The 72,089-nt window shown below is 40.8% G+C and overlaps 3 protein-coding genes and 1 long non-coding RNA gene across 4 annotated transcripts in view; 2 read left to right on the forward strand and 2 right to left on the reverse strand.

Annotated features, from left to right (window-relative positions):
• Positions 1-7,702: 7,702 nt before the first annotated feature.
• On the reverse strand, positions 7,703-12,402 carry LOC307030320 (uncharacterized protein). Its single transcript, XM_079666664.1, has 8 exons — positions 12,338-12,402; positions 11,947-12,015; positions 11,165-11,233; positions 10,774-10,842; positions 10,383-10,451; positions 9,992-10,060; positions 9,210-9,278; positions 7,703-8,915 (listed from the first exon to the last, which is right to left on the reverse strand). Exons 1-8 carry the CDS (start codon positions 12,371-12,373, stop codon positions 8,874-8,876), a joined length of 492 nt encoding a protein of 163 aa, XP_079522790.1. The 5' UTR covers positions 12,374-12,402; the 3' UTR covers positions 7,703-8,873.
• Positions 12,403-12,719: 317 nt separating this feature from the next.
• On the reverse strand, positions 12,720-18,158 carry LOC307029647 (N-lysine methyltransferase KMT5A-A-like; the record flags this gene model as incomplete). Its single annotated transcript, XM_079665728.1, has 6 exons — positions 16,595-18,158; positions 14,692-14,787; positions 13,763-13,894; positions 13,482-13,644; positions 13,095-13,287; positions 12,720-12,797 (listed from the first exon to the last, which is right to left on the reverse strand). The coding sequence occupies exons 1-6, from the start codon at positions 16,650-16,652 to the stop codon at positions 12,720-12,722; spliced, it is 720 nt and encodes a 239-aa protein (XP_079521854.1). The 5' UTR covers positions 16,653-18,158.
• Positions 18,159-21,908: 3,750 nt separating this feature from the next.
• LOC307028524 (uncharacterized protein) lies at positions 21,909-23,766 on the forward strand. Its single transcript, XM_079663613.1, has 3 exons — positions 21,909-22,026; positions 22,180-22,239; positions 22,772-23,766. The coding sequence occupies exons 1-3, from the start codon at positions 21,995-21,997 to the stop codon at positions 23,271-23,273; spliced, it is 594 nt and encodes a 197-aa protein (XP_079519739.1). The 5' UTR covers positions 21,909-21,994; the 3' UTR covers positions 23,274-23,766.
• A 46,094-nt stretch (positions 23,767-69,860) lies between these two features.
• LOC307025759 overlaps positions 69,861-72,089 on the forward strand; it is a 3,749-nt gene continuing 1,520 nt past the window's right edge. Inside the window, exons 1-2 of the long non-coding RNA XR_013804255.1 lie at positions 69,861-70,329; positions 71,101-72,089. The exon at positions 71,101-72,089 is cut by the window's right edge and continues 1,520 nt beyond it. This is a non-coding gene — a long non-coding RNA (uncharacterized lncRNA). The remainder of the gene's footprint in view (positions 70,330-71,100) is intronic.

The following is a 72,089-nucleotide window of genomic DNA, read 5'->3' on the forward strand; positions in this document are numbered from 1 at the left end:
AAGAGAGACATTATTAAACCTTTCCATTGACCAAACATGTTAGCAAACTACTCCTCTAAGAAATGTTGTACCCCTGATTGTTCATGCATAGTTTTAGATAGGGTGCGAAGGCCTTCTAAAGCCCTTGTGACGGAACCGTCTGGAGCCGTGTTATTGGGAATAAATGTGCAGCACATCTCCCCAAACATTGCATAAACTCCACCCTTCTCTGCAAGAAGCATATCCAACGCCATCCTATTTTGCACAGCCATAAGGGATGTTGGACCCAATTGTTCAGCCAGGCCCTCTACCGCGTCCCTAGTGAGATTGGCCAATCGGAGTATGTTGTAATGTACATAGTTGATCCTTTCTACATTTTTTATAGGGGTCACAGGGAAGAAGGCAGAGATAATTGGCAAACTTTCAAACCCTGCAGCGATTTGATCAGCTAGTTTGTAGTCGTTAGGGACCCCTCGTGGGATTCCGATGGAATCGATGTAGGTGGGAGAGTCGACAGACAAATCGAAGGAGCCCGGGGCGTGGCGTTTGGACAGCGCGTGTCTCCTACGTTGAGTGATTAGGTTGGTATTAAGTGTGTCTTTAGGGTCCGTGAGCCCCAGTTTTTTGCCTAATAACATTAGGGGTGCCTGGAGGCGCACCATAGCACACAATCCTACAGATAGTTCGGGAATACGGGTGAACAGGCGGTGACCCCCACAATAATAGTAGAGCCCAGCTCTGGCCCAATGTCCTATATTAGTGCTAGACAGGGTGAGGTTACACCAATCCGGAGAGACATTTCCTAGGTCAAAACGTGGGGATTTTTGAACCATGGAAAAACATGTGTACCCACCGGCGCCTTTGTCAGGCGTAAATGGGCCTGTCCTAGTGTCATTATCAATTGGAGGGAAAACTTTGGCTAGGGTGGTACAGTTAGGAGGGCTGGCCATCCTAGTCCGTTGTAACATACAGTTGTACCCCCAGGTATCTGTGGGAAACAGGGGCGCAGGGTCAGTGGCTAATTGCGGGCGGGCCGTAGCACAGGCTAGACAATCCCCGGCCATTTGTTCTTGGGCTGTTTGGGCAACCCATTTTAACCATAGGTTGTCATCTGTGTATCCTGTGGCCATTTGGATGACGTCTAGAGGTTGAAGTTGGCTATAATCCCCCGTGCATTTATCCGTACATGTAATTTTAGACAGGTATTTAATATTAGATGCTGCCCGAGGAAGGTTTCGTTCCACCTTTGGTTTAACTTTAATTTCGAAGAGGCCTTGTGGCGAACCCCCCCCTGCATGTACCGCGAGGACATCAAGTCCAGCGTCGGAGAGCACTACATTTTTTAGTGTTATGCGTACGGGATTACAAAACCTGACAACGCATGGGACGTTTGGGTTTCTCCTAATCACTTTCATTCTATGTTTGAGGGATCTAACGATTTCCGCCGATCGGTAAGGTGGCATGTATCCCCAGTCATCAGGACCCGAATTTGCTAGGACACCGGACCAGGACTCGCAGGTGCACCCGTATGTGTATGTGACGGACACATAAGGGTCGCCTTTGGTCCTGTATGTACTGCCTCTGTAAATGTAAGGAGCACCTTTAACCGTATCTGTGACGGTTTTGTTACATACCGCAGGGGCTAACCAGACATATTTGGCTAGGTAGGAATAGGTACGGTCGAGGCTTCTGCAGGGGGCAATTTTGCACAAGTCGAGTTGTATTATTCCATCACTACCTGCATGGAGAGTGAAGGTTTGTCTAGGAGACATTGGGGTAACTACTGTCTCATAATGGCCCCGTTTGACTCTAGTTACGGATTCATTTGGCGGAGGAGTGGAGTCTGGGTGGTCAATGGAATCACATAAGATTAAAATAATGGTAACAATCATAGTAGAAACCAGGGCTAATCCTGCCAACCCTTTCCAGTTACCATACATAGTTATACTGTGAGCTCCAACCCTTCTAGTGTCAGTATACGTCTATTCTAACCCCCAAGTTATTAAAAAATGCTTTGAACCACTGGGTCACTCAACCATGATTTTAAAGGTTACAATGTACATACAGCAGGGCGAACAAGTAGATTATTACTCCTAACACTAGTAGTGACCAACAGGTTATCAGGAAATTCAGGGCTCCTTCAGACATTTTCTATTGTTCTCTGAGAGGTTTTGGTCCCTGTGTCAGTATCACATGAGGTAAAAAGAAAGACAAATCCCTTAAATATAGATTTTTTAGAAAACAACTCCCTAAATTTGGGTTTATAAATGGGGTCTTCTTATAGGTTAATAAATGACTTTAACCTGTGGATTAAGATACCACTTCCCTCAAAAATGAGTTATTAAAAGAACTTTACACTGTGGGTTAAGATACCACTTCCCTCAAAAAATGGGTTATTAAAAGAACTTTAAACTGTGGGTTAAGATACCACTTCCCTCAAAAAATGGGTTAGTAAATGAACTTTAAACTGTGGGTTAAGATACCACTTCCCTCAAAAAATGGGTTAGTAAATGAGGTGCTATGTGTAGCTTATAGCAACCTGATCAGAGGGGAGCAGGTTCCTCTGTCTTCCCGTGAAGTCCTGTGTCTTCGTGCTCCGGCCCGCTGATGGCGACTTCTGGGCTGTCGGTTGTAGGGATGTCCTTGTTGTCCTTCTCCTCCAGTCCGCTGATGCCTGCTTCCAAGTCGTCTGCTGTAGGGATGTCCGCGAGGTCCTTCTCCTCCAGTCCGCTGATGCCTGCTTCCAAGTCGTCTGCTGTAGGGATGTCCGCGTTGATGATAGCCAGGTCCGTCCGGATGTCGTCGAGGGTCCTTCCAGGTGATTTCCCCGCTGCACACTGGCTCCAGTGGTACCAGATGTCCCCCTTTCCTTCTAGGCGGACAGCATGGGATGTCCGCTGGGTCACTCTGTAGGGGCCGGTGAACCTGGGGTTGAGCCACTTGGGCCGGATGACCTTCAGCCAGACGAACTCCGCTGTGTTGGCCTCGTGTTTTTCGGGTCCCCCTTTGGCATCAGCAACCTGTGTGGAAAATCCTGACACCAATCCCTTAAGCTGCTGGAAATAAGGTTTCGGACTCAGGACCTCTACTTCCTTTCCTACACTCAAGGCTCCTGGGCCAGGAAACTGATGGCCATGTGTCAGCTCAAATGGGGAGAAGCCTGTCCCTTTGTTTATAGAGCTCCTAATTGACATGAGAGCCAGAGGCAAGGCCTCTAACCATTTCATGCCTGTCTCCTCACATGCTTTGCTGAGTTTCTGTTTGATGTTCTGGTTCATCCTTTCTACCTTTCCCTGAGATTGGGGGTGATAGACAGCTCCAAAACTGTGTCTTAGTCCTAAAGACTGTTCTACTGTGCGTAGGTCGTGGTTCTTGAAATGGCTGCCATTGTCTGACCTCACTTTCCTAGGAAACCCATGTAGTGGAATGTAATGAGTGACTAAGAACTTGATCACTGAGTCTGCATCTTCTCTCCTGCATGGCATAGCTTCTGGCCAACCTGTGTATGCATCGACTACAACTAGTAAGTATCTGAACCCTCTTACTTTGTCAATCATGTCAGTGTAGTCAATTATGATTTCTTCTCCTGCCATCTTAGGTAAAGGAAACTTTCCCTGGTGCGGTTTTACAGTGGCTCTGATGTTATGGGTTAAGCAAATTACACATTCCTCTAGGTAATTAGCTATCATGTCAGGTAGGTAAGGGTGCCACCAGTGAGTCAGGTGTCTGTTCATTTGAGTTTTGCCGCAATGTGTTGGGCCGTGTGCTTCTTTAAGCATTGATCTTATCCATCCTGGGGGTATCACTGGTCTCCCATCTGGGGAGTACCATATCCCGTCTTTGTTGGTAGCTCCTCTGTCTAACCATACTGTCTTGTCTTGAGGAGACCCTGTTGCTTGAGCTTCTTTAAGAGTATCATCTGTTACTGCGGGCAGTAAGTCAGCAGATTTTAAGACCAGCATTTGAAACTGGGGCATATACCCTGCTTTGGCTTTAGCTGCCTTGTCTGCTGCATTGTTACCCCAAGCCAAATAGTTGTCCACCGTGCTGTGACCTTTACATTTAAGTAAAGCTAGTTTGTTGGGTAACATTACTGCTTCTGCAAGCCTTTTGATCTGTTTCTCGTGTTTGATGGGAGTATTGGTGGATGTTACAAATCCTGCTCGCATCCATTGGCGCATCTCCACATGTATGACACCATGAACATATGCTGAATCTGTATAGATGTTTACATCTTTTCCCTTTGATAGCTCTAATGCTGCAATGACTCCCATTACTTCTGCCAACTGTGCTGAGACTTTCCCTGTTACTTCTCCTGTTGATCTTTCTTCAAACTCTCCCTCAGCTTTTTGACTCACGACTGCGTAGGCCGCTTGGAGCCCTTTGGTGGGGTGTCTAAAACAACAGCCGTCTGTGAACAGGTTTTCTGCATGTGGCATAGGCTCGTCTCTGAGATCTATTCTTAGCTTCACATCCTGGATGATTCTTTCCTCACACCTATGGGGTTCTCCGCTGCCAATGGTGTCTGCGCTGTTAACTCCTTCATGTGTGTAGGTGATGTGTGCTTGCGTCAGAGTTTTCTCTAACCTGGTCTGTCTTGTGGAAGTCATTGTGAATGCACTTGAGTTCACAAAAGAGACAATGCTATGTGTTGTCAGTACTGTCAAAGGGTGTCTCATCACAATGTGTGAAATTTTGTTTAAGATACGTGCTGTACCTGCTGCATGTCTTGTGCATGGAGGTTCCCTGTTCTCCACTCTGTCCAGTGTGACACTAATGTACATCAGTATTGACCTACATCCCCCCTTTTTCTGAAATAGAACACCATTTACTGTGTTCTCATTTTCAGAAACATCAAGGAAAAATGGCAATGCATAGGATGCAGAGGCGAGAGAGGTGACCTGGGACATGGATTGTTTGAGAGAAATGAACGCAGCTTCTGCAGCTTGTGTCCAGTCCAGTGTGACAGTGAGATTGCGCATGCCTTTCTCATTGATCAGTGTCCTCAGTACAGCTGTTCTTGGGTTATACTCTGGGATATAGTGTCTGCTGTAGCCTGTGAGACCCAGAAAAGATAACATGTCTTTGACTGTCCTGGGTTTTGGGTGATGCAATATAACCTCCTGATGTGTTGCTGACATGCCCGTACCTGCTGGAGAGATAACTCTGCCCAAAAATGTCACCTCTTTACGGGTGCATTGTAGCTTTTTCTTGGAGACCTTGAACCCTGTTGCATGGAGGCGAACCAGTAGGTTCCTGGTGGCCTCTAAACAAGAGGCTGTGGAGGGTGCTGCAATGAGAAGGTCATCTACATACTGGATCAACACCACCCCCTCTGGTAATGAAACGCCATCTAGCTGTTCCCTGAGTATTTTGTTAAATATTCCTGGAGACAGACTGAAGCCTTGGGGCAGTCTCGTGTACTGTAGTTTCTCCCCTCCCATTGTAAATGAAAAAATAGGCCTCATCTTCTCCGCCAGGGGTATGCAGAAGAAAGCGTTGGCCAGATCAATACAGGTGAACCAGGTATGTTCAGGTGTGATATTACAAATAGCCGTGTATGGGTTAGGCACTGGTACCAGAGCTGTAGTTGTAATAGCATTAATGGTCCTTAAATCATGAGCCATTCTGTACTCCCCGCTAGGTTTTGATACCGGGAGTATTGGAGTGTTCCACTCGCTTTGTGAGGGTTCCAACACCCCTGCTCTCTTCAGACCCTCAACTGCCTTGCTGATTCCCCCTTTGGCCTGTGGTTTAACAGGGTACTGTGGTTGATATACAGGCATAGTGCTACTCACTTCAAATGTTATTGGTGCAGCCTTTGAGCAGAAACCTACGTCATGAGAGTCAGATGCCCACAGGTCAGGTGGGAGGTCACGCAACATGTCTTCAGTAAATGAATGGTCAGTCTTTTCTCTACCGTGATGTCTCTCCACTTCGTGTCTCTCCATGAAGATGCATTCTTGTGTGTAGATTTTTAGAGCATAAGCCTTGTGTGAGGGAGAGTATGTGAGTGCTGCTATTTGTGTTGGTTCCCAATCCTCGACTTCTAGCAGTGTCTTTACCATAGGACCAAGTTCCCTGGCTTCATAGCCCCTCCCGATAGCTAATGAAATGTGTGGTGTGGCTTCAGCTGACATACGGTACCAATAGAGTTGCTCATCAGTGAGTTCAACAGATGCAGCCACCCCTGCTTGACCCATAAATAAATTGGTTCTGTCTACGTCCCAAATGGACATAGCCACCTCTGCGTCATACGCATATGCATAACTTTGGTCGTCCATTCTATCATAATTCAGCGTCAGATGGGGAGGATCTGGAGGGGAACCATAAGGCCTGGTGAAATCTGACCATGGTTGACCATGGTCAGCATGGTATTTCATGGCCAACCATGGTAAAACCATGGTTGGCCATGAAATACCATGGTGCCTGACCATGGTAACCAAATTCTACCATGGTCAACCATGGTCTACCATGTTTTTATAACCATGGTCTAACCATGGTTTCCTTCAACCATGGTAGACCATGGTCTACATGTACCTTGTTCCAAGAAACCATGGTCAACCATGGTAGAACATGATCTAAATGTATGTTTCAAGAAACCATGGTCAGCCATGGTAGACCATGGCCTACATTTGTACATCGTACTTTTGTTTCTAGAAACCATGGTCAACCATGGTCTACATGTACCCTTGTTCTAAACCTGCCTTAAATGGGGTCACAAATATAAACAACAAATTTGAAGAAAGAAAATTAAATTATTAGCTTGTGTAAATTAAATTAAATAAATAATAAATTAAATTAAATAATTAATACATTAAATAAATAAAGTAAATTAAATTAGCTTCGATGGCACACACACACACACACACACACACACACACACACACACCCCTACTGGTTTTTGTGAACTAGAAGGACACTTTGACCCAAACACGTTTTTTCCTTCATTAGAAGGACACCCCTTTCCACTAGCTTTACAAAGATGTTTTGAATATCAAAAAATCTATTTTGAGCCATACAACACAAATTCCACTTCAAATGTCCAATACACATAGCACAACTCAAAATACAACAACCTGACACCATGCTTAATTAGGAGGACAGCAGATAATGAGCTGCATAAGCCCCGCCCATGACACAATGGTTATTTGGGAGGACAGTAGCTATACAACACACAAACATGTCACTGAAGTGTATTAAAGGGGCAAACATGATTTAATGGAACATAACTTTACACAAACAAGTGTTGGATTGTGCATTACAAAAACAAACCTTTTATAAAGGGACAAAATGTTTTGCACAACAGCATAGGAATACCTGATTTGTGATGTAATATTTAAAAATGAGACAATATAGTGCACCATAGATATATAGCTTAAAAGTATGTTAATGTATATGTATGTTTATGTGTTTTAGTTATTGCTTGCCTCCTGTTTCCAATCTGTTGTTTTCATGCAAATGTAGAACCACATTCTAATACTCTCCAGAGGGGTATACTACAAGCAGGTCTTCCGAGACGAATTAAAAACATTTGCAAGTAAATGCTTATATTTGCAGCACTGCTAATTGCAATTACATCATCGATATGAAAAGAACCGATTTTATAGCAAAGTGACGGAACTGGTTTATCACTAATACAAAATGCTATTTGCCCTACAAGACTGCTCATCTACTTGGAGCATTACCTTTTAAAAGCTGACACAAAAGGGCGTATTGCACCTTGCACAGTGAACAATGAGCCAAGTTTAATGGTTATTTTCACATACAGTAACATTTTCTCACATGAAAATTGAGCGAAGACTAAATCTTCATTATTTGAAACATATAACTCTCCTTCCACCTTGGAACAACAGAGGATTAGGACCACACAAAAAAGAAAAGATAGGAGAATAAACTCATAATTACGAGATTAAAGTTGCTATGTTAGAAGAATAAAGATGAAATTATCCTGGGGGCTGAGGGGTCGTTGCAGCAGATCTTCAAGGAAGTTATATTGACAGATTGGAACTGGAACGGATCAAACACTCATAAACAAAACTTTGCTAAAATACAACTACCGTAATAAGGTAAACAACTATCCACAATCCAATTTTCATCAAAACAACTTCACACCCGCCGCACTCCAAGCTGGACACATAACACAGGTGTCTGTCTGCAGCCAGAGGAGAGAGGAGGGGTCAGGGACCGTCTACAAAGTGCAACACTGAAAAAAATACTGCAAATAAACTACTAAAACCACCTATTTCCGCAGACTTGCATGTGTAGTGTAAGCAACTGAGGAGTTATTGAGTATAGTATCTTCGTAGACGGTCCCTGACCCCTCCTCTCTCCTCTGGCTGCAGAGAGACACCTGTGTGATTTGTCCAGCTCAGAGGGCGGCGGGTGTGAAGTTGTTTTGATGAAATTGGATTGTGGATAGTTGTTTACCTTATTACGGTAGTTAGTTTCTGTTTTAGCAACGTTTGGTTTATGAGTGTTTGATCCGTGAAGTTCCAATCCTTCAATATAACTATGTGCTGCAACAACCCCTCAGCCCCCGGAATGATTTCATTTTTATTCTCCTAACATAACAGCTTTAATCTTGTAATTATCCTTATAATAAAACATTGCTCCTACATGTAACATAATAATTAAAGTTTAACTGTGAACTGTCCTCACTGCATGTTCGATTAAATGTCATCTTTTTTCTAGCAGTGCTTTCTTCTTCTGAGTCGTGCCTTGGTTCCTGACAAAGTCTCTAACATTTTGCAAAGAGCGACCAGCCAGAATAGGATGCTCTGTAGCTTGGCACTGTCTGCATTCTATCATTGTCGCCAATTTCCCCTTGGCAATGTGTGCATTAAAGTGTCTCAAAACTGCTGCCACCTCTTTTGGAGACCACTTCTGTTTTTTCATCCTGCTGGGATTCCTCTCCACAGCATTTTCAAGTGACTCTACAAACAGAAAAAGAGATCAGTCAATGGTAAACACGTTAACACGTATTTTAGTAGTATGGTAGTATGGTAGTATGGTAGTATAGTATGTAATATCTAAAGAGTATGATCATTCAGTTTAACAGTAAGAAGAAAAAAGGCATTGACACACAGTCCTCTTAATGTCTAAAGCGGTCCGGTAGAGTGATACACAGGACCTGTGTATCGAACCTCACAATTCAAATCCAGTCTACATGGTTTATAACTGGAAAGAAACATGTAACTAATACCAACATTGAGTTGTGGTTAACTCACCTGTTGAATGTCATCACAATGGGACTCAGATGTCATGGCACCATCTTCATGCAGAGTCTCAGTGGAAATCTTGGGGATGAAGAAGGACCAAGTTGAATCACTAAACATCCATAGTAGTACACAAATGCTTTACTGGCTCTTGTTGTGAGTTAACACAATCATGTAGAAAGACACTGATTATAGTATGTAATATCTAAAGAGTATGATCATTCAGTTTAACAGTAAGAAGAAAAACAGCATTGACACACAGTCCTCTTAGTGTCTAAAGCGGTCCAGTAGAGTGATACACAGGACCTGTGTATCGAACCTCACAATTCAAATCCAGTCTACATGGTTTATAACTGGAAAGAAACATGTAACTAATACCAACATTGAGTTGTGGTTAACTCACCTGTTGAATGTCATCAAAATGGGACTCAGATGTCATGGCAGCATCTTCATGCAGAGTCTCAGTGGAAATCTTGGGGATGAAGAAGGACCAAGTTGAATCACTAAACATCCATAGTAGTACACAAATGCTTTAATGGCTCTTGTTGTGAGTTAACACAATCATGTAGAAAGACACTGATTATAGTATGTAATATCTAAAGAGTATGATCATTCAGTTTAACAGTAAGAAGAAAAAAGGCATTGACACACAGTCCTCTTAGTGTCTAAAGCGGTCCAGTAGAGTAATACACAGGACCTGTGTATCGAACCTCACAATTCAAATCCAGTCTACATGGTTTATAACTGGAAAGAAACATGTAACTAATACCAACATTGAGTTGTGGTTAACTCACCTGTTGAATGTCATCACAATGGGACTCAGATGTCATGGCAGCATCTTCATGCAGAGTCTCAGTGGAAATCTTGGGGATGAAGAAGGACCAAGTTGAATCACTAAACATCCATAGTAGTACACAAATGCTTTACTGGCTCTTGTTGTGAGTTAACACAATCATGTAGAAAGACACTGATTATAGTATGTAATATCTAAAGAGTATGATCATTCAGTTTAACAGTAAGAAGAAAAAAGGCATTGACACACAGTCCTCTTAGTGTCTAAAGCGGTCCAGTAGAGTGATACACAGGACCTGTGTATCGAACCTCACAATTCAAATCCAGTCTACATGGTTTATAACTGGAAAGAAACATGTAACTAATACCAACATTGAGTTGTGGTTAACTCACCTGTTGAATGTCATCACAATGGGACTCAGATGTCATGGCAGCATCTTCATGCAGAGTCTCAGTGGAAATCTTGGGGATGAAGAAGGACAAAGTTGAATCACTAAACATCCATAGTAGTACACAAATGCTTTACTGGCTCTTGTTGTGAGTTAACACAATCATGTAGAAAGACACTGATTATAGTATGTAATATCTAAAGAGTATGATCATTCAGTTTAACAGTAAGAAGAAAAAAGGCATTGACACACAGTCCTCTTAATGTCTAAAGCGGTCCGGTAGAGTGATACACAGGACCTGTGTATCGAACCTCACAATTCAAATCCAGTCTACATGGTTTATAACTGGAAAGAAACATGTAACTAATACCAACATTGAGTTGTGGTTAACTCACCTGTTGAATGTCATCACAATGGGACTCAGATGTCGTGGCACCATCTTCATGCAGAGTCTCAGTGGAAATCTTGGGGATGAAGAAGGACCAAGTTGAATCACTAAACATCCATAGTAGTACACAAATGCTTTAATGGCTCTTGTTGTGAGTTAACACAATCATGTAGAAAGACACTGATTATAGTATGTAATATCTAAAGAGTATGATCATTCAGTTTAACAGTAAGAAGAAAAACAGCATTGACACACAGTCCTCTTAGTGTCTAAAGCGGTCCAGTAGAGTAATACACAGGACCTGTGTATCGAACCTCACAATTCAAATCCAGTCTACATGGTTTATAACTGGAAAGAAACATGTAACTAATACCAACATTGAGTTGTGGTTAACTCACCTGTTGAATGTCATCACAATGGGACTCAGATGTCATGGCAGCATCTTCATGCAGAGTCTCAGTGGAAATCTTGGGGATGAAGAAGGACAAAGTTGAATCACTAAACATCCATAGTAGTACACAAATGCTTTACTGGCTCTTGTTGTGAGTTAACACAATCATGTAGAAAGACACTGATTATAGTATGTAATATCTAAAGAGTATGATCATTCAGTTTAACAGTAAGAAGAAAAAAGGCATTGACACACAGTCCTCTTAATGTCTAAAGCGGTCCGGTAGAGTGATACACAGGACCTGTGTATCGAACCTCACAATTCAAATCCAGTCTACATGGTTTATAACTGGAAAGAAACATGTAACTAATACCAACATTGAGTTGTGGTTAACTCACCTGTTGAATGTCATCACAATGGGACTCAGATGTCATGGCACCATCTTCATGCAGAGTCTCAGTGGAAATCTTGGGGATGAAGAAGGACCAAGTTGAATCACTAAACATCCATAGTAGTACACAAATGCTTTACTGGCTCTTGTTGTGAGTTAACACAATCATGTAGAAAGACACTGATTATAGTATGTAATATCTAAAGAGTATGATCATTCAGTTTAACAGTAAGAAGAAAAAAGGCATTGACACACAGTCCTCTTAATGTCTAAAGCGGTCCGGTAGAGTGATACACAGGACCTGTGTATCGAACCTCACAATTCAAATCCAGTCTACATGGTTTATAACTGGAAAGAAACATGTAACTAATACCAACATTGAGTTGTGGTTAACTCACCTGTTGAATGTCATCACAATGGGACTCAGATGTCATGGCAGCATCTTCATGCAGAGTCTCAGTGGAAATCTTGGGGATGAAGAAGGACCAAGTTGAATCACTAAACATCCATAGTAGTACACAAATGCTTTACTGGCTCTTGTTGTGAGTTAACACAATCATGTAGAAAGACACTGATTATAGTATGTAATATCTAAAGAGTATGATCATTCAGTTTAACAGTAAGAAGAAAAAAGGCATTGACACACAGTCCTCTTAATGTCTAAAGCGGTCCGGTAGAGTGATACACAGGACCTGTGTATCGAACCTCACAATTCAAATCCAGTCTACATGGTTTATAACTGGAAAGAAACATGTAACTAATACCAACATTGAGTTGTGGTTAACTCACCTGTTGAATGTCATCACAATGGGACTCAGATGTCATGGCACCATCTTCATGCAGAGTCTCAGTGGAAATCTTGGGGATGAAGAAGGACCAAGTTGAATCACTAAACATCCATAGTAGTACACAAATGCTTTACTGGCTCTTGTTGTGAGTTAACACAATCATGTAGAAAGACACTGATTATAGTATGTAATATCTAAAGAGTATGATCATTCAGTTTAACAGTAAGAAGAAAAAAGGCATTGACACACAGTCCTCTTAATGTCTAAAGCGGTCCGGTAGAGTAATACACAGGACCTGTGTATCGAACCTCACAATTCAAATCCAGTCTACATGGTTTATAACTGGAAAGAAACATGTAACTAATACCAACATTGAGTTGTGGTTAACTCACCTGTTGAATGTCATCACAATGGGACTCAGATGTCATGGCACCATCTTCATGCAGAGTCTCAGTGGAAATCTTGGGGATGAAGAAGGACCAAGTTGAATCACTAAACATCCATAGTAGTACACAAATGCTTTACTGGCTCTTGTTGTGAGTTAACACACAATATCCACCTCATAGTTCAATAACAGGTCATCAAGTCAATGGCCATAATTTAAAATCATCTTATGTATTAATAGCATTTCTTATAGAACTGTTCAATTTTCCATGTGACTAACATATTGGACATGGCAGAGCTAAGTTTATTGTGAAAATAGTGTTAAATGATAGATTTACATAGCAGTGATGATACAAGACACCATTCATAATTACCCTGCATCTCCATGGCCAATCAGAATCGCTGTAGTCATAAGCTATCTCTTGTCCGGGACTGATGTCTTTGAGTGCAAAAAGACAAAGATGGGGCTTTCCATCCACTTTGATCAATTTCATTTTGCAGTTCGGGTTCACATGGTCATCGTTGACAAGTCTCCCTAGGGAGTTGTCCTCTTTGGCAGCATCAACACTGATTGGGCAAGGACACAATTCTGATTACAAACTAACAGTATTACAACCACAGCAAACTAGCATTAGATTAAATACATATAGACAAAAAAAGTCTCAAAATGTACACTGTATGCCCAACTTAACATCAATATAGCAGTGTTTGTATGTCTGGGTAACTACACATTTAGAAATAACATTACAATATTTACCTACCATAACTCTTGTCCATTAAAACGAAAGTCGAACATGAAAACCTTGAGTGCATTATGATATAGTTTATGCCGGTTTTCACGTTCAGACTTTGTAATGACTTCCCCTCTGTATTCAATGAGGAAGTCTCCATTTTGAAACGGTCGGCAGCTGAAAACTCCTCGACCTAACAAAGATCAGAGGATGGGTCAGGAGAAGTGATGAGGTTAAAAAACAATACACATTTGTCATGCTCATGACAAGAATAGTACACAAAATAGTGACAAAATACTTTTGTCACTCACCTTTATAGGAATTGATGAATTTCACATCAAATCCATCCTTGTCTTTGCACACGGATGAAAAATGTGCAGCCTCTTCTCGCGGTTTAATCTTTGCTCTCCGAGGTCTTGCTGATGTCATATCCATTATTTTCACTGTTGGTGAGAAAACAGAACCTTTGATTATCTATGAAAGCCATGCCACTGAAACAGCTTAATATGTGTAACAATGGCTGATAAGTCACTGCATTTGGCATCTATAAACTAAATAAACTGTTCAGCTTCATATTTTCACTGGATGCTTCCCTCAAAATCTCAACCAGTGTTAACGCTGTTACGCTGTATGGGTTTAAATGAACTTTAAATTCAGATGCAGAAACAGATGGCTAACTAACTGGCTGCTTCCAGCAGCTAACAGCTTGAAAAGTGCAGACAAATGTAAGACATGGAAAGCTGTGATTATAAGACGGCAATAACATAGGTAACAGTCAGCAATCACGCTAAATATCTGAGATATTTCATCAACTTAATCAGAGCATAGTTCACTGTTAACACAGCAACGGGCTAACAGCTATGTCTGTGAAGCATGCTATGTCTGTGAAGCATGCTACTTTTACTTTTAAGTTCCAACTCACATGGAGTTGGAACTTACCAGGATGAATTAAGCTCATCAATATTATCTACAAATGCTTGCTCAATAAATGTATGGAAAAAACTGCCTTAAATAACATTATTTGGAATAAAAAACGCAAATGTAGGCCTACTGACTAGATGAATGCTGACATGTGTCCCCAAATAAGCTAGCATTAGCCGTAGCTGCTAACGTTTTACCCTAAAACCTGTCATTCCATACAGTTTCAACAAGCTTCCAATATAAAAACAGTGACAAGCTTCGAAACAAGAATTAAAAGATAACATTAGCAGTGTCATTTAATTTTTTACACCAGTCCTACCTTGAACTTGTGACGTCTGGGGAATGAAATGCGAATATGGCCTCACTGCCACCGCAGTCCGGGGAGTCCCTCCCCCTTGTGAATTTCCACGGAATGCTGATTCCCAAACGTCAAAATATTATTAAGGGCAAATGTATACATTCATGATTGGATGCATGTAAACAAAGGTAAAGTTACCTTATTAAAAGTAAATTATAACTTATTGTAACATTGAGCTGAGCTCCATGTAATCCGGATACTCTGCCTATTTTTCGGACATATGATGATGCCTGCTCGGCCCGGGCCGGACACTGAAATAATTTTCGTGGTTACCTGCTGGGAACGTGGTGCTCCCTTGCTTAAGCAGTGTTTCCCTTTAATGGAAAAAGGATCAATTTAATATGATTTGAGAGGCTGAGAAGAGTCAGCAATGCCGGTGTTATGCCGTAGATTGAAGCCTTGCCGTAGATTGAAGCCCTGTTCGCGAGGACGTGCATCTTTTGAATGATATATTTATTTCCCATCAGATTAAACAGCAAACGGTTGAATAAATAATGTGCATACAATTGCGAGGAGGCTCGCTTTAAGGACACTTTTCAGATCTGTCACAATCTTCGTATTGGAACAAACTTCCGTTTTTAAGTGTAGTCCCACTCTGTTATGTTCCTCCTTCAGCACAGACAATGACAGGATAATATGTAATTTGTCAGTATAGTCCTATTTCTTAAAACCTTCGCTGTTGTTTAAGTGTCTGATACTTGATAACCACGAATAGTAAGCAATTATATAACAGTAATGATATAACATATATGATAATGTCAGACAATGTGTTATTTTCAATCAAGCCTCAAAGATAATTTTTTCAAACTGGCTTCACTCACTTTAATTGCTCCTTTGAATGTGATTGTCCTCTGTGATTTCCTACTCAACACATGTTTGTATTGTAATGCCACTCATATTTTATTTTTTATTTTATTTTGAAGTGACATTGAATGTTTTGAAAGGTGCCCTAAAATAAAGTGTATTATTGATCTTATATCTGTGCCTCTATCACACTATTAATGTTCCTTATTTTAGACTAGGTTTTTACTGGTGTCAATAGGGAAGATCTGCACTGTTCTCTACATAACATGTTCAGCAGAGCAGGTATTTCTCCTGCTAGATATGGCACCCCCCCTACAACTTTGTCCAGGACAGTCACAACGTCACCAAAATCACACTGTTGCCTGTTCCCCTCTAGTGTGTGCTCACAAAAGCATTTTACTCTGGGCCCAGCAGGTACAAAATTAAAGAGGGGCTTCCAAATCCAGCAGAGCAGGTGCTGCCGGATTTGGATCCCCCCCCCCCCTATATCTTTGTCCAAGATAGTCACAACTTCACCAAAATCACACTGGTGTTTGCTGTTCCCCTCTAGTTTATGCTCACCAAAGCATTTTACTCTGGGCCCAGCAGGTGAAAAACTAAATAGGGGGTTCCAAAACAACAAGTTTGAATCCCTGAAAGGTGCACAAGTTGTTCTTCAATTCAATCATGCTTCATAAGCTTAAGAGCAACAGAAGCACAGCTCCGATGTAAGACGCCATTGTTGTTGTGATGTAGGCTTTACGCCGCGGCGTTAACAGCGACGTGATGACGTAGCTCATACAGGAGGCTCTGGTCAGCGGAAAAGCAAACTGGTTCAACATTGAGAACCAATTGCGAACCGCTGTTGAACCAGCATGGAGCCCGAACAGTTCTCTGTTGCCACTTTCACACCAAACCAGAATGATGGAATCCCTAATTTCCTCTCAATTGTACGTTGAGAAACGTTGTTCTTAAACTGTTGGACTATTTGCTCACGCAGTTCTTCACAAAGTGGGGAACCTCGCCCCATCCTTGCTTGAAAATATTTGAGGCTTCTTTTATACCCAATCATGACACTCACCTGTTTCCAGTTCACCTGTTGACCTGGGGAATGTTCCAAACTGGGATTTTTGTAGCATTCTTCAACTTTCCCAGTCTTTTGTTGACACTGTCCCAGCTTTATGAAACGTGTTGCAGTAATCAAATTCAAAATGAAAGAATATTAAACAGTTTATCAGTTTGAATATTAAACATCTTGTATTTGTAGTGGATTCAACTGAATATAGGTCAACAACAATTAGAAAAGCATTGTAGTCTGTTTTTATTTATGTTTTACACAAAATCCTAACTTCACCTGAATTTCGGTTTGTAAATGTGTTGGATGGGTAGTGGCTCAGTCATAGGGGGCTTGGACTGGGAGCCGTAGGGTCGCCGGTTCAAGTCCCCGACCAGACCTAAAATATGGAGTGTGGACCACTACTTGGAGAGGTCCCAGTTCACCTCCTGCTCTGCCGTGGTGCCCTTGAGCAAGGTACCGGACACCCCCCTTACCCCCTCACTTTCATTGCTCCCCGGGCGCTGTACACTAGCTGCCCACTAGCTTCCCACTGCTCCTAGTACTAGGCTCCTGGTACTAGGATGGGTTAAATGCAGAGGCCAAATTTCACTGTGTGCTCTGCATGTGAGACTATTAAAGAGGGTTTCATCCCTCCCAATTCTATTCTAGAAGTATTGCAGAGATGAGTGTCGTATGAGTGGGAATGTTGTTTGCTTTGAGCAAACAAATACAAACAGACGCTAATGAGCTGAAATTAGTCTTACAATCTTAATTCAGCACTCTTTGTCTATGTTTTACCATCCACCTAACACAATACAATTTTCAATATTGTTCTACATATGACGGGGGGACGGGCAGCGTTGACTATGGATCAGTCACAATATAAATAAATGCACACATAATGATTCACACATGGTAGAATGAGGATTTACATATACATTTCTCTATCTGCATAAATGTGGTTTGTTTCTAAAAATGTTTTAGATCCACACAAGAATGTTTGTAATAGATATCCACAAGAATTTTAATTCAAGTGTTAGCAATTTTCATTAAAGATATATTTTGTGTTGTTACATTTATATAGAAACTATTCAACCTGCATTCACAAACTAGCCTTTCGTGTATGAAATGCAGAGCACTTTATACATAAAAAGCAATAAATATTCATGTGTTGATAAAAAATGTGGATAAATGTGGAATTTTTCACATTTACATAAAACAATACACATTTATGTGTGCAATGATAGATATGTGTTCGGAGAGAGATATGTATATCCTGATTTTACATTTCTGAACCATTTTGTGAGCATTTATTTATATTGAAGGACTACTTTGACAAAACAACATCCACATTTTTACTAAGGGCACAAGGTGGTGTACTCTATGTTGGGCATGCATTTTTATATCCAATAACAATAAATAACAAATAAACAATTACATCTGACAATGGAAGTTATGTAATATCCCTGCAGTTAAGATCTTGAGCAGTCTTGGTATAAATTCAGCCTTGTCTAAGAATGAAATAATACAATGGTAAAATGCAGTCAATTCAAAGACAAGACCTCAAAAAAGTGGTCTTGAGACAAAGACCGATATGGACTACTAAAGCACTGAGTCCCTAAAAGTATATTATCAGATAAAAGCTATAGTAAAGGTGCAATGAAATGTAGGTAGTATTAGACATAATAATAATAATAATAATAATAATAATAATAATAATAATAATGATAATAATAATAATAATAACATAATAATAATTAATTATTATTATGTTATTATTATTATTATTATTATTATTATTATTATTATTATTACAAACACAGCATTTTTCACAGAAACATGAATTGTCAGGACCATCCGGCAGTCAGCCAATCAGAGCTCCTTCTGTGTGAATATTCATGAGCGGGTGCAATACCCAAAACCAGCTGTACGAGCGCTGTTCTGACACACAGAAAATACACAATTTCTGGGTTTTGTGAATAAAAAGGTCTTTTTTTTTTTTTGGGGTATTTAAGCTTTCTACACATATAGAAACACTTCTACGCTTTTAGAATTTTTATTTATTAGCAGGACACCGACCCTGTCCTGTTAATAAAAAATGTCTGGCTAATGTCGGTGTGTATTCATACCAAAAGTCCTCTTAATTAACAAAGGTGCACACACACACACACACACACACACACACACACACACACACACACACACACACACACACACACACACACACACACACACACACACACACACACACACACACACACACACTGTTGTTGTTGTTATTACAGATGGCCCTGAGCCCAATAGAGATTGCCCTGAAAAATGCGCCGGACGAAATGACGCACGAAGGGTTTGGGGGGCCTCCCCCTAGAACATTTAGATTTTTGCAGGTCTTCTTAGATGCTGTCTGGTGCATTCTATAGACTGAATTATAAGTTGAACCACCACAATATTACAATTTCAATAGTATTCTTCATTTCACTTGTTTGTGTTTGCTCGCTTGCATGCCCTGCATAGCTATAATAAATACTTAAGTTGTTGGTCAAGACACTTTCCATCTGATGAAGGCAAATGCCTTCCCAGATGTAAAAAAGTAGATAACATTACATGCAGTTATAACTGCCAAAACAAACATTATTTACGCTATTATGGCCCCTGTTAAAAATGTTTGTAATGTTATCTACTGTAAGTTGGTCGAAGGAATGCCTCCTCATCCGAAAGCTGACCGAGCAGACCCGAGCAGCCGAGTGCATCCGCGAAGAACACACAATGGCGACGTCAGAGTTCCCGTTAGCAAGCAAATCTAAATCTCTTCGGTCAAAATGTCCGGTCAAAATAATTTCCCTTTAGCGCAATACCGCTTCAGTTGCGCCACTTATGTGACAGACAAGAAGAGTATGTGACAGACAAGAGTAGTCAATTCTAATGTGTAACACTTAATGTGGAGGAAGAGATGTGCTTTATGGGTTGATTGTGCGTTGATCTGTTGCTAATGCCTCGGGGTTCCGGTGGGCATGCAAACAAATGCATAATGCTGCGCTATACTTTGTGGCCTCACCCAGTTGCATAGCGACACTTATTGTTTAGGTCACGGTGTCTTTTAATAAGCAGGTAGTCATATCATTAGCTAAAACTAGCTGGATCCGATCGATATGGACATAAACGCGAGTGAAGTCTAATCTGACGGGAGAGAGAGATCAGCTGCTGCTGACGAGTCGACACGCAGCTCTGCATGATCACATGCAGCGGTGAGCGGAACAAAACACACACTTCAGGTTAGAATATCACACGTAGCTATTTTAATTACCTCTCAAACTACCTAAACTAGTTATAGATATGTTTAGTTTTACTGTCGGGTCACTCATTACTGGATCCGCGAGCTGCATGATACTGGTATAATAGATTGCCCGATCGGGCAACCAGCAGGTGAGGCTTCATGGCCCGCGCTAAATACTAGATGGCCCCGGGCCATCGGGCAGTCCTTAATGTCGAGCCCTGTAGACTAAGCTTATCTCGCAAAAATCGAATTTCATCTGGCAGACTTACTTTTGTTGTGAGCACTGACGAGATGAGACAGGATGCGTTCTTTCCGTGATAGAATCCTCCCGCATTCAGAACACTTAAACCTTGTGTTTCCATCAGTGTCAGTCTGGATCGAGTAGCAGTCTTCCTTTGACATCTTTGTAGTTTGCTGAATGAGTCCAGTTTGTTCATTTAGGAGTACGAGTTCAGCCTAAAAGTAAATATGAACTCGTGTTGCGTGCACAGTACGCCATCTTGTCTTGCTCTCGAAGTCTCATTCGAAATCTCGTATTTTCTCGGCGGGCGATTGGAGTCTATGGAGCAGTCTCCCGCGGAAATTTCCTCAGACTGGCCGAATATCAAGTGTTTTGATTGGTCTCCAGAAATCCCAGATGATCCAGATGATGCCATTCGCTGTTCCATAACCGTTGGCGCGAAGGCAACCTTTTCCGATCTTGCCAGTTAGCGTCACGATCGGCCAAATTGCCTAGATTTTAATTCTACATCTGCAAGTCATTTATTAAAGTGTAACTCAGCCAAGATACTCAAGATGACGACACACGCACTGATGTGGTGGCCTGCAGACCGACAGGGGACGGTCGTGAGCCTGAACTTGATAAAAATACCTAGGAAAGAGCTGTCAGAGTACCACGTTGGGGAAGAAGTACAAGCTCAGTGCCCTGGCTACCCTGGGTTGCACCGGGCCATAGTGTACAGTATAGGTATGTAAACTATGACTATCACTGTGTATATGTTGACAATGATTATTATTATAGGCCTAGACTAGCCTAGAGGATATATGTAGAATATATATATAATACATATATGTACAATTTTGTGCGAAATAAATGATTTTTATGCACGTCAAAATGTCAGGAGTGTTAGACCTATAACATACGCTACGCTTTTTGTGTGACAGTAGGCCTATATCTTTTTCATTTCCAGTCTCCTTGGAGCTGTTTAACCTTTAAATCATAAGAGCTTGATCTTGAGAATTATTTGAAACCATTTTAAATGCAAAAATCTCATTATTTGAGTATATAAGCTACCTTTGCGTGAATGTATTGCCACATTATGCATCAGTGGATAAATACAAATTCTGACTTTGTGATCTCATAACTAATTTGACACTCATATTATACAAATGAGATTGATAAATTTTCAACTAGTCTAGGCTAGGGCCTTAGTATATTGTGAAGAATTTTGATAGTTTCTCTTCAGAAAATATTAAGTTTTAGTACCTTTTTAAAGATGCTAAGTGCAAGGTAGTCTACCCTCCTTATCTATTTGAATTAAAATGTATACAATTTTTGCAGTAAATATATTTTTTATAATCATGGCTTTATACAAATTTTACCTTTATAACTGTTAGATACATGTATTGGTTAAGGTAATTTGAGAGATAAAAATGTGTATGTAATTAATATGACTTGCTGTGTTGACACTTTATACCAATTAAGGTGTGTTTCTAGAAAACCGCGAAACACAATAGAAACATACACATTACACATAATTCGGAAGAAACTGGCAATATTATATGTGATTTTTCAAATATTTAATATATCAACTTTCATAGTATTCACACCAAAAAACAATTTATACAACTTTTTATTTTTTACCCCTCCGTCACACTTGTGGAGCATTATTTTTTTAGACAGGCCATATGGCATAACCATTTCTACTGTAAATCTGTCTGTAATTTCACTGGTCTAAAAATTACACTCTAACCAGTGCTAACATTTATATTTGTTGATCTAATTTATTTACAGGGCAAAAGAAAGACTTGGATATTCTTTCCAAGGATCCAAATTTTTCACCAGGGTCTGTGACACTGATCAACCAAAGCCAGCCCAAGGCCAAAAGCCAACAAAGAAGACACCAGTGAATGTCCCTGTGGTGGCCGACATGGCCCAAAGAATTGCAGAGAAGACCAATGGGTAGGTTTCAAGATAAATACTGTAAATCATGAAATATGTTAATTTTGTATTTAAAAAAATATTTAATTAAACATGTTACCGGGCACTCCTGTACTTTAGTGTCTTGTTCTTCTGTTTATATTTTATTCAGTTAAATATTATTTTTCTGTACAGCAATGGTGACGCCAAACAGCCTCAAACGAGTTCAACGGAGACAAGTAGACCCAAAGACGAGTAAGAACTTATATCATGCTTAATTGCTTATTCTCAGGAGTCTTATGTCTAATGAAAACTAAACTAAAACAAGTATGTTTAATTTTGGACCATTTGAATACTATTTAGGATTAAGGTAACAGTTCTAACAATTTAGAAAAATACTGACAATACTACCATGGTTACAAACATTTGATCTGTTAGTATTCCTTGTAAAAAAATCATGCATTTTGTACAGCTATGGTGACACCAAACAACCTGAAACGAGTCCGATTTCAGGCAAGAAGACGAGTAGCCCGAAAGATGAGAACTATTTCTCAGGAGTCTAATGAGTTGATGTTTAGCCAAAAGGAAAATTAAGCTAAAACAAGTAGGCCCTATGCTACACTTGAATACCTTTTAGGATTAAGGTACAGTTCTCATAATTTAAAAAAAGAACTACAAAATTACTGACATTATATGTTAATTAATTTTCATGAAAAATGTGTACTTAATTATTCCTCCTAAAAATAATACAAAATGATTCCTAAAAAATATGCATTTTGTTTTCCAGCTTTGTAACTCGTAAAGAGTTTAAGGAAATGGAAGAGGAGGTGAGGAAGCTGAAGGCGCAGATCAAGAGAATTAGGCGCCACTGCAACCCTGCCGAACATGGCAGCTCTCTACCATCACCATCACTGCCAACATTGGAGGTCGCATCACCGTCGCCAAAATCACCGTCGCCAACATCGCCGTCGCCAAAATCACCGTCGCCAAAATCACCGTCACCATCACCTTCGGAGGAGGCCCTTTATGAGTTGATTCGGCACGAGGACAAACCATTCCTGGCTGTCAAAATTGTTTTGTGCCAGCTGTTCCCCCGGGCTTACATTTTAAGCCACAGCGTCTCGGGGAAGGCTTCAAACAGCAAAACAATTGCCAAGCCACCCTTTGATCTGCGACTTTTTGGCAGAATGCTGTCGGTTGTGATGGGGAAATTTCCCCAGCTGAAGAGGAGCATGATCACCCCACTTGTTCATGCTGTACAGAAATGCTTGACCAAGAGTACAACATGAACAAGTAGGTGATCATGCTCTTCAAGACAGACTTTTTTATTTTGTGTTTTACATATTTTCTTCAACTTTTTAGATTTTTGGAAGGGGGGGGGGGATAACCTCACTTCAATGGTCAGACGGGGGTGGGGGGGGGGGGTGTGAACATTGGTATTTTTTTCTGAATGGAGAGAGGGAATAGAAAAGGAAAAATTCTTTGCTTAACAATTTGTCGCAATTGCCCAAATTGTCTGTTTTAATGTCAGTGGATCAATAAAACACAAAATAAAAAAGTCTGGCCCCAGCTGGGCAAATATATTGGAGAATTATGAACTTGTATTAACCAGACTTTTCTAATTTGAAGTTCAAATGTACATCTTTGTAAACCATGTGTCATTCATAAACAACACCATTATGTCTGCATCAATCTATTGTTTTATTATTTGTGGTCAACCATTGTTCTTTGACATTTTGTACCGACAGTCCACCATTGTTCCATGGTCAACCATTGTTTTCATGGTCAACCATGCCATTTTAACCATGGTCGACCATGGTTTGACCATGGTCTATCATGGCTTGACCATTGTTTTCATGGTCAACCATACCATTGTTTAACCATGGTCGACCATGGCTTGACCATGGTTTGACCATGGTCTACCATGGTTTGATCAACCAAATTCTCCTTCCTAACCATGGTCAAGAATCATGGTTTGATACCATGGTTAACCATGGTTTCCATTTTACCATGGTCTCAAACCGTGATGCCACTTCCCAACCATGGTTGACCATGGTTGATCATGGTACAACCATGGTTCGGAGAGCATGGTTGACCATGGTCAACCATGGTCAACCATGGTCTATTTCACCAGGGTGAGGAGGTTAATCCACGGCTTCCATTGTTGAAAAATGGAAAATAGTCCTGGTGTCTTGTCTTGGGGCCGGTCGAGCAACCCCCAGTATATAGTGGCCTGCTGAGTTGCTTCTGCTGCAGTGGATTGGGCCAACATCATTTGAGAAGCTGACTTTATGGTTGACAGTGAACAATTGAGGCGAGTGCCATTTGGGAATGATATTATTAGTCCGTCGGGGGAACAGAGGATCGAGGCGTTAGCTTTGATAAGAACATCCCGCCCCATGAGGTTAGCCGGACTTTGGGGTGCCAAAATGTACTGATGAAGAAATAGCTGGCCCGCTATTCTGGTGGTTAATGGCGTAGTGAGCGGCACCTGCTCTATTTCTCCCGAAAACCCTATGACTGAGACCGTATTACTGGACTTGGATGTGTTAAAAACGGGGGAGTTGATAGTTGAATATCGAGCTCCTGAATCAACAAGGAACGGTAATTTCGCGTGTTTTACAGTCATGTCCATGTAAGGGTCCGCCAGGCCCGTACATTCAGGGTTCCCTGGGCGACCTCATTGTGGTGGGTAATAGTCTTGTTCGTACTGGACAAACTGGCCATAGGGAGCAGCCATCACATTTGGTGCAACGTGACCCTGGTCTTGGTGTTGGGCCTGTGGGGCTGCCTCATGGGGTTTCTGGACATACTGCATATCTGCTCTGTTCCCTTGTCCATGCCCTCTCTGTCCCCCTTGTCCCCGCCCTTCCTGTGGAGGGGTTCCCGTCGGGCACATCTTGTACCAGTGGCCGGTCTGTCCACAGATGAAACACGCCCTCTGTTGATATGGGTACATTCCTGGAGCTGTTTGAAACCCTCCTCTACCCCTAGGCCTGCCTCTGAACCCGCCCCTCTGTTGCTGAAAACCATTATTGTAGCCGTATTGGGGCTGGTTATAGAATGGACCTTGGTTGGGAAAACCCCCATTTGGGTTTCGCGGCCCCGGTGCCTGGTCTGCCGGCGCCACAGGATGAACAATCAGCTGTTTGGCACTTTTCTTCTAATTTTGAACTGTTTTACGGGCTATTTCTAGCTGAGCACGGAGTAGTTGCACTCTTAACTCTTCTTCCTCAGTTTTATTCTTTGTAAGTTGTTTGTTAAATTTTCCTACATGATGGCCCAGATGACGCTCCCATGTCTGCGTGTTTAGTAGATCAACTTCTGGGTTGTCCTCCATAAGAGCTTTAATCTCGGCAGGTACTGCTGCTAATATTGCTTTACGGAACATCTGCATATGTTGGTCACTATTTTCTGGACTACAGTCAGTAGCTACTATGTATTGTTGGCGTGACCTGACCAACATGGTTGCTGCGGCCTCCCCAGGTGTGAACGTGAAAGACAGTGAGCCGTAACCTCCTCCCGTCTGTGGGAAATGTGCTCTCATTGCCAAGCTCAGCAAGCTGTGTATGTTGTTGGAAGAGATAGGCTGGTTATCGTTCATTGTTACTGTTCCTGATCTTTCCTCAACTTTCTTTACGTCATGGCTGGAAGTCTGTTGTGCTAATATCCTCCTGAAATCACCAAGGCAGATTGTTTGTCCTACTGACATATCAGCAAACTTTCTCATCCAATGTCTCCCTCCCTCAGTAGGTAGCGGCATTTTGTCAACCAGTGCATGCACATCTCCTAGTGAGAAAGGGTGGTAAGCGGTATTCCCATTGGGGAGTGCCACCAAAGGAGCCTGTAATACTGGAGCAATAAAGGGATGAGGTGTGGGGTCTTCTGAGGTGTGTTGGGATCTCAAACTCATACGGGGAAGTGCAAGGACCTGTGTAGCAGTCAGTTCAGAGATTGTTCCTGTCATATGTATGTACTTAACCTTGCTCTTGCACACCCTGCCGTTGACATCTCCCTGTTTTGCTCCAGAGGAACACTCACCACTCTCATCCCCCGATGCCCCTCCCTTGCTGGGGTAGTAATGGCCTGTTTGTGCCTGCCGTTCTTGGAACGGCAGGTCACTCAAACTGCCCTCGCCCTCGGGAGAACTTTCACTGTACCCTTCCCCACCTGCTTGTTGTTGGCTACCGCCCTCCTGCTCTTTATTCATTCTGTCCTGACGTACTTGTTCTATTTCTTCCTTCTCTCTTCTCAATAATTCTTCCGCTTCCTGACAATGGACCCCCTCCCTATCCTGATGGTCCGCACCACCATAAGCTCTTTCCCTCTCCTCATATTTTTCTACAATGGCGATCAATTCTTCCGGTGTGGGGCTGCTCTCGCCCTTTTTAATGGAGGTCTTCCTTAAAGGAGTTAGCGAAACATTACCCACTATTTTAAAGTTACCCCCCCTTACACCTGCTTGTTCTTGGGCTGACCCAGAGCCCACTTTTGTCAGTGTCACTTGTAGACTATCCCTGGGGGGTGCGTTCGGGACAGGGGAAGGGTAAGGAGGCGGTTGTGGAGATACACTGGATAAATCCGGATAAATCAGGGGGGATTGAATTGAGACATCCTGATCCCCTACATTTCCTGTCTGAGACCCCTCTCCTGCACTAGCCGTTCTTGCCGTGCACCCGTTATTTACAGCACTGCTGAGATTTTGTCTCCTCCTGTCTGAGGCCGAGGTGTCCTTTTGAGTCATATCCCTATAAAATGCGATACGTTCTGCAACATATTGATGTATGTCGTCATCTGTGGGTGGTGGTGTCAGCACGCATGCGTCCTTACTGTCCTGGGGGAACAGGAGAGTGCCAACGTCACTAGAGCGTTGAAACTCTCCCCCCTGTGTTTGGGCTGCTACCATGACTGGGGGATTGTTGACTGGGGGGCGAACCACAATCATCCCCTTCCTGACAATTGCTGCATTGTGGCAAATCCTCCTTAATTTATCAACCGCCTCTTTCTCTCCCTTTAGTTTCTGACGGGCAAAAAATCCGGGCTTCTGCTCGTTTAGGTTACCCAGTTTCTTTACCAGCTGTCGCTCATACTGATTCAGAGCTGAGCCCAAATTTCCTAGAGTGTCCTCCCCTCCCACTCTATCTTCTTCTATCATTTTATCATGGAGGAACCTAAGGTCGGCACAAACCTTCTTCTTGTCCCCCTGTTTTGTCCCACTTAGAATCAATCCCTCAATCTGTCCCCATTGTTCTCGGAAACTCCCGGGAATTGGGACGTCTAAATCACTTTTGTTGAACTGCCCTTCCATATTGACTTCGCGTGTATTTATCTGACTAGGTTAATATGTGTTCACTAGTAATTTGTGATATACAGGACAATGCTCGTCGTCACTCCTAATGTAGTTATTGTATTTATTTAACTTCCCTGCCTTTGTCTAGACATGTAAATAGTTTGAGTGTATAAACACATGTATTTGAACTCCACCTTGAGTGATAAATGTAATAACAGAAAAGTACCAATAAAGCGCTTATATAGGAGCAGCGGACTGGCTTATTGAAAGCCAGTTGAGTAGCACTCGAAATGTTTTGGCACCTATAAACCCTGATTATAATTTAATGATCCTGTCTTCTTTGATTGTATGTTCCTGGTGAAACGCAGTTATTGTGAGTTGTTTTGGATTAAAGCGTCTTCCAGGTGCAACGCAATATTGCAAGAGATACTACAAAATACGTCCAGCAGATGGAGCCAACAAACTATACCATTAAGCAATACTCGAACCGCTAGTCTGTCCTTTCTGTGCCACACCCTGTTTGCCACCAGATGGCGGCACCCGACCAGGAATGAGCTCCACCTCACTGAGGGGAGAAATGATTTTGGAAGCAGCAGGCTCAAACTTTCCTTCTTTATCTGACCAGTAAATATTCACAGAAAAATTCCCAGTACAGTCTATTCAGCTTTTATTGTCCGATGTTTATTTCAACAAGTTTAGCAAGCCTCTCAGCGCGCTTCAACACCGTCTTTCAACGATGTGACGCTGACATGGAGTAGTACCCAGGCTTCACAGAACTTTTTATCGTGACGTTTGGCTTCATAGATTCAACCCTCACAGAACAAAGGATTAATGAGGTCCGGTCACTTCAAAATTGGTTTTTGAAGGTTGCGTTACTCTCCTTTGGATCACTTATAACATAAATAACTAGTCCCCCGCCCCGTCGAGCTGTGGATTCGTTATTTTGAGTCAGTCTGATATAGAGACTTAATACTACTAAGTGACTACTCCAGGCAGTCTAACTGTGGGGACTCGATACCTCCACTTCTCAAGCCAGGGACTTTAATACCCTTCTGGCCTGCCGGAACTCAATATCCGATTTTAACTGTGGGGACTCAATACCTCCACTTTCAAGCCCGGGACTTCAATACCCTTCTGGCCTGCCGGAACTCAATATCCGATTTTAACAACTAAAACACGCATTTGCATTGTTACTATAAAAAACACTGTAAACTTCGTCTGACAACCCTAAAATTTGGAATATGGTCAAATCACAGATTTCGAATTAAACTGGCATCTGTTTACCTGTTATTGTCAGAGCTCTGTTGTTAGTTGTCAGAAGAAGCCGAGATGTTTAGCCCTGGACTATTCCGTCCGCTTGCTGCTGGTGGTCTCTTCCCCGAAAACACCCCACTCAGACACGTCGGGTTCACCACTCGTTGGAGATTTGGAGGATGTTGAAAACCAACCTCGTCTCCGCGTGTCGTTTGATAAGCTGGGTAAATTCGTGAAAAGGAAGGGATTAAGAAACACCAGAATACAAGTTAAACAATAATCTTGCTTTAATGATAAACAGTAACAATACAAATACAAACACAAAGACAAAGGAAGTACTTCCTGCTCTCTCTCCTGTCCTACCCTCCTGGTCAGCCTGAAGAAAAAGAGGTCGAACCCCTGGAAAACACAGTGTTTCATACTAAAAACACAGGAGGGGGTGTGTGCGGGCTTCCCCCCCGAGGTCATCTTATTGGCAGAGACCAACACATGGCCTGTCGCACCCAATCAGTGCGACACAGCAGAAGAAACCCGGTTCACATCTTGTAGCCAGCACACACCTCCTTTATGGCCCTTTGTCCCTGAGTCCATCTTCCCCCCTTCAGGTTACCACACACAAGTTAAAAGTATGTTTTCAGATATAGTTGTTATAGTTGGCTAAATATACGTAATACATGTTAATTACTTTCATATCAATAATAACGAGGAACACATTACCTATGCTCTTAAGCAGTATTAGAGATGCTTTTCAAATAGTCAAACTTCACACAGGCCTAATACAGAGAACACACTCATTTGTGCTACGGCCCTTCCATTTGTTTGAGCTATTGTTCACATCTTTACTTCAAATAAAAGGTTTCACATTGTATATTTCCAGCTTCCTTTACACATACTGTTATTATTAATACAAAGTAACCAACCACACATATCTATTGAAAACAAGTCGATTTCCCTGATAATTGACATGCTGAAACTCTTCGGAATGTGTCCCCTCCCCAAACTCTCTCGTCCCTGTCATAAAAAACTGCTTCCATTTCATATAGAGTAATAAAAGATGTTTAAGCTAATTTCTCCACAATGTTTGTAGCCATTTAGTACCCACACATGAAAGAATAAGAACAGAGGTATAGTTGACCAGTAATCATGTAGCACATATATTTACTGCAAATGAAAACACACACACATCTGCTCCAAGCATGTGTAACGCACACCCTTCTTTTACGAGGGAAACATTCCAGCGTCTTGGCACTATCTCCAAATAAGGGTGTCCCCTGCTCACCTCTCTCTCTAAACACAAGGACTTCACCTCAATATATTGGGGGAGGGAAAATATACTTTGTCCCTTCTAATTTAACACACATGAATATATATAAGGTGACATTAAAAGGAATATACCAGATTGAACTTTCCTGCCATACCACGTTACTTTAATACTTCAAATATTCCTTCAATACCCATTTGGTAATGCAATTCATAAAAACAACAAGGTTTGGGTTTGTTCTTCAGATGACTGACGTTAACGTGTAAGCTCAATAATGAACTCCAGCTCAACCAACCATATTGTAATATCTAAGTAATCATCTTGAAATATGACATTAATAATTGTAATATACACACATCTTATTGTGAGGTTGATTTCACATACACTACTTCGACATTAGCTTGTCTAAATACTTGAGCATAGCCAATTTAAATTAACCTTAGCTATGCATACAGTTCCTACCTACATAATAAAATATCTCTCTATGTTACAAGGATGAACTTATTTTATCAACCTCAAACAGAAGCCGTTTGTTCAATAGTATTATCCCACTTAACGCTTAACACTTGTCTATTTCGTTTTAACCTTTATATAAAGGTCTACAGTCTATGATTTTAACTTGGAGGCTACGATTAGCATCGTTAGCACCGATGTAGCTACCACTCGCTTACACGCTAACCCAAGCCTTAACATTCTAGACCCTCCAGAAAAACGAGGGCAAAAATCCTTGATTATGCGGGCTAAATTCCTTGATTATGCGGGCTAAAATCCTTGATTATGCGATTAAACATGCGGGGTTTTTATGTGATTTTATGCGGTGAAATTGCGGGAAGTTGCGAAATATGCGGAAAGTTGCGAAATATGCTAAATAAGCGGGAAAAAAGAATAACAATTTTTTAAAATATTGGGCTGTCTTATTTATTCTCTCTCACACACAACCTGCCACTAACGTTAAACCCCTTTACTATTCAATTAAACACATTCAATGTTTATTTATTGTAAAAGCAATTGGGCTATTTTAATCTCACACACACCCCCCCCCCCCCCCCACACACACACACACACACTTCTCCGCCTCATTTTGTTTTCATTTACTCGTTCGTTATCTGACCAGCTTCAATCTTGTAGGCTATACTCACTTCGTGTCTTGTAGCCATCGAAAGGGTTTTGGAGGTTGATGCTTCGGTGAACGTGAGTTGTTTGGCTTTCTTGTCCGCAGCAGCAGAAAGCATTTTCGAATGTTTGAATGAATCAAAGTGTGTCGTCACCGTCGATTTTCTCTTATGCTCCAACACACAGTTGCACGGGGTGCAGAATAGTTTCCCCCCACTTTTTGCCCGGTCTTTAGTAGAAATGTTCGTCGGTAAATGAGATGGATTAGATTTTTTCATCTTGATGTTTTCTCTATCGTGTGAGCTCCACACGTTCACTCTATACAGTGTTGTTTACATTCTGTGATGCGCGAGCTGATGACGTCACGTCAAAACGAGTTAACTTTTTTTTCCCGCAACTTTGTGTGGAAAAATGCGGGGATTATGCGGCCTTTTGATAAATATGCGGCCTTTTAAAAATCTGCGCCATTTTGCTGATTATGCGGTAAATTCTGCGATCGCAGAATCGCGTTTTTCTGGAGGGTCTAACATTCATTACGTAGCTGATTAAAATCATTAACACATAAATAAGTACTCGAATTTCACTTACCGCAAAACCGCATTCATGCACCGTCTGTTTTAACCGCAGAGCGAGTCACAATAGTCCGATATATAAGCATGAAGAACAAACAACCACGGCCGGCTTCAAGTTGTGTTTCCTGGATGAACTGACGAGGCAGAGTCCCTGTAGCTTCACGGACCAGCTAGCAGAGAGACAAGAAGCTAGCAGCAGCAGTCACTTCACAGAGCCGTCACTCAATATGACCACGCCCTAATTCATGCAAAAACTTTAAGACCTAATATAAATAATAGGGTCGTGTTAGAAAACAATTCACTCACAGATCCATAATCATGAAGATGTAATCTAACTATATTCATAATAATATTTATTGCATCCATGGGTAGAAACATGTTTTTTTCTGCTGTAAAGTTGGGCATTTTAACATGGGGGTCTGTGGAAATTGCTCCTTTCTGCAGTCAGTCCCTATCGGCCAATATATGAAATGCAGTGTGTGGCACTTCCGTATTGGCGTCCCGGCTCTACCCCACAGTTTGCCGCTTGCTACAACCCTAATTATATTTAAAAACATTTTAGAAGGCCTCACGAAATACTTTAATGTAAATTTTAATTTAAATGTGAAGGGATGTGTGTAATGTGGTGATTATTATTCACACGCGGATCTATGGGTTGGGGTATTGTTGCACACGGACATTATAGTTAACTGGACTTCCTGTTGATGTGAAATACGAAAAAAAAAAATTGAAACAAAATAGTACTTTATTTCGAGTGTGCTTGCTTTTCTCTTTGAAGGTCATCACATAACGGCATTGTAATACACGGTTCGGCTGCATTAAATATTACATATCTGCCGTAGTTTGCTATTTATAGAGCCCTGGTGAGAAGACTTCTAGACAAACAGGAATAACTGCCGCCGAAACTGAATATGTGACGTGGATCATAAATATATCAGCAATCAAACACAATCTTCAATTTCTCTTCACACAATACGTCTCCTGGTGGTTAAAGCATGTTATTGAAATGTATTATTTTTATTATTAGATATTAATAGGAGACACAGACAGACAAACTAATAAGGCTTTATTTAAACATTAAATAATACTTTAGGTTAAGGTCTTATTTTGAATAAGAAAAAAGCTTTGGGGGTATACATATTAAGCCTGACAAAGTACTAATACATTGCTTTCCTGCAATGTTAACTACTGTATGTTTAAGCACTTATTTTAACTGATATTATACATATGTATTATACTCTTATAAGATGTACGTAGATAGTATAAGAAATGTGCAGAATATGACAGTTTAATGGTGGAGGTTTCGACAGATATTGATAGATGTGTTGTAATGCACTGTTGAGGAACCTGCGACCCAGGTTTTTCATCTCCGACCTTGTCAGGTATTGAACAATCAATAAATAAAGAAAACAGAATTATTAAATATAAAACACAGAATTTGTGTGATTATACTAAATGATTTACAAATAAACGCCACTGCATATTTACAACTGTTACACATGCTGATGTGACGCAAATGTTTCCAACTTAAGATCAATAAAGTATATCTTATCTCTTTTGACTCCACTTCGAGCGATATAATTACTAACAAAGCACTTATATACTAATAAAGGACTGGCTTATCTAAAGCCAGTTTAGTAGCACTTGAAATGTTTTAGCTCTATGAAACCTGATGTACTTATATGATTCTGTTTTCTTCAAGTTTGTATCTTGTTGGTCGAACGCACTTATTGTATGTCGCGTTGGATAAAAGCGTCAGCTAAATGCAATGTAATGTAATGTAAGATGATCGATGGCTATGCCATATTTGCCTCTGAACCTTGACATGTGCATGTTTCAGGCTTATCAATTAACAACAAGAGGGGTCACAGACATAAGACCAGCTGTTAAATAAAGCTCTTCTGTCATGTGGGTATATATTAATGCTGCCCATTATGGGCACAAGCAATTTTCACCCATTTATTAATTATATTTTTTAAATTTGAGTGTTTCCTATCCCCTAAACCTCCAGGGATGTACACAGTTTAATACTGGCAACTTATTATCTTGGGAAATACGGAAACGTCTTTTAAAACTACAATTCCCAGTAGAGACGTGCCATAGAGCATGTTGCAAAACACAAAATAGCCAGCATGTGTAGTTCCGGGGACGGGGTGGGGGAGGGGGGGACGGGGTGGACCCGTTCAAATCCAGATTTGGACAGTCTGCCGTGGTTCCATCCCATTTCAAAGTGTTGTTTGACGCTCGGCGTAACCCTCGGCGCACACTCAAACATCCAATCACAGAGCTTGAGGACTATCACGGGGTTTGTCAAGGGAAGCGAAGAGAATACTTACTTCCGGGTGTAAAATTCTCTAAAGCAACCTGACGGACTCCAACTTGTGTTTATTAATCAAAGCAATAAATAAACACAAGGATAATTATGTGTTATTGTTGAGTAAATAACAGTGTGTGGTTTAGAAAAGAATACAAAATTAGAAGGAAAAAACGATGAAACAATACAGATTTCAGTATTCTGAGCCCCTACTCTCCCCATAACTGACGGCAACAAAAGTCCTACATTATTCAATTATAATAAAGAAGTAAAAACAATAAGTGTGGCTTGATATCGATTAAGAAAAAGGTTGATAAACGCTGTGAGAATGGATCCGCAGAGAGCATGCGATCCCAACTCCTCTATTACCAACGTTCAGGGAGCTCTATGCAAGTCAATGGGACGCCCTGCCCGTTGAAAACTGACTTCCAAGGGGTACCCTGTACGTAATAGAGTGACGGGAGGGGCCCTGACCGTCCGTCAATATGTGACGGGTTGGGAGTGAGAACGTGTTGCTTTCTAATCTACACACATACAAGTATTTAACTGAAGTTACACAACAGTGTTGTTGATACAGAGTTGGAGTTTATTCACACGTCACATACTACAGTGGGTAATGTTTTCAAGAAACATTGAACAGTGCTGCCACATATGACACAGGAAAAAAAGAAAAGACTCTGAACCCTTTCTTTGCCATTATATAAAAATAGTGTTGCTACAAAAGTATAAATTAGGCTTACTAATAAGACAACTCAGATCTGAAGCTACACAGGAATCTGCTGCCAAAGTGCAATAAAAAAGACAAAATGAATAGAATCAAACCCTTTTTTTGTTGCACTTTAGTCGAGTATAAAAATAAATGCCTTTAAAATAAGATGCAAGCAACACTCATTTCTTAACCTTAATTGATAATAGACTATAATCAATTTAAACAGAACAGATTTTAATGTTTGCATTCTCATACCATTTTGTACAATAATTATAATGAATAAGTTCGAACAAACTAAAACTTCCAGCTGATTAATAACGGTATCTAAGTTGAGTTTTTATTTTATCAAAAACCTGTTGAAATGCTACTGTTATTTTTACTGTCCCCCAAAAGCGTGTCGGCAGCCTCCAGGAATGCTTCTTTCACAACTTCGCCGTCTTTGAAAGACTTCATGTGTTTCGCAAGAACGTGACTGACACAATAAGATGCTATGGTAGCAGCCTTGCTCTTGTTGTTGGGCCTGGTGAAAATGGACTGCCGTGCATTTAGCTGTCCTTTCAGGTCCCGCCCCTTTTGGGAGAGTAGGGCAGAATTAGGAGGGGATTCCGTCTCGTAGCGTTTGTGCACTGTTTTGAAATGCCGCTCCTAAATTACCCTTCTTCGATAAAGCCACGCTCGCATTGCAGATGAGACAGATGGATTTTGAATTGGAATAGATACAAAAATAATCATCCTCCCACTCGGAGTGCAAATTATGTATTTTGGGCTTTTTTGCTTCTGCCATAATTGCGGCCTTTGTGTGTGCGGACTGTCACTCCTGTTGCCACGGACAACATCAGCAAACTAGTGCTGCCCACCAGCCACGCCCCGACACATGGGGTCACGCCAATCACAGAGCTCTGATGCGTTCAAGTGCATTATTCTGGCACAGGAAGATTATGTTATATAGGACATTAACGATAAAACCGAATATTGTTGTTCTATTTTTAGACACATATCGTGATGGACTGGTTGGGCGCCCCTGTCCTACACCCTCTTCAGCAAGCGGCATAGGAAAGACAGGGCCCCTAGGTAGAGGGCTCCGCCTGTGCTTATAGAACTAGGGTTACAATACGTAACCCCCCGTTCTATCTCACACAGGCTCCGCCATCTACTGGACTCTATGTTACAGTGGGTGGAGCCCCGATGGATAAACGCCCTGTCGCCCTACAACATCAACCCACCACACTGCCCCTGACCGGCCTTTGGTTAACAGCCACCGCACCCCAACCTCCTATCATCCGGTTGTGACGGAGGAGAAGTCGGGGCCGCAGCCTAATTGGCTGGGTAGAGCCTAATTGGTCTGAATAAGCCCATAGCTCCACCCTGCAGGTGCCAGTGCAAGTGACTATACTGCACACTATGTTTCCCAGGTCCCTAAGGAGCTTGGGGAGAACGTAAGTGCACCATGTCCCCCACACTCACACACGCTTACCTCGTGTAGAGTGTGCATGGACCGTAGTGGGGAGAGTCTTTCAGCCCTGTATGGGGCTTACTGCGCACCATATTTCCCAGGTCCCTAAGGAGCATGGGACAACGTAAGTGCATTATGTCCCTGGGGGTCGGATACAGCTTACTGACCCACAGCCCTCCTCCTTTCACGATGAAAAAGGAGCCAGACATGTCTAAGAGATACTTACCTTATAAATAGGCCTGGCGTAGACCAAGACGCCGCCGTGCATAGGTGGACTACTAAAGCCGTCTAGCTGTATAACCCTCGACGTAGAATAACTCCTTAGGTTCTTGGAACAGAGGAGTGGTTCGGTCTGAGTGTCGCCCTGCTACGGTCACCACAAACCAGAAGGGAACTCGGGTGCACCGATAGAGCGGTCAGTTTGCATACTCTCTTGGCAGAAGTCAAAGCAAGCAGCAAAGCTGTTTCTTGTTGCTTCTCTCTTTCTCAATGATAGCGCCTACAGGGAGGAGAGCTCCAGAGGCTCAAACTGTTCTGTAACCAAAGCCTCGAGCACCAATGGCAGTTCCCATTACGGGGTGGAGACATGCACCACTGGGCGCTGTCTCCTGATCCCCGTTGGCTAAAGAATGGTCTTCCGCCAAATCCCGCATGACGAGATGGCTGCTGCATACACCTTGATTGTGGCATGAGCAAGCCCCTTGTCCACTAGTAGCTATAGCTAGGATAGAATAGAGCCCAATGTACTGGACAGAGGCTCTAGACTCCCTTCCTCGCACCACGTCTGTCTGTCCTCTGACAGAGTGGCACGTAGCCTGCCCTCCTTCTCGATGTACACTCCATGTACACCTCGCTCTCGATGGGGGCGTACCCCTTGCTCTCGATGGGGGCTGCATTGAGCAAAATCCCCAGATACCCCGACTGCTGGTGAGGAATTGGACTGCTCTACTTCCAATTGACCGCAAACCCTCAACTTGGTTAGTTGTAAGATCAATTGGGCTGTGTGGAACATCTGCCCATTCCCTGGACCTGGCCATGACTACGAGGTCGTTGAAATAAAACAAAACACTCATGCCATGGCCGCGAAGCGGCTGAAGCGCTGTGGTCACACATTTGCTGAACGTGCGTGGGGACAGGGAGTAGCCGAACGGTAATCTGTTGTACTCTTAGCCTATCCCCTGGAAGGCAAAACGGCAAATACTTTCTGTGCTTTGGAGCAATTTTGACATGAAAGTAAGCATCCCTCAGGTCGATGGTTGTGAACCAATCGCCCGGCTGCACCAGTTCCAGTAATTGTTTTATGGTTAACATATGGAACTTTTTGCAGACAATGTGCTGATTCAGGATGCGAAGATCCAGAATGGGTCTGAATTCTCCTGTCTTCTTGGAAACAAGGAAGTACATGGAATAAAGCCCCTTTTCTCTGTCCTCAGAGTGCACAACAGACAGAGCCTGTTTTTGCAGCAGGGCCTGAATCTCTGTTGAAAGGAAACCTATCTCCTCCTGGGATGATAGATTTTCTTCTCTTACGGCCCGTCCACACAGCGGCGTGTGTTGAAGTTTCAACGCTTCTGCCCATTCACTTTGAATGGGGTGACGTCACGCTTCGGCGGAAGCGTCAGCCAATCGAATGATATGCCAGTACAAGCTCTAGTCAATCAAACCGCCTGCTTGTGTGTCCGGGGCGGGAAATTCATGTGATTGGTTGTTGGTCGAGTTTCAGCCCCACGCCCCCTGAATGGAGGAGGGACGCTGCAAAACTGGAGTGAGTAACCCAGTTTCAGTGTCCTGTCCATCCACTCAGTCAGGACACAGCTGAGCTTCCATTCCCCATAAAACTGTGTTAGGGGACATGCAATCAGCTGTGGAGCAGCAGCTAAGAAGCTGTGGTACTCTCTGGTGGCCCACTTCGCCGGCGCCAAACCTTCCATAAAAGGAAGTTTGGCCCATTGGGGGCTAACACAGAAAGGGCAGAATTTCTACTGAGGTCCTTGAACGCACCGCGGCACGCTGTCGTAGGGCCGTGCGCTCCGTAATAATGCCGTCTTCACCAACACACTCTCACTCCAAAAACGTCCAGGAGCGACTCTTGGTCAGGGTCCCGTGGCGTGCAGTGGTGACGCTCCTAGGCTCCTTCAGCTTCATAAAGGGACGCAAATAGCTTTCAACTGATTGCAATGTATTCCCATCTGCGGCGGGATTTGACGCTCATGGAAGCACGGCATTCGTTTGTGTCGGGTGCCCTTAAAGGCAATGTTAGCGTCCATTCCCATTGGATAACGGAGAATTGTACACCCGGAAGTAAATATTCCCCTTACTGTTGATTGATTTTACAGTGATATCTGCACTACTCATCGACTAAAAAACACCAGATTATCCTTGTTAATTACACAACATTGATTGGTTTAAATTGTGTGAAATGCTTTTTGTATTTTTCCCCTTCGATTCGGAGAAACAAATGTTTTTTCGGAGTAAAGGATGGCAGAAGACACTACACTACCCAGAATCCCCAGCTATCGTTTAGGACTACACCATGTGCTCTGTTTGACAAACCACGTGATTAGTTCTCAAGCTCTGTGATTGGTTGACCTCCAACTGCATTCCATATGAAAAAAAACGTTTCGTAAAAGATACAATCATACTTTATTCAGCAGTGCTTGCTTTACTCTTTGAAAGTCATCACATGCATGCATTATAATAAATGGTTTGGTTGCATTAAATATATTACACATCTGTCATAGTTCTTTATTGTTATTTATCTACAGAGATCGGTTTCAGAATAGACCGGAAACTATTCTTTTATCGTTCAGTTTGAATTTCACAATAAAGTTGGTAGTAATATTTTGTTTTGATATTATTGTTTTTTATTAACTACTAGACCGCTGGGTCATGTTAAGACCATCTTTTCTGTGTTGCTGTGGGGTTTTTCCATCGCTTTTGTGTTACAAATATCAAAACAATAACCAAATATATCCGTCGTAAACTAAACCAGAAACAGCAGTATATTTTATTTAGTTAACACTGTAAACTTGACAGCTTTTTAACCCAAACCACCTACTGGTTAAAGCACGTTATTACACGTTTAGACTAATGCAATGCCTTTTTCTGCATGTCTTTTATTATTATTAACTACTTATTACTTGTTGTTAGGGACGCTGCTATTGATATTATTTCTGTTATATTGTGTAACTGTTTAATGGTGTTATCTTTATTGCTACCCCCTTCCCCGTCAATGTATAGTGTTGGTCCACAGCGCAAACGTATTAGTTTAACAAAATCTGCATCTAAAATGGTGGCATAGATAGCCTACGTTATTTTCCCCTGAGCAATTCTCCATTTACTCAACAATAACACATATTTATCCTTGTGTTTATTTATTTGTTTGATTAATAAACACAAGTTGGAGTCCGTCAGGACCGAGGGTCGGAGCAGCTCATTTGCTTTAGAGAATATTAAACCCGGAAGTAAGTATTCTCTCCGCTTCGTTTGACAAGCCCCGTGATTAGTTCTCAAGCTCTGTGATTGGTTGAACTCCAACTGCATTCCATTCATTCCAATGGCTGGTGTCTATGTCACGTGATCTTCAAATGTCTCCCTGCAGAAAAAAAAACATGGCCGAACTTCGTTTTATTCTCGGTGGAAAATGCCTATTTTAAAATTAGTTTGGCCATTAAAATGCGTTTTGATGTCATTTGATGCGAGAAATATGAGTTGTTATTTCAGATTATGTGTGCAGTGGATGTACATGATCTTTAGTTTGCTAGTTATTACGAAGATTACTTCAGGAAATTGCGTCCATAGAACGTTTTCATTGTTACCAAGGTGGTTGCTAGGGACGCTGCTATCGATATTATTTATGTTATGTTGTGTAACTGTTTAATGGTGTTATCTTTATTGCCACCCTCCCCGTCAATGTATAGTGTTGGTTCACAGCGCAAACGTATTAGTTTAACAAAATCTGCATCTAAAATTGTGGCATAGATACGTTATTTTCCCCTGTGCAATTCCAGTCTCACATCTCACATAACATCGTCATTAACAAATACCGGAAACAGACAAAATAAAATAATACTTTATTCCGAATGTGCTTGCTATTCTCTTTGAAAGTCACCACATAACGGCATTGTAATACACAGTTCGGCTGCATTAAATATTACATATCTGCCGTAGTTTTCTATTTACAGAGCCCTGATGAGAAGACTTCTAGACAAACATGAGGAACTGCCGCCAACACTGAAAACGTGACGTGGATCATAAATACATCAGCAATTAAAAAACATCTTACATTTCTTTCCACACAATACGTCTCTTCGCAGTATCAACGCTAATTCGGCTGACTTTTATATTTGATCGAATTGGTAGATAGGCTGTATTTACACCATAAAGGTGCACAGCTGATATAAAGGGACACCTAGTGGTTAAAGCATGTTATTGAATTTCATTATTTTTATTATTAGATATTAATAGGATCCCTATAAAGTATATTCATTACTCGTTATTCTCTACTAATAGTTAATTAAAGACTGTATATGATGACTATTTTGCACATCCCTTTCAACATTTCAAGATTTTCTAAGGTTTATTGACATATCATATTCACAAACGGTGTAGTTATGCAATGAATTAAAAACTTGGGTCGCAGGTTCCTCAATAGTGCATTACAAGACATCTATCAATATTTGTGCATACCTCCAGCAATGTTAACTATGTTGAGGCACTTATTTTAACTGATATTGTATTATACTCTTATAAGATGTATGTAGAATATTAATCTCCGGCCTTGTCAGGTATTGAACAATCAATAAATAAAGAACACAGAATTATTAAATATAAAACACAGAATTTGTGTGATTATACTAAATGATTTACAAATAAACACCACTGCATATTTACAACTGTTACACATGCTGATGTAAAGCAAATGTTTCCAACTTGGGATCAATAAAGTATATCTTATCTCTGTGTGAGATAGAACCAAGGAAGGGAATCATATAGGAATCATATATGGACGGCGGTGGTGGCGAAGTCCATAGGGACTTAGCTTGGCCACTGGAAGGTCACCAGTTCAAGTCCCGGAAAGACCAAGTGCTACTGAGGTGTCCCTGAGCAAGGTACCGTTCCCTAAACTGCTCCCCGGGCGCCGTACATAATGGCAGCCCACTGCTCCTAACACTAAGATGGGTCAAATGCAGAGAAACCCTTTAGTTACATAGTACCTGTACTACGTAATGACAATATGTTGAATCTTCTTCTTCAATGGAGAAGGAAGGAGAAGAAGGTTTAGGATTGGGACATTTAAGGAGTCAAGGAAACAAAAAAAGGTAGGAAAAGAAGGGGGGAAGTGAGGAGAAAGGAAGCAAGGCAGATGGGACAACAAAGAGACAAGCGAGAGTGGGAAGCGTGAAGGAAAGAGGGTGAGGAGGAGCGGGGTAGGGGAGAGATGGGCATGACAAAGGAGATGGAAAAAGGGACAACGAAAAAAATCAAGGTTTAGAGTGAGGAAGGATGAAATGAGCACCCTTGCAGGCAGTCGGGAAGTGTGCTCGGAACAGCTTTTACAAATGGCCCCTAAGCTGTGAAATATTTTAGTTCTGGCATCCTTCTCAGATGTCAAAAAGAATCCCCCTAGTGCCAAAAGGTGACCCGGGAAAACAAACAAGACACCCTAAGCTCGGTCGTTAAATAAGCCTCTTCTTCTCTTGCTTTATCTCCTCAAGTTTATCTCGAGTTAAAGCTAAGGCAACGATAAGAACAACAACAGAAGAACACAACTTGACATGAGAGTTCCTGAGATCCAGTACAGGGGGAATGCACGGTAGTCAGCCCAATTTTAACTGCCTGCTGAGGAAATGTAAAATATTTTATTGGTGTTTAAAAGCAGATAGGGGGAGTGAGGGCCTATTGTAGGAAGCTCTGCAGAGAAGCGGGGGTGGGGTTTGCGGGTAGAGGATTGTTCGGGACTCAAGAAGCTTTGAAACACAGGGGTTCAGCCTCCTCAGCTGTAAAAAAACATGAAGGCCAAAGATGTTTTATTCCACCGTAAAAAAGGGCTTCCTACTGCACAGCGCTGTTTACACAAACCCATTTTATGCAAAGTCACCAAACTAGAAGTGATGATATTAAAAATGCACAAAAATGATATTGTTTCCCACTTCAAAGCAGAGGGAAAATGTGCCCTGAGCAAATGAATTCACAAAGTCGTAAATGTAAGCCTTGAGTAAGTATAATAATTGTTGTAGCTAAGTTTTAAGAGTGCTCTTGTTTATGAGTTTGCCTGTGGAAAAAAGAGAAAAGGTTTCCCTTTGGGAGAGTAAAAGTGCCTCACTCATGCATCTTCTGGACTGTTGCCTGTGCTGCGAGTATTTGCCAAAGTGACAGCGTGTGGTGACCCTATGACCTCTCTTAGAGTTGCCAAGAAGACGAGTAGCAGCCCTGTACATTGTAACAGCTTCCAAAGTGAAATACCTAAAAGCAAAACAAACCTTTTGACCATAATCATAAACTGATTAGGATATATCACCTTGTCACACTTTCATTCTAGTTAAGTCCATATTTCAACTGAATTTGCAGGAAATCTGCAAAAGAAAATGCAAATGAAGACGCCTCTCCAGCCAGATCAGTTACATGAGTGTTTAGATTTGCCTACCATAGCGCCAACATATCATCAACATTACATTTATTACATGTTCAATGTATTCAATGAATTTGGTGCAGACATGCTATATCCCCTACAGGTGATCCATTAACCCTTCAAGCAAACCATACACACTCATGTGATGCTGTGTTTTATAGAATATCCTCTTATCTGTTTTAACATGTCTCAGAGGTAAGAGGGGAGCGAATGATATTTTTTCCAAGTTGACCTCATTGTGTGCAATGACAGGAAAGGAAATTACATGTCCTGCAGCCATTATTGTGGTTTTGGTGATTTAAAACAAACACACAGACTCCTCCTTTGTTCCGAAAGATGTTTCCTTGGAAAAAGTTGTCTATTTCTTAGAGTTCTGGGAACATTATTCCTATTATCGCAGCCTTTCTATGTTGAGTCGAAGCCATATAATAACAATAAATGGTGATTATGATCTGTTGGCTTTGAACAGAAACATGTTCCGTGCTGAATTCCATCTGTGCTCTTCACTGTTAGTGGTGAAACAGTATCTCCAGGTGTGAAGTGTATTAACACAGAGACCAGGGAGGATCATGGGAGATAATCTGCTCAGGTGGCAACCATACCAAATGTGTTTGTCTGAGGGAAGGAAGCGAGTTAAACACTAAAAGCCACACTGTTGCACACACACTGTGTTTCATTTAATCCCCTTAAATCCCCCTACACTGTAGTTCATTTAATCCCCTTAAATGGCAAGCACATTGCATTTTATATTTTCTTTCAAATTGAGACGTTTTTTTCCAACTTATCTCACGAGATACATTGCCAATTTAGGGTATACATTTTATTGGATATTGAACCCATATTACACCCACAGCTCAACCTATGTTACACCCATACTACCCCTTTATTACTCCCATTATACACCCATATTACCTTGTATTACAACAATAATATACCAATGTTACACCGGAATTATCCCTATATTACACCCATGTTAAACCTATATTTCCCCCAATATTACACAAAAAATACACCAATAATTGTTCAACCCTGTTACATCCATGTAAAATGTTACACCTTTATTACACCTATATCACCACCATGCTACACATGTTACACCCATATTCCTCGTTGTTGCATCAATATTACACAGTTTTTACACCTTTATCTGATTATCTGTATAGGCCTTACAACAGTAGTATATGTATGAGTGATTATTTCAATCCAACATACACAGCCTGTTGCCTTAAATACTAATCAGAACACTAAATGTTGTTTAATATAGCCTTACATATTTAAAAAAATATATATTTCAGAACAAACAAGGAGTTACGAATAAAGTTATAAGTAAATAGTTGGGGACTATTGTCAATAGAGGAATAATCCACATGTGGTGCTTTAGTGAGTGTTTGCAGAAGCGTGTATTTGGGTATGAGTTAAAATAAATGATGGTATGAAGGAACATGTCAACAGCCTTTCTCATTGTGATTTTAATCGTTTTTAGAAAGCAAAGCTCTATGACACCAAGGAAATAGTTACAGTATATCAGACATTGACTGGTTGTCAGTTGATCTTCTGCTTTTTGTATTTTCACAGGATTTGTTAACACTAGGAAAGGTATCCAAAGCTGTCTTTTAAACTGTTTAGCAAAGACAGAAAGATACTGAGTCGGCTGCTGAGCTACCGGATAAAAAAAAAAAAGCATCGTTTATGTGTGACATTTTCCTGAATCACAAATCATAAACTGATGGTGAAAGAACCTTTGACATGAAAATGATGCAGGACTCTCAGGATGACAGGAATCTTCCGCATGCACATTCCTCCTTATATCCAATGGCAGAGCAGCTTCTCACAGACCAACCCAGCCTCACAGCCATTTGTGTTAGTCACAAAATTGATTTGTCTACACAGACACGAATTTCCCCTTTTCTTCGCGTTCCAGAGAACGATTTTAAAAACAATGTATTTTTATTGTAAGTATCTTTAGTGGCTGCACCACGTCTTTTTGTCGGGTCTCAGGAGAGCGCAAGCTGTGTGGTTTATCAACTTTTGTCTTAATCAATATCAAGTTATTCATCTTTTGGTTATTTATTTAACCATGTCGGGGCTCGGAATACCGGAATATGTGTTTTCAATTGGTTATTTTCCTTCTAATTTGTTATTCCTTTTAAACCACAAACTGTTATTTAGTCACTAATTAGTCACAAGTGTCCTTGTTTTCATTTATTTGCCTAATTTTATTTTGTTGGTCTTTTTTGCTGTCCATCAGGGCCAAGAGTGGGATCTCAGGACACCGGTTTTTACCCAATTTTCCCTATTTTGTATTGTTTATTTTTTATTTTTTACTACAACCGCTTATTCAGTCTAAAATTAACTCACTCTTGTATTTGTTTTGTGTTCTTAACTTTGTAATGCTATTGCTGTGTGACTGTGTTGCACAGACATAGTAGCTGCAGCAAACATCACTTGTGTGTGTGTTGTGATGGCATGTGATGAGAGAACTCATGAATTAGCAGTCTACAGGTTATGGCAAAATATCTAAACCTGCTGCCTGAGGCCCTGCTATTTGTGTCAGCTCAAATCCAGCAGTATGTACATAACACATGTATGTGTTATGTACATACTGAGAGAGTACAAAAACAACTGAGTACAACACTGAGAGATAAGCATTTTGCTATGCACACAGTATGCACGTGTGCATAGAAAAATGCTTATCTCTCAGTGTTGCTAGGTGGAAGCCTGTTCTATTTGTAAGTGTGGTGGTCTGTAGTCAGGCAGCAGCATTTACTGTTTTTTGAATTTTTTTCTGAGCAGAACGCGGGGCCTGTGGGCTGAGCGCTCTCATTTTTCATCATATGACTTAATAAATAATAATAAACGTCCAGCACTGTGTTTCGCTCTCCTCCTTTTTTGCGCACAAACTGTTCATCTGACTGTTTACTCCCTGAGACCTCAAAGCAAGGAAACACTCGCAGATAGAGCCTCATGGGCGTAACCAAAACTCAGGGGAGAGCTGACGTGTGTGGACACGTCCTGTCAGAGAACAGGGAGATCCAGGTGATGTCCTCATGGACAAACACATGACTCACTCAAGCCCATGTGATGTGACCCTGTGACAGTGCACTATTTTATTTTAATTTTAGTTCTCTTTCATTTTGTATTGTCCTTTTCATTATTTGTATCTGATATATGCCCCACTGTGAGGCTAATTTGAAAACATTTAAAAGTTTGTCTCAAAAAATCAAAACAATTGACATGAGTCAATAATGTTCTGTATCCATGCTGATGGTTGTGGTTGGTGTGTAGGATCACTGCTAACACTGTTTGTATGACACATTACAGAGCCTAGCTGCTCTGATGCAGGCAGATGACAACATGCACATTGTGATGTTGTTTAGCACACAGACAGACCAGGTGTTTTCTTCATGGAAGAGGAGGGTGGTGTTCTGAGCAGACCATGATGTCACTCTCTGAACACAGCTGCAAAGTCACTAACATGGTCCAATTAAAGGCCAGCATTCAAAAATATGTTTCAAGTTCGATAATTGAGATTTTGTTTCAATGTATTTTAGTGTCACCAAAGATTGATCCAGCTAGCGGTGCATCAGCGATGTCGTGTTCTGCAAGGTAAAATAACTGTGATAGTCTGGTGTTAAAGAGAGCATTGATGATGGCTTCAGTTTCCTGTGTGCAAGTTGAACATTGTTTTAAATAGCTAAATATTTGCACCTATGCTGGGGCTTAATGAATTGATTTCATAATCAGAAAAGAGAACATATCTACAGTATCTAAAGTTGACAAACTACCGTTGGGTTGTCGCAGAACAGAAAAATATTTTATTTAACAGATCTAAGGTGCATTTTAATTTAATTCAGCTTTTAATTTGTAAGACGAAAAATATGTTATTTCTTAACTCAAAAATGACATCTGCCAATTCTACAAGATCAAGTCCACTTGACTTTCTGCTTTGAATCACTCTGAGACTTAATTTTAATGACTGTGAATGTTGTCAATTGAGGATTGGTATGTGCAGTTTAAAACTTGTAAAGCCAAATGAAAAAACCCTAACAATTCAATATGTTACATTAAATGATGCATACCTAATACTCTGTTATGGAGAGTTGAAAACTGATATATGTCCACCAATATAGTGCCTGTAATCTTCAGCTGAACACATTGTCAATCTGTTTTTCTGTTCCAACAGCAAGCTGTTCTCCGTGCAGGTTGTAAAAGCCTTCTCCAGTTTCCTCCCAACGTGCTCCTCATTAATCCCCTGGAGAGAATTCTAACCAGATTCCAGTTTGTTCACCCGCTTGCCTGCAAACAATTAAAGAATCTAAAACAACCATTCCTGGAGGAAGCTGGCCTATTATTCTGAATTACAGTGTGAGAGATTGAATTTCCTTGTCTTGTTTCATTGAGCTGAGTGCTCAGTAGGACTTGTGACCTATGTGTCCCTGATATACACATCCCTTTAAATCAAGTTCACATTCTAGTGACGTACGTATTTCACGGCTAACATTCCAACTCATAATTTGCAAAATAATACAAATGAACCTAATGTGCAATACAATTTGCGGTCAATTAAAAGATTTCATTCTTTAGGAGACAAAGTCTTTAAAAACTTGGTAAATGTGATTAAACGTCTTTCTGGGAAAGGCGATCCTTTTTTTTTTCTTTCAGCACACGCAGAGATGTGTCGTTTACTGGAAAGCAGCAGGATATCCCAACAGCATCAGGAAGGACATCCGCGAAACTAATCAACCCAAACCCACAGAGCCCCTTAAGTGGCCGGATTCACATATCCTTACGCATGGGATCACCCCAGCCAGATCCTGTATCTAATAGGGTCAAAGTCCACTAATCAGGCTTTAAGTCGTTTTTATTGACCATGAATTAATTCCAAGGACCCCCCACAAACAACTTGACCGATATAGACAGATTAATTGCTCCATCATTAAGCCATTAAACAACCAGGAGCTTTCTTTCTCCAACGCTATATGTAACCCACATTACGCCACAATTTATAGTTTTAAAATGTCTGTAGACACATGGTGGTATGGCCCCAACAATGAGAGAAAATGGATCGACGGGTTGATATATCTACATATCTACAACTATGGAAAATGGTAAATGACCTGCATTAACATAGCACCTTTCCAACATTTCCAGCCAATCAGCCTTTGGAGCAATCCAGGGTTCAGTATCTTGCCCAAGAACACTTCGACGTGTGGACTGAATGTTTCGGTTGGTGGACGGTCTACGTCCGCCCCATCTGTGAAATGGATCACAATGGATTTCATTTTCACACAGACATTCATCGTCACCAAAGAATAAAACCTACAGACTTTGGAGATGCCAGATTTTGTTCAACGCCATCATCATCCTGTGAACTAAAATGTTTCCATTCATCTGGTTTTAGTACCTGGAAACTTTATGAAATTTGAATGAGCCTCAGTTGTTCCAGTTTTTAGCACTGAAACAGTTTGCAGGCCAAACACAGTGATGCGTTTAGCTGCACTGCTGCCTCAGTAAAGCCTTGTTTTGACATTTGTATATGTGCAGATGTGAGAAAAAATATTCTATAATTAAAAGCTTCATGTCTACAGAATAGAAAGACAACATGTGTCGCTCTCTGATGTAAACAGTAGCTAACAGACAGTCATACTCCCGCAAGGCTCTGCGTCAACAACCATGTCACAATCTGTTCCTCATAATACACATTTCCTGGGATAAATTCACTCAGTGTCTCAGATTGGGAAATGGAGTGGTGGGAGGGGGGCTCAGAGCCGGATTAGAGGGAAGATGTAATGTACTACTGGGAAAGAGCCTCCAATCACCACCACCTATTGTACAGGTCTGTACTTGATATTATGGCACTTTAATGGCACATAACTGTTTTATGGGTTTCTTTGCATTCACAGTTGCTCAACATCTGTCTCAGGATAATAATATTGTGCCATAGACCCCGAAGACGTTTTACCTGTCATGGCAGGTTTGCCAGGCATCATGTGGCATAAGACTGAAAATCTGCTTCAATAACAAATGTATTATTCAGAGGCTTAGATCGGGGTTTGTAAAAATCGAACCTGGGCCAAACAGTTTTGAGAAATTCCCTAAATTATTTGTTTTGGCATTCATGCTGTAGGTGCAGATTTAACTGACTGTCGCAGGGGAGTCTGTTTCCTCTAGTCTGGGACTTTAAGCAGATTATGATTTTAATACAAACTTGTAACATCCATCCAGCCTGTTTGTAGCCACTCACTGTTCTTGATGCAGCTGTGAGCAGCTGTGCATCTTCCCTGGTAATGCAGTGAAAGCACCTGGCAGCTTAAAGCTCTGTTGTACAATCCCGATAAACAAACAAGTAAGCAAAAGGGGGCAAATCACAGTTAAGCTCAGTAAAGACGGCTGCTGTTGGAATAAACCCCGGCGGCTAGAGAACCAAAGAGCGCTCTTACTCCCAGAGTCCCTTCCTTCTCTCCCCGGCACAGGGTCAGCGCCTGGGCTTACCAGAGTCCACCCTGCATGGTGTCAGAGTTCATGTGGAGAGCCACCCAGGTCTCACATCTCTTATTCTGTTCTGACTGGGCTTGGAATGAGGCAGGAAGGAAATGCCACCACAAATATGTGTGGATATGGAATGCGGAAAAATGGTTTCTCTGATGAGTTTTTCCTTTGCTTGTCCGCCCATTGTTGAACCCTCATACCTGACTGTGCTGAGTTACAAATGAGTTGTGGAGATTAGGGAAAAGCTTTAAAATGCAGCATCTTTGTTCCATCTATTATGCCTTGTCCCTCTTTTGAAATCTTTTTTTTTTCTATTCCCCCTCCTCACAGAGAAATCCACAGGGGTTTTGACCATCCCACCTGCAGAGAGAATAATATCCTAAATCCATATTAGTGCTCTTTCCCAAAAGCTTTGGTCAACAGATGGTTTACCCAAATCCCCTGGACCTCCCATCCAACCCCCCACCTGCCACATTTGACTCTGAGCTTGAACATGCGTTGGGTCTTATTATAAAAAAAAAGAGATTCCATGATTCCTTCTTATTTATTTATTTCCAAAGCCTCATTTACACGAAAAAAACTGAAATGTGGTCTTTAATTAAATGTATTATGTAAATAGATTCCACATAACCGTATTAGGTTAGTAGTTGAAAGCAATAATATTAAGTTTAAATATAAATGTGTTCAACTTAACTTTATTGCTTTCCACTAACCCTATAAAACTAAGTGACATAATTGATGTATTTAAAGTCAACATTTCAGTTTATTCAGTGTAAGACAGAACATGTGTTGTAACTGATCTATGCAGCAGGAAAACTGCAGTATAATATACATATATATAATCCTAAAATATTGACCTCAAGAAGAACAGGATAGTAGAATATCAAGGGACTGAGCTTGATAGCAGGAATAATCCTTTTCATCAGGTATGTTATTTCCTCTAATCAACATGTTTTGATTCACACTTCACTGCTGATTTTTCTCAGCTGGCTATCAGATAAGCAGTAAGGATTGCTGTGCCAGAACCAATTAGGGCTGTTCAGGAAGTGTCCCTGCTGCTGGCTTCTGCTGTGTTCGGTCATTAAGCCCCGACAGGAGTGGCTGGTTAATTGTAATCCTTGGGCGCTGGAACAACAGCCACACTGTGGTGAACCCAGTGGAACTTCTCCCCAGTGAACAAGTTAGTTCAAGCTGCTTGTCATGCGTCGAGTGGCTTTGCCGCTCATTTGTCCCGGGAAACAGCAGCGGCCAATCAGTGTTAATCAGGAGTCATCTCAGCATGTCGTCGGACAGATTACATTCATACCTGAGCAACTGAGGTATAAATACATGCCAACTGAAATACTTCTTTATTTTTGTCCCCCTCTGTTAGATGCTCTCTGACAGCATGGTGAGTAATAACTTCAGTAGACAGAAGTAGGATGTAACTAAGTGAATGTACTCAAGTACAATTATAAATGTAAGGTTGGCATTGCTTGAGTATTTCCACTGGCCCTGACACACCTACCCGATTTTGGGAGTCAGAGGCCGTCAGAGGCAGTCGGGCATTCGCGGCGCCCTACTCAGGTTGGTGTGTCCCGCACCTTTTCACACCTCCCGCGGCTGATTCAAGATGTTGAATCGGCCAAGGAAAGTCGGCCAAAGAAATCACTCTGATTGGCTGTTGCCTCTTTTGAATGACGAGTACACACTACCGCTACCTGCTGGTAAGGACAGTTATTGCCACTCGTCGACTGAAGTCTTTGCGGTGTGTTCGTATGCGGGCGGCGTAGCCGACGCAGGCGACGTAGCGGACGTAAAAGTCGGGACGCCTTCGGTACGCGTTCTTTGGTTTCATATTGGTGTGTAGCGGCCTTAAAAGGGAAATCGTGTAATTGTACTCCACTAAATTTATTTACAGCTTTAGCTACTTTAACAACACATCTCTTAAAATGAAACAAAAGAGTCAAACTATTTAAATATTTTACAAAAAGTCAATCAGAACTTTGTTTGTATACAGCAGTAAAATGCTACTTGATGCAACAATACTATATAGCAGTGGTTGTCAACTGGTCAGGCCTCGGGACCCACTTATTACTTTGACAATAAATCGTGACCCAACATTTTCAACCACTGAAATCTATTCAACAAGAGATGGTGCTGTAATATATATACGCTTTTCAGTATATATTATTAATTAAAGTGAAGTACAGTGCATATCCCTTCATAGAACTGAAGTATGCTTTTAAAAAGGTTTAATGAGATGATGGAATCAAAGCTGAACTGTATAACATAAAAAGGCACACATGCTGAAAACCCAACCCCAGCAGAATGGGGGGATACTCCCGCAGGAGATTTTTAGAAATAGGCCTACTAACATATAAACTACGCATTCTGGTACACTGAGAAGAAAATAAATAAATCTATTGCTACCCGAAATATTCATAATATTTGATGCCATTGTTTGTTTTTCACTTTGTTCTGACAGCTTGCTGCTCCACACAGAGAGAAGAGCAAAGAGGAGATAGTCAGTGTGAATTACTTTAAATTGGACCTATCATGCTATATTTGAATAATATATTGTAGGGCCATACCTATTTAAAACATGTCTGTGAAGTTTATTTTCAAAATACCAAACAGATCATGCATTTTAGCCATGCCTCATTTCGCTCTATTTGCTCTTTTCCAGCCCTGGGTTGCGTTCGGATAGTTTAAAAACCAGCTTCTAAGTTCTAACCCTATCTCCTATTCCTTGACCTCTGAGTGAAACGTCACAGGGTTAAGGGATAGTGGATAGGGGAATTCAAAAGGATTTAGGAGAAGAGACTGTGGTACTTTAGAGAATCCAAATGCACTTTCACTATCCGACGTGTTTATGATGCGCCAGCGGACGTCATTGTGTGCGTCTGCTGCTATGGGGAAACTATGGAAACTACAGTTTTCTATACAGCGGACTACAACATGGATGTATAATAAGAACGACGGACTCATCTAGAGACTGCACCGTGCTCTGATGCTGTTGCTTTATGCTTTATGAACAACAGAGAAACATATTCTTCATGACCAAAGTTGGAATTGAAATAAAAAAGTGAAACTTATGCTCGTCACCCTCTCCCTCCAGTCTACATTAATACAAATGATCCCAATACGTATGATTGTATGAACTATGAAAAGATCTTGAAATCAATACAAATGTATTTATTATAAACGTTAGTCTTTAACACCTATCACTGTGTATATCACCATTCAAACATATTTTAAAAGTTGAACAAACCCCACACAGCTCAGTGAAATGTTGACTTTATTTGATCATTTCAGTAAAAACTAACGTTCATATTTCTTTTTTTGATTATAATACTGATGAACGTTCAAAACAAAGCACTTTGGCAACTTACCACATACGTTTTAAAATGCTTAATAAGCACCGTAACTTTCATGATATAATTTCTCCGTCATAATCGTTTGTGTCCGTGAACGGCCGACTGTTGTGTGACGTCAAATGCTGCGGCTGCAAGGCATTGTGGGGCAGCATTTTCTCCTATTATATTATGCCTACTGCATGCACAGCGTTAGAGAATCGGGCCTTCAAAATAAAAGTTTGACGTTTTTTCCCAAAAAAAAACAAAAAAGAAAAAAAAGAAATTTAAATGTTTTCTTTCTTTTTTTTTTTTTCTTCACTCACACATTCGCGACCCACTCGAAACGGTTCCAAGACTCACTTTTGGGTCGTGACCCACCAGTTGAGAACCACTGCTATATAGAAATGTCACACATATACATTTAATTATATACACACATAAAGGCAGGATTATTACTTTTACTCTTTATACTTAAAGTACATTTTGCTGATAATGTTTTTGTCGATTTACTTAACACTAGGACCGCCAGAGGTCGCTGTATACCTAAAACCGCCAACGGGTAAAATGTACCCGCTATAGATTTTCAAGGTACAATGTTCTTTTATTTATCATACAGAACAGTGAGTTTTGATCGCTCAGGGATGACACATATACCAATAGAATCTGTGGACTCTCAGCTTTTCATATGATATAGGTTGTGCAGATAGCATGAAGTTTAAAATATCGCTAAGAGTGCTGATTTAAACGCTTGGTGTTAGACTTGTGTTTTGTTTTGTTTAGGTACAAATCTCTCTATCTCTCTCTATCGATATATCTGTAATGTTCTGTTCTATGAACATGTAATTGTCTACATAAATAGACGACGCGGACTACTTCTCATTCCGAGTGTCCATCTTTATTCAACTGGCACGTAACCTGCACACATGCATTACGTCCTCAATGTGTACTCAGTCATCCAAGATCTTGTATTCTCCAAGATGTTACACTATCTATAACTATCTATCTGTCTATCTCTCTCTATCCATCTATCAATATATATATATCTATCTATCTATCTCTCTCAATATATCTCTCTATCTATAAGGAACAGCAGTAGACAAAAGGCGTTGCTATACTAACACGTCATGTTTACGCTGCATTTTCTATGAGGTAAATATTACCTGCTGGCGGATATAGGTATAAATGGCATTTTTTTTGGCGATTTTTTCAATCTGACTTCATATTGACAATTGTTAACAACAGAGGGTGCTACATAACACACTTTCAGGAAAAGTCACGGACTGGGAGACTTTAATATGTTATTGAACAAAAGTTACATACAATCAAAGAACAGCTGCGGGTAAAATGTACCCGTTGGCGGTTCTAGTGTTAAAGGTGGGGTAGGTAAGTTTGAGAAACCGGCTCGAGATACACTTTTTGTTATATTCCATGGAATACTCTTAACATCCTGATAGCAATAAATATCTTAACTGCTTTGACAAAAATCCATAAAAAAATGTCATCTGTGGAAGCCGTAGCGCTGTAAAAAGCACGGCCAATCATCTGAGCCGGCCTGGCTAAAATAACTGGATGGCCTACCTGCCTGTCAGCCTTCCATCTGTGCACAAACTTATTTTGTGCCCTCATTGGTCATGTGCGGGTTTGTGTGTGTTGGAGGAGGGGCTCTGTGAGGAAGTCTGAAGGAAGTGGCAGATTTTCTCCGGCTGTGTATTTTCAAATTCTAGCGCACTCCAGCTTACCTACCCCACCTTTAAGAGAGATTTTGAATGCAGGACTTTTACGTATAATTAAGTATTTTGAAAATAATGTATTGGTAATTTTACTGAAGAAAAACATCTTAATTATTTTTCCAACACTGACTATGGCAGATGCATTGCATTGGTAATGGAACAGAAGACAGATTCTGCTTTTAAAGAAGATTAGAAAACAAAGGCTGCTCCCCTGTACAAGCTCAGCTGTATTGACCTCTGTTTACTAAAAAAGCACCGTGCACGTCTCCCATGCATGTGCTACTTACAGTATGTAAAGTAATACAGTGATTTTTGTTAAAACTTGCCTCAGGAATGTTGTCTTGTTTTGCCGTGTTGATCCCATTCTGTGGGGTCCTATTTGTGCATTCCAGGGAGGAATGCTAGGAATGGCAGCGTTGCACCACAGACTCATGGGACATGCCAGGCAATAAATGAGAGACTGTTGATGCACCACACTCAGAATTACAGAGCGTTGATGGCATTTTATTAAGTTGTTGAACCTGGTCAAAGGGTTGGCACATCATGATTAAAGTATTGGTTAAATATTGTTTAATTAAGAATATTATCTGCAGTTTTCTTTATTTTTGTAATAAGATAAGATAAAAAGGACCTTTATTGATCCCTGTAGGGAAATTCAGGTTTCATAGCAACAACAGAATAAGCAAAGAAACACAGAGAGTACACATGGAATATACACAGGTATAATAATAAGAAAAGTAAAAAACAATTATAATACAATAAGAATAAACATGTATTAACAGAGTAAATTGAAAAAACTAAAATAACATGAGTTCAATTCTGATCCGGTAAAAGTACATATATAGAGATATGTGTGCACGGTTAAATATTTAAGATATATCAGGTACAAACCAAGAGCTTTTGGAACTGAATCTTATCTGATTTGAATGTGTGTTAGTTTACAAAAGCATTATGGGCTGGTTGCTTTATGTGCTGTGATTTATTGTATAGCATGTATACATGTGCACTGATTGTGATAGTGATTGTACACTTATTGTCCTGTACAGAGTGATTGAACACTTATTGTCCTGTACAGAGCATCCTGTTGCAGCGGTATACATTCAGGGTTCTTTAAACCAGGTGTCTGTGTGCACAGCGTTGGATACACAATGCAGCATGTACTGTACGTTAGGGTGCATGTGAACCTGATCCGTTTGATCTCTGACAGGAGATGTTCACACAGCATGGGAGTGTGACACGCCTGCCCCCCCCCTTCAGCGCTGTGTCACCCCGTGCTGCCCTCTGCGTCCAACGCTAGCACGCGATCCTGTCGGCCGCTGTCAAGATGCTGCAGGTGCAACAGCTTTCCCACACTGAAGGGCACTCGGGGGCACTGGGGGGGCATGGACACCTTAGCTGCCTATTCAGCCAAGACACTGCACAGGGCGGGCAGCAGGGCCGGCCCTTCCCCTCTCAATAGCCGCAGCCCAACAATGGGCACTGCTATCACTGCCTGGCTACACAAACCAGGGCGGGGACCCACGCAGCGCTCATAAAAGGCCCTGTCACTTTGACACTGGCAATCAGAGAGCTGGTCTTTATGAAAAGCATACAGAGAAAAATAGGGCTTTCTCTCAATCCCTCTTTCCTGCTCGCTCTCCGATTGTACATTCCTCCCCGGCCTTTTGTCTCTCACCTGTGCCTGATGTGACATGTTGAAGGCTGTGGACGTCCGAGAGCTCTGTCCAGGCGTTGTCAGGTGGAAGAAGCAAAATGATGCGGTATTTGAAATTGATGTAGGCTATACTAACTGTATTAACAGACACTTTGCCATCCTCATCCATTAATGCTGTCAGTAGTGGTGTTTTCCAGAAGAAAACAGCAGTGAATGGGAAATGAATAAAGTAAGTAATACACTATGTAAGAGTACTTTACTTTGTGTATCTGCCTTGTGATTAGTATCTGCTCCCAAATGTAAAGGACTCTGCGGACCATGCTACACCCTTCCACCAAGTTCAAATGAAAATCAAGCTAGTTTGTTGTTCCTGCTGACAAACAAACTGAGCCAGAGGTAGTGAAACTTAGCATTGAGAACTCTTTCCCTGTGGTTCAGTTTAAACCTGGTTCTCTTAGTTGATGCAAATACCAGCCATGTTTCCATCTCAGACTTTGATATCTCACAATTTAAATAACCTGAGTAAGAAACAGTCTTAAATGAATGTTTCATAAGGCAACATTAGCTCGTGTGGTCATCTCCATCTCATCAATGAAAGCAGCGGCAAAAAGTGGATTACATCACTTGAGTTTTGATGTCTTTACACTGGCTTCCTGTCTGTCAAATAATTGATTTCAAAATACTGCTACTGGTTTATAAATCACTGAATGGTTCAGAGGCAAAACACATTTGTTATCTACTGCTAAATTAAGAACCATCCAGATCTCTCAGGTCTTCTGGTCTGCTTTCTGTCACCATAATCAGAACTAAACATGGAGAAGCAGCGTTCAGTTATTATGCTCCAAATATCTGGAACAAACTCCCAGAAACCTGCAGGTCCGCTGCAACTCTGATTACTTTTAAAATACTTTCTGTTTGCCGCTGCTTTCGATAAAAAAAAAAACGATTCCTATCTTACAGTGCACTGTCCCTTTAATACTAATATTGTATACCTGTCTGATTCTATTTGAGCTTGTTTAACTCTCTTGGCTTTTTAATGACTTTAAATGTACTTAAATGTCATTTTCTATAATGTGTTTCTATTGCTCTATAACTCAATGCTTTTATACTTTGTAAAGCACTTTGAATTACCTTGTGTTGAAATCCTATATAAATAAACTTGCCTCAACTTGCCTTGCCTGATATATTCATTTTATGTCTGTCAGCATTTACCAAGTGGATGAGTTCTGATGTTTAAGAGAACCCTTAAAAAGCTGTCAGAAACAGACTTTTATGTTTCCTACTGAGTTTTTTGACTATCGCGTTAGGGTTTATAAAAGTACATAAAAGTGCCTAAAATGATTAAAATGGCAGCAGTTCAAAAGACTTAGCATGCATCTGTTCTTTTAACTCTGACATGCACAGAATAAGGACAAGATGAAAGTATGTCAGGTATTGTTTATTGGTCCTGTACAGTATAATAGCAGGATCATGCGATGGAGTGGTCTTGCAGAGATGCTTTATGCTCAGGTCTTTGTTGTAGTATCCGGTACATCTTCCTCGGATTAGCTGTTCAGTGTTTGACTTACAACAAGTGTTGAGCTTTACCATAAGATGGATTTTCCTAACAAATATTTATTGCTGCCTGTGCCAAGCACGCGGACAATATGTTCATTGTCTCTAACACTCTTACGTTTTCTTGGCCCGTGAACTTACAAGGAAAACCTGAAGACAAAATGTGATTTGGTTTTGGCCTCACAAAACCCATTAGGAATTTATAATACAGAGATTAATATTGCCAATATGATTTGTTCCATTGTGAACCTGTACAGTATGGAATGTGGCACTGGAAACATTAGCATGCTTATTTTAACTGTTGCAATAAAACCATGAAGACCAGAGTCCATACAATCCTCAATTTAGTTGCCTCTCAAATTGCTTCTTGCTAGCATCACCACCTACCGTAAAGTACACCAACATGCCTGTTTTAGGATCACTTAACGTATCCAGTGATAGATTTATGAGGACAAGAGTCAAAGCTCCACTCTTCTTGTCTTGCCATTTGTGGAAATAAATGCTTCAGTTGAACGCAGCGTGAGTTTCTGTTCATTATTTCATTGTGCCCTGTAGCCACCATGTCTCATGTTAATCTCAGGGGAGGCCGTAAAGCAGCGTCTAAAAGAGCACCTCACTGTGCAGTGTGCACATTTAGCACCCTTGTCATTTTCACTAGGGGAAAATGTTTTTCTGTAACTGCTCCTGAGGCTGTGATGAATGCCTTGTATGTTGGCAATGTCCCCTGTGGCACCGTCATAAAAGTTACAAGTGTTTTCCCGTCCCTGATTGCTAGGTTTATACAAACGTTTATTCATTTTGGTTCCCTGACAAATGTCTGGAAGGGCATTCCAACATCAAGCTTCTTAAACAACAGTACGCTATGTGCTGTTTGCACTTTGTGACAGCACACATTTAAAAATATTAAACTGAGATGCTGGCTGCTCCCAGAAGACTGACTAAGGAAAGACTGGACACACACTGTGTCCCTCAAATGTGGCACTATCAATAAATTAGCTTGTGTACATACAGTGTAGAGTTACAGACGTTTGTTGTTACTGCACCTCAAGAATCATTATCGTAAACCAGGTCATAACCTCCCTCTGTAGGAAAAGGACAGCCTTTCTTAAAGGCAGCTTGTTGTGGATTGAAAGGCCTGATTTCTGCTGAGGACATGGAGTTCCCGAAAAAACAACCGTGTCAATCATCTGTCAGATTCTGAAGTATGAGCAATGTTTGTGTTTAACTGACATGAACCTCTAGCAGTTCTGTGAATTATGAGTACTGTCTGTCTGGAGCAAAGGTGAAAGTAACATGACATTTAGAGCCACACATCTTCATGGGGAGGAGGTCTGGTAGAACTCCGCCCAGGTTGTTCCAGGAGTGAATAAGAATATTGAATCTGCTCTGTGATTCAGATCAACGACAACATTCTGCTACTTGGTCCATGCTATACACTCAACAGTTACTGTACATTGGGGTGTTAGTTTTCAAGTAAATCTGCTGATAAACAGAATAACATAGCCAGCTAGGTGCTGGTAACTACAGTCATTATGTGTTGACCAAACACAATACTGCATTTGAACACTTCCTGTCTAGGAAAGTGCAAATACAATACTAAAAAAAACTGAAAGGTTGACTTTAATTAAATGTATTAGGACACATCTCACGTAATTGTAGTATGTTACTTGAAAGAAATAATATTAAGTTGAAACTAATGTTTTTTATTTAAACTTAATATTATTGCTTTCAACTAACCTAAGACAGTTATGTGACATTTGTTGACATTTAATTAAAGTCAACGCTTCAGTTGGTTCAGTGCAGCATTGAATCTGCTCACCTACTGCACATGCTATGCCTCCTCGGTAGACACGTTGTAATTCCAGCGTTCTGTGCCAATGGATGAAGTAGAGAGCCCCATAAGTAAGGTAATGTTGAGATGTCCAACTTTGGATATTGTTGAAGACCATTTTGCGTTAAAGTATTGGCACATCATGTGAGAGAGGGTTGTGCAGAAACAATGTTGACCTTCTTAGTTAGTGAGGAGTTTTGGTTGAAGAGGAGAAACCAAGGCTTCAACTTTGACCTGAAAGCCATTTCTTTGTTTTCCATTACCCTACAAGTCAATGTTGGCATTTCTCAAAGGAAAACTACCACTGTTGATACTGAAAACCCAGGTCAGACAAACCTGACATGGTTTGACTATTTCTCAAATGGTCCATCAAAGTTTGTAGACTAACTTCCTCGGTCAACTTTGATCTTGTCTGATCTCAAGGATTCAAGTGGTTGGTCCGCTGGGCTGGTTGTTGAAGGATGTTGTGCTTTATGTAAATATGAATGAAAAAGACAACTATAAACATAACATTTAACAAATTCTGAGGGATATACATAGTGGTCCAAATGAAACAACAGAATAGTTTGTCTACGCTCTCTAGAAACACACATTTAATGTTTTCTGATCTGAGCCATATCACCAGGACAGCAACATTTGGTTTATGTATATATCTAGAAATTACAGTTGAAAAATATGTCACTACACGGTTTAAGTTAAACACAAATTGGTTAAGTAAAGATGGTGGTTTGGGTTTAAATAAGTATATAGTTAAGGCTAGATAAACATTATTACTATTTATTTAAGTTACAATGACCCTTGACATCAAGACAACAATAATAAAGACTTGGTTTAAAGTTAGTGAACAATCATGTCATGGTTGAAGAAATAACATTCACTCTAGGGTTTTTTTTAGGGTTAGGGTGGCAGACATTTCGTATAAAGGTATTTCGTATTATTATATGTTAGCTGAGATAAATGTAAAACACTGCTTTGTTAAATTACTGTAAAATATCCTGATCAGAATGTATCTGATTTAAAAAGACAATTATTATCAGAAATGTGTGTTGATGTTGTGTGTAATAACCAACACAAACTAAAATCTGCCAAATAGGAAAATCAGTATTGGCCTCAAAAACCTACTATTATGCTGGTTACGTCGTTTTTTAAGGCAATGAGAAATAATGTAATGTGGGTCAGTACACTCTAAAAACGAATTCAGGCGACCTTTCACCTCCACTTAATTAAATGCATGGTTGCAAGATAAAAATGTGAGTTAATTGATTTAGATAAACATTTTAAGTTGCAAACATTAATTTATAAGTTGTGTTGATGTAATAATGTTGGTAATTACATCAACTTAATATTGCGTGTAATTTGAACTCTTATTTCTGCGTTAATTGACTTAAAACAAAATTCAAGTTGTAGTAAGTAATGCAATTGGCCTGATAACTTAATTGTTCTACACCTTGGGTTAAGGATTTCAAGTCCACTCCTACTTAACATGCCTGGACAAGTTCCGACAGTTAAGACAAATAGAAATATACAAAGGACATTTTAAGGTGAGTGTCATCTTTTGTCATTCAAATACAGTAGATAGCCTTGTAGTTTCACTGTATAGGCAAATTGCTGTCTGACCAAAATTTGCAGCCTTTGAACTGCTAAATAGTAGAGGCTAATGTGAGTGTAAAAATACTTTGGTAACTATTGTGATATCGCTTTTTATTAAAAATGAATCTCTGTGAAGCAGATCAAGGACATGCTTCTTGAGATAGGATCGTTATTTAGAGTTCTCATTGAAATGCAAGTTGTTGGCAGTCACCCATTCAGAATATATTAATTTAGGTAATTTCTCTTTTTTTCCTTTTTCAAAAATAGCACAATACAATTGAAGTACGCAGAGAACTATCCATCCGCTGCCTTGTCGTGTGCCTTGGAGAAAAGGAAGAGGAGCATTCTGCGTTAAATGTGTTCATACTGTTTGAAATAATGAATGTAAACATCTTTGTCACATCTTTTCTAAAATTGATGTGTGTGATCTGCAGATTGGCGGCCATTGAGTTTGTTTCTTTAGTTTTACAAAAACTTTACAGATTTTACACATTAGGCACTGGTTTTAAATATGCAAAGGCCTCTAACTTCGTTGTGATGGCAGCATTTATTTGCTGTGTCCCCATTTACCATGGTAATATGGCTAATGTGTTTATTTATTATTTGTGGGGGAATTTAAATTTGTGTTATTTATATATTTATAACATTTATATATAGATTTAAATGAAGCTCAGCGCAAGTTCTTTCAGGAAGACTGGGTGTACATTCACTCCGCAGATGCTTATAATCAGCTCATCACAGGCGTTCTCTTTAACCTAGTACATTTCACCTCATTCTCCAGCAGCCAATCAACGTGCTGCAGCCAAACTATAAAATGGTTCTCCTCTCTCCTGCAGTCAGCTGTGATTTCAGGTGTTCATGCACCTTATCATATGGCATGTGTCAATAAATGTTCAAACAAAATGAATTCTCTCCCGATTGAAACATCATGTGTTGAAATAAACAACTGCAATTCAAAATAAAAAGTGAATTGCCTAATATTTTTCTTGTGGAATCAATTAATTTCTTTCTTTAAAGGCAAAAACATAAAAAAAACTAAGAAAATATTGAATACAATATATTTGGAGCAACTTAATTTATAAATGGTTGTCAACTTAAAAACGTGTGTTCACAATGATGGTAATTAAGTACATACAACTTAAAATTCCTCTTAAATCATACGGTAAAACAAGTTGGATCAACTTAATTTTTGGAGTAATCAACTTAAAAACTTGTATCCCGAATGAGGGTAATTAAGTACATACAACTTAAAATTCCTTTTAAATCATGTAGTAAAACTAGTCGGAACAACTTCATCTTTGAGTAATCAACTTCAAAACTTGTGTTTATGCTACCAATTATTAAGTAAGTGGTCATTAAAAACACCTCTGATTGTAGAGGAAAAGCCTTCTCCCCTAACTCAAATAAGTTTGTTGCTTTAAGACAATTTCATTAGAAGTTGTCTTAACTCAATAAACATCGATGCAAACTGTTGCGTTGATTTTCTTTGTTGAGCCAAGGCATTTGATTTTAGAGTGTATGCAGACTTGTTGGAATGAGACCAGCCCTGTAGATGTAAATTAGCTACACTGTTAAAGGTATTTCATTACTATTATAAGTTTTGTTTTTATTACTATGTCAGTGCTTTGTTCTTGAAAGACAGTGAGACTCAGCAACAACTGCAAAGATAAAAGGCAAACCATGAGGTCATAATTGTAAGGACTCATGAGCAGGTGTTAAAGGACAGGTCTTAATGGGTCTTAAATCATATGTCATGTTTTTCCATGTTTATGTGAAAACCATACCTCACAAAGTGGCTTTAAGACCCCTGTCAGTCATGGATCGCAGAATAATGGCAAAGTGTACCATTTAAGATGCAATTACAAACTAATTACAGATTACCATCTCTCCATTCTCCTCCTCCCAGCCCTCCCTACCTTTCCATAATCCTTTTCTCAATCCTCCCATACAGCTACAGTAACTCCTCCAATGATGTGCTCCCACTTATGTCAAGGGGAGGGGTGTTTTTATTTTGTTTTCAGAGATTCACGTAGTCACAAATTTTTAGTTTGACACACGAGAGCAGCCCGTTGACAGGCGGACAACATGTTGTGTTGATGGAGATATTGTGCTCGCCTGGTGGAGCATGGCACTGAACAAAAGACTGTTTACTCAAATGCTATTTGGCCCCATAAGATCATTGAAGACACTCTACCTTGAGAGGCAAACAGCAGGACCTCGTAAGGGCATCGTTGTATCTTTAAGTTTGTGTGTTAGAGTGCAGCTGCAGAGTGCTTGGGTTTATATTAGATATAATGCTCTCTTCATCATACACTGAAAAAAGACGTTGACTTTTATTAAGTACATTTTGTCAACAAATGTCATATAACTGTATTGGGTTAGTTGAAATCAATAATATGAAGTTTCAATAAAAAATGTAGGTTTTACTTAACATTATTATTTTTCAACTAACCTAATACAGTTATGTGATATTTGTCGAGATAATTTTAGTTTTAGATGATTATAGGGATAATATCAGATGATAAAAATCTTGCTGGACAATTACCCATGATATGACACAATCCAAGTGTCCTGGAATGTAGCCGGAAAGGAGGACGGTGTCAATCAAAGATTATTTCTTTCAATTCAGGTGACCACAGAAATTTATTAAGCTGATATAATAGCAACAGAACAGCTAAATAAACGCTGCCCTGTCACACAGCACAGGGTGGTGTTTACATGAGAATGTGTGTGTGTTGCGCATAGATGGCTCTGCTAAAGATTCTTCCCTAGTTTAGGTTTTATGTTCTGTATTTAGATAGGTTCCTGTTTTATTTTTGATAGTCTTGTCTACCCTCATGTGTCTAAAGTACGTTTCCTGCCTTGTCTGTTTTCCCGCTGTTGTGATTGTCTAAATTGTCTTCACCTGGTGACTGTTGTCTCTCTATATATAGTTCTCGTCTTCCCCTGTCTCGTTGCCAGATTGTCTTGTGTGTTCCAAGCCTTCCAGCGTAAGATCATTTTGTCATTGTACATAGAGTTATCGTCCATCGCAGCCTGCTCCTCTGTCTGCCTGCCGCTGCGCTCTGCCTCTATCCACACCATTTCCCCCGCCTTTCAGAGACTTATTGCTGGGTCAAACTCTAAGTTACAAACTGTACACATTGCATTCTTGCTAATAGAGCGGCGAAGTCACGCCCATCTACTTCCGGTCCATGGGACCCCGGAAGCGAAAAATTATACATTGAATTTAATGGAGAGAGAAAACGTATCTTTTGATCCCGTTTGAATTGTGCCACGAACTACACATATGATGTTTGTCAATCTTAAACAATCATTTCCATGTCAAAAAAGTCAAATTTTGTCGTAAAACTGTTGAAATATAAGACTATGAAAAATACGCGACTACAAAGACTACAAATCCCAAATCCCATTCTGGGTCGCGCATGTGATGTCACAGGCGATAATGCTCCAAGTGGTTGCGACTCGTAATTAAAGCGAAGAAGAAGATTTCATAACTGATTTATTCCCTCCAATAAATATAAGAGATTGCTCCAATACATTCACTTTTACAAGATGCCTGTGTGCTTTGTACCATGTTGTAATCACAAAAGTGATCATACCACTTGCTCGTTCTATCGCTTCCCGTCTTAAGAAAGGACCAGGAGTCGCTGGATCAGACATATCAGGTAATATCATAGGTAATATACATGTTATGCATGGAACATAGTCAAGTTAGCTACCTAGCTAGTAGCGACGAGTAGCGAGCACGTTAGTTAGCATTACATTACTTAGCCTTGTCATTTTTAGTAGCCTTACCATGAAGTTATTATTTTATTACATGAAGTAAACCAAAATTTTAAACAGTAAGAGTAGTCATCATGGTAAGTATTTCGTGAAACATTTGAAGAGTAGCCAACTGCGCCCTCCACCGGGTGCTAAGGAAGCAGTTCAGGGAGAGTCGAAGGAACGCAGGCAGGCAGGGAGCTTTGCATGACATTCTTCTGGACGTGTTTCATTGTGATGATAGTGAGAGTGAGTCAATCTGTTTGTTGGAAAGACAGTAGTTGAGTGATTACTGAGAGAAAATTATTCAAAGAGATAATTATTCAGTGTTGTTACTTTAAAGTGTTGTTACTGACCTTTTTCTCTTTTATTGTCTTTACCTCACCTATAACTGCTGAGACCCTGAGGAACATGCACACTGACCTGCTCTGGCAACCTGATTTCCACTGTACGTAATAGTATTTGGTTATGGTATATTATTTATATACATCAAAGGCACAATGCACCCCCCAGAGAGACACATGTATTGAGTGTGATATTTTGCATTGGTCATGTGAAATCATCTTTCCATACTAGAAAACTGTAGGAGCGGCAACTTGTTTTGAAATTGAATTTTTAATATCCGATAATAAAGTTGATCTATTTTCTTTATTCTTCTCTCTTCCCAGCTCCATCCATCACCGTTCTCTGTTCCTGCAGGTCCTGCTTGCTAATCAATGCTCATATGTTTTTACAAAATTACAAATAAAGTCAATGTATTGTATGACATGAAGTTGTGCTTCATTCTGAGTCAATAATAAATAAATTCTGCCTTCAACTGCAAAATGATAAGTAAGATGAACCAAGCAAAGCTGACACAAAGCTGTGCTCTTAAGTTGACATGAAGAATTTGTGAAATATTGGTAATTATTTGGAAAAAATGACTGACGATGCAGAAAACTTTTTTTATTTAGGAACAGTGGTCAGGTGCAGCATTTATCACTACATATGTGTCACACTTAAAAGGCCAAACACTGGCCAAACACACCTCGTTTACAACTCCCCAGTTGACAGCCATGACTCCGTCTAAATTGTACCCCCCAAGCACCCTCTTCATGAGGGACGCGCATGGAGTGGATGAAAGTCCCGACCTCAGCACAGCACCAAAATTGCTGGCTGTCAACCTGCCCCGCCTTTGTAACTGCCACTGAGGATTTGTCTGCTGTCCTACGGTGGCTGTCTGGATGGCAGCTTGCTGGTCTCTGCTCAGTCGCATTGAGGCAAGAATTGCCTCAAGCCCCCGACCCCCATGCTCCTTCACCAGCTCCGGCACGTTGAAAATGGCCTGATGTTGAGGCTGCAGCTCTGGCTCAGGTGACAAAAGCCATGCCATGCCACGCTGCGCCCCTCAGTGCAGACCTGAACCAGTCTACTTCCTCAGTGGCGATGTCTCTGGCCAGTGGGTTGTATGTCTCCTCTTGCTGTTGGTAGAGTTGAGACACCGGCTGGACTACTTTTGAAGTGCCGGGCTTCCTCCACTGGCACTCAACTTCTGTGGAGCTGATCTGCCACATGGTAAATATTGCCAACGCTGCAGCGTGGCTACATTTGTACATCCCCCATGCACAACCACAGACAGCGCTCTGCATCGCGCCATCCTCTCCCATGTAGATCTGTACAAATAAAGTAAGTACCATGTTTGTTAACATGCTATAATAGATTGAATGAGCAATACAAGGATGGTCCAGATCTGGGGGTGGGAGGGTTTATTTTTCCATAGTTTTGTCCTCTTGTCTGATTGTTGTTGTTTGTTTTTTCTGAATTTTTTGTAATTTGTGTTGTATTGGTTGTGATTGTACATTGTATTTTTTTAAATGTGTATTACATTTTTGAAAAACATTTGATCAACAAAAAAGGATTTGGTCAGGATCTAGACTCAGTGTGTAGTTTATGAATTAATCAATGCTCTCTACATTAGGAAAACACATACCAGTGTACCAGAGGGAGTCACACACAGCTGTGCCTAGATAACCAAACAAATTGACAAGATAACCAAAATCCTTGAATCTACACACAGCAAATAAACTCAAATGACACAACGAGATGTAAAAAGGAGATCACACATATAGTCGATATAAAACTGGCCGCTTCAATCTGAAGAGCAACTAAAACAAAACACGGGAGTGTACCTTGTTCTTGTGAACACTAATGTTATCCACAGCATACACACCCGTATACAGTACACCCGTTCTAGGTTCTGATTGGCTCTCTAGGTTGGCATTCTAGCTTCTGACTGGCTGTCCAGGTTGTCAATCACAGCCGTGGTTCATATTATGCTAGTCGACTCGTAACATTGCTAAACTTTTTTTCTTGACGGTTTTCTCAGTCAACTAATGCTATTGATAACAGTAACATAAATTAACACAGCCCTGCACACTGCAGTCATTATATGCCGGGTCTGTGGTTCATCATCTTCTTTTTCATTCTCCTCCTTATTGACTGACATTAACGTTAAACATTGCACTCATATTACTCACCGAAACCTTGTAAAGCCGGTCCTGCATGCTGGCTCTTACAGAACCGACTAACTCCCCTTTCGTGTATGTACAGCTCTCAACGTGCCCAGACTTGTAGTAATTTTCACCTTGTTTTATACTTTTATTCTCATTCTGAAAGAATGAGGTGAAATGTGCCAATGTGACGGTCATCTTTGTGTTGGTGACGCGTATTGTGCGGGACCAGAGACATGTAGTTCACTGAGCGGCTTAACACAAAAAAATGTGTTACTTCACAGTTTTACGACACATTTTAATTTTTTTGACTTGCAAAATGTTCTTTTAAATTGACAAACATCATATGTGTCATTCGTGGCATAATTCAAACGGGATCAAAAGATACGTTTTCTCTCTCCATTGAATTCAATGTATAATTTTCCGCTTCCGGGGTCCCATGGAGGCTCCCGGAAGGGGAGGGACTTCGCCTCTCTATTAGCCAAAATATGAACGGAATAAGTAGCAAGCATCGTAACAAACAGAGTAAAATAAATAGGGACAACAGCTTGTCAACTAACCATTCAGAAACGTCCTGCTGCAATCGAGATGTTTGCATCTCCACCAAAACCTCCGCTGCTTCAGGGTCAGTTTCTGGATCTAATTGATAATATGCTTGAACACATGCATTGCTCTGAGATGACATGTTTATTCCACACTCGTAATAACAAAAAAATGGTAACGTGATTCTCGCCGGCTCATGCCCCCCTCTTCTGCAGGGGGGCGTGGTCAGCTGCCATCTGCTCACGCCTGATGCCACCGCGTCTGGCCTGCAGCTCGTCGGGTCCTCCTGAGGAATTCGGCTCGGATGAAGACGGTGGCGGATCAACTGCGGCGGGCGGGCAGGGGGTGAAAAGTTAGGACGATTCTAAGGGCCCGTGACTAACGGGGGCCCCAAACATTTTTAGAACATTACGAAAAAATGTTTAAGTAACCTTTCATCAATCATCAACAATTAACGTTAATATAACGTTACATTGATAATGTACTCACTAAACTTAAGATTCATTTAACTTATTTTCTTCCAAAAGTTAATTATCCAAAGCCTCAAACACCCCCCTCTATTTATATGTAATGGTTTGGTCCTGCCTCCAAATGCTGTGCGGCACCGCACTTTCTGGCAGAGAGTGAGAGCATGTGAGGAGGGATGCTAGTAGAGATGTTAAGATTCACCGATTCGCATCGGTGCACCGGCATAAACGTTCAAGATGCGAGTGCACCGGTTGAAAGAGTGCACATCGGCTACAGTTTGGGTTGAACCGGGTTGAACTCGCGATGCATCGATTGCGTAGCGTCTTTGCATCGGTAAAAAACCGATTCATTCATATAAAATCCCCTCATTTTGTCAAAGCTCAGCAGAGACGATCTTTGATATTTGCTTCGCCACTACGGAGAACGAGAGTCTCAGTTATCAACACACACGGAAGTTGAGGAGAAAGAGAAACACAGCGCACCGAAAAATACCTACAAATCAAACCTTTGGCAACACTTCGGATTGTTCAAGAAAGACGGTGTAATAGTCATTTATGCTATATAGTTGACCGCAGGTCATGGAGAGTAATAAGGTATCCGTAGACCTTTGTATGAGCTATCTTTATTACTTAACAGCCATGATACATAGATCCGTCCTAGATGCGGACTTGCATACACACAGTATCACTCCGCAGCCGCACCCCATCAGTAACGTCCTGATGGTATATGTGCGCGGCACTATTACTACAGACGGTCAACTTGAAAAATCACTCGCAAATTGTTAACGATGCCGAGCCGCTTTAAAGTACACAAGTAGTACGAGGAACTTAGCGACGCACATAAAGAGGCGACGTGGGGTCTGCGGCTGAAAAGAGAAACCTGAAAGTGAGACGTATGAGTTAAATCACTCAGTGAGGTGTTCTGTCAGAGAGAGGTGTTTAGCTTACAGCAGCCTGTGACGGCCAATAATAATTTAAATGTCTTCCTTACTGTAAGCATTTATGGCAGCCTGTGACGGCCAATAATAATTTAAATGTCTTCCTTACTGTAAGCATTTATGAAATACCTGTTTGTGAAAGGTTATTTGTTTTCTTTATTGTTCAGATAGAAACCAATGCTTTCTGCTCACTGGTGAGTTAGCCTCTGAGTGTTAAGCACATCAGGCTGGCAGCTGTATGGGCATTGCTCTATGGTAGCTGTTATTTGCACATTGTTAATCATGAGCAATGCATCCTTACATTGTTTAACTGTGAGGTGTTATACAATTGTACTCTGGAGAGCTTTTAAAGGTAAAAACATAAATGGCATGATGGGATGTGCAGTACCAAATATGTAAAGCACTTTTTTGTTAATGTATGATTTTCTGCATATAAGGAATAAAACAAAAATCCTCTGTCGTACCATATTGAAGTATCATTATTTTTGCATCGTGTTGAATCGCATCGTATCGCCCCGAATCGCATAATGTTGAATCAAATCGTATCGAACTGTATCGCAACAGGGGTGAATCGTATCGTATCGCATCGCCTGGTGTTTCAAAGGTATCGTTAATGTATCGTATCGTGGCAACGTATCGAGATGCGCATCGCATCGGCCTCAGTGATGGAGATGCACATCCCTAGATGCTAGTGCTTACGTGTGAACCATGTCTCAACGACTCACAAAGTCAGGCTTTGAAAAGGAAAAGAAAGGAGAAAAAGACAAGAGAGAGGGACTAAAGGGCGACAGTATGTCACCCAGTTTTTCAAAAAAAAAGGTGGGTGTGGTCCATGAGTGGTGGAAATGTGTCTGTTAGCCAGTGGCGTTTTCTCCTGGAGGCCAAGGGAAGCCAGGCTTCCCCTGTTTTTTCGGATTGTAGTTATAATTTTAATAAATAAATAAAAACACTTCGTTTAGTTTCGGTAATTATTCTGCCGGCCCGTCTCTCCCCCATTCTCATTGAGTATTTTACAAAGAGTGAAACAGCGCCCCTCTAGATGTTATGGTGAAACAGTAGATTGCACTCTCTGTTGCGAGAGGAGGCCAGCCGAAATTGGCTTCCCTTGGTGAAAAAAAATTGAGAGATTGACCAATCAGACAAGGCTCACGTCATGCCCCTGCCAACCTGTGATTGGTCAGGGCCATGCCAAGGGAAGCCAGAGGCGGCTGGCTTCCCTTGCCTCACAATCCAATCAAATCGCATCAACTTAGTGGTGCTGTGACGCGTCCTAAAACCCGGAAGAAAGCTGCGCTTGGTTTCCCTCGACAAAAAGCAATGGGATTTCTCCATAGGATTTTAGAAAATAGCTTGAAAAAAGGTCAGTGGAAAACGAACCTGTTTGATAAATGCACGTTTTGTTCAGCCTGATAATATCCACATGTCTACCCTACTTTTATAATTTTCGAATCATAAATCTAATCGATAGAAGATAGATAGCGCCACTTCACCACTCTCACCGCCGTTAGAAAGTAGCAAGCAACTGAAGCAAGTGCAATTATGGAGGGTGGATATTTGGAGTATTTATTCAAAAATAATTGTACTAAACTTCCGCTACAGCAGCAACAACAAATACAATCTGATGACAGGCCAATGCCCAAAGTCGAGCTGTGTACAGCGAGGAAAAAAGGAGCTTATCGGACGTAAAACGTTAAAGGTCTCCTGATTTAGTTTGTGAATGAATGCTTATTAGAGTTTCGGCTGGAGAGTGCGTGCGGACCTGTCGGTCAGATAACAGGCGTGTGTAAGTCCTGCATCTGTATGATACAAATGTGTGTAAAATGATACCGGGTGCTGTAATCACTCATCTGGTTACGTTATTACATTGACCACCACACCCCCGACCCAAAAGAAAGGACGTATTATTGGTTTCCCCTCATTTTTTACCCACGCCACGCTACTGCTGTTAGCTAAGCTTAGACCATTGTAAATAATAATTGTAATGTTTTGCTGGCATTAAGTACTGTTAATATCTTCACAGAAAATGCTGAGGTTTTTAATTTCACTGCTCTTTTAGCTGACATTTAATAAATGCAGGTACATGTTTAGCGTCTATTCATACTAAATCAGTTGTCCCTCCCCCTGGTACCAGGACCAACAGATCCATCTCTAGGCTCAGCAGCCCTGTCCCCCCATAATGCTTTGCAGCCTTGCCATGCTGTCCATTGAAAGCCAGTTGGCTAGAAAGCTGGACTTCAAGGACTTGATCAGTGACTTTGCCTGTAAGAAGGCTAGGCGCTGGGCTCTTGGTGAGTAAAGCTGAGCCAGGGCTCGTAATAACTGTTAAATGGCAAGGCTATGGTAGCGATATTGGATCACTACACAGAAGATGCATGATGAAAAAAAGACTGAGAACAGGTAACAGGCTCTGATTTAGCACCACCATCAGGCCTTTTCACTTCCATTTCCATTGTGTTGTCCGTTTACACTTTAATACCCGCTTATTTTGTAGTTGGTATGTATATTTAATTAAAAAGTCTGCTGCTTATGTTATTTTTTTGTTATAGCATTTTATAAATGATAATATTGGTGTTAATGTTCACTTTATTTTAATTTAAGAGGTCATGTATATAAGTTACATTTATTTTGATGAATATTCCATTCAAAAATGTTATTAAAAAGGCATGTACACCATAAAAGATTACTATTGAGATCTATTGTCAGGAATGTTAGTGTTATATCAAATAGTGAATTATACTGCAGCAGAATGTTGCAGTAGAATTTGCAGTCTGCACAGTGTTATATTTTCACCGCTCAGTGTCAGTAAATATTGTGCAGTTAGTATTGGACTACAAGATAGATGCAAGCCTGTAGAGTTATTTAAAGCAGTGGTTCCCAACCTTTTTTCCCAAGAGCCCCCCCAAATGACTCCTGTTGGAAGTTGCGGGGGGGCGCAACAGCGGTAATTAAAGTTTAAAAGTCTCAAAAATGCTACAACTACTGTCACAAACCGGATGAATGTGAAGTATTTTGTTAAAGGAGGATGAAAGCGTAATTAAGGAGCACTATTGGAGTGACTTTGATGGTTATTGGAATCAGGATTCATTCATTTGGATTCCCGCTGTATGAAGAAATTAAAGG

This window comes from Notothenia rossii (genome assembly GCF_949606895.1).
Source record: "Notothenia rossii genome assembly, chromosome: 2".
NCBI lineage: Eukaryota > Metazoa > Chordata > Actinopteri > Perciformes > Nototheniidae > Notothenia > Notothenia rossii.

What these genes read in the sequence shown, in the direction of transcription:
- LOC307030320 (XM_079666664.1), bottom strand. Translation starts at nt 12,373, where the DNA reads ATGACATCTGAGTCCCATTGTGATGACATTCAACAG. An exon ending in ATTGTGATGACATTCAACAG is followed by an intron (nt 10,843 to 11,164) that starts GTGAGTTAACCA and finishes TTCATCCCCAAG; the next exon opens with ATTTCCACTGAGACTCTGCA. An exon ending in ATTGTGATGACATTCAACAG is followed by an intron (nt 10,452 to 10,773) that starts GTGAGTTAACCA and finishes TTCATCCCCAAG; the next exon opens with ATTTCCACTGAGACTCTGCA.
- LOC307028524 (XM_079663613.1), top strand. Translation starts at nt 21,995, where the DNA reads ATGGCCCAAAGAATTGCAGAGAAGACCAATGG. An exon ending in ATTGCAGAGAAGACCAATGG is followed by an intron (nt 22,027 to 22,179) that starts GTAGGTTTCAAG and finishes TTTTCTGTACAG; the next exon opens with CAATGGTGACGCCAAACAGC. An exon ending in ACAAGTAGACCCAAAGACGA is followed by an intron (nt 22,240 to 22,771) that starts GTAAGAACTTAT and finishes TTTGTTTTCCAG; the next exon opens with CTTTGTAACTCGTAAAGAGT.